General features: G+C 37.1%; 2 long non-coding RNA genes across 3 annotated transcripts in view; one reads left to right on the top strand and one right to left on the bottom strand.

The window, feature by feature from the left end:
- The first annotated feature begins 28596 nt into the window (after positions 1 to 28596).
- Positions 28597 to 66712, top strand: LOC134416673 (uncharacterized). Of its 2 annotated transcripts, none has more exons than XR_010027325.1 (5): positions 28597 to 28747; positions 48942 to 49021; positions 55599 to 55758; positions 60295 to 60423; positions 64163 to 66712. It is a non-coding gene; the product is annotated as an uncharacterized LOC134416673 (long non-coding RNA). The 2 variants fall into 2 exon arrangements; XR_010027326.1 differs by having other exon boundaries at positions 28597 to 28776.
- A 5139-nt stretch (positions 66713 to 71851) lies between these two features.
- Positions 71852 to 72089, bottom strand: part of LOC134415471 (uncharacterized) — a 9784-nt gene continuing 9546 nt past the window's right edge. Inside the window, exon 3 of the long non-coding RNA XR_010027057.1 lies at positions 71852 to 72089. This exon is cut by the window's right edge and continues 1084 nt beyond it. This is a non-coding gene — a long non-coding RNA (uncharacterized LOC134415471).

Genomic DNA, 72089 nt, shown 5'->3' with positions numbered 1-72089 from the left:
TCTTAGTTTGCTTTGTCTCATAAAGACCCCTAAGTTATAAAACTTTTTGTAATAAAGACATCTGGATCATAAACATGAAAGACAAAAAAATTGTTATTTCTTTTCAAAGATGTTATTGGTACAGGATAAGATGATGTATGAGCATAAAATGCTTATGAAAAAATTTTGAGTAGAAATTTGAAGTTTTCTAGTTATCCACATTTTAATTTTTAAGGACAGTCTCCTACAGAAGATAGATAGACATGAGGAACCTAAATTGTTTCAAGATGAGCCCTGAAACCTCAGATAAATAAAAGATTCCATGACTGACTAAAATGGCATTATACCTAGAAATAAAAACAATGCAATAGGAATAATTTTTATATACTTTTTTTTTAAATATCCCTAAGGAATACCCTAAAGGTATCTTGGTGACCATTTCCTAAAGTTTGTTTTCATGCTGCATTTGTCCTATGTTAAATCTGTGCTTTGACTTTGCTTCTGATACCAGCTCAGGCTAGGAAGGAATATCTCTGTTTTAATCTCCTTGTGTCATAGCTTGACTGTGCTAAGAAGAGAGAGAAGGTTTTCCTTTGGAGACAGACCTGAAATGAATCTGCAGCATCAGGAAGAATGTGCTGGTGTACCCAGAGTGCAAAATCTCTAACATGATGGGCTAGTGCAGCTCGGCTTTGCAGTTGCCAGGCTTGGAATTGGGAGTGATGAACCTTCTCCCAGGTCCCACTGTCCAAGGTGGGTGAGGATTGGAATAATACTGATTCCTCCAGCCCTCTGTGGCACAGGACACAGATCATTCCTCAGGACTACTTGAGCACATTCACCTCTGAAATTCCATGCTGTTGCTCTTGACAATGGCCTTCGGTTTTATGGGTCTTGGAGATGCTTGGTAGCATTTTTTGCAGCTGGTACCTTGGAGTTTTGTGGCAAGCTAGGGAATGTTTTGCAGCTTGCAACAGGCAGTTTAATAGTATTGATTCATAAAGTTAGAGTAACACTCTTCAAGCCTAATTGGAGACACTTTTATGAACTACCAACCTTCAAGGGTTGTTAGCTCTAGATTTCTCCTACAGACACTGAAGTGAGATGGACATTACCACAGAAGTTTCAACCCATGAGAGTTGGCAATTTTTTCCTTCTGAGTAAGCCTACTTCTCTCCTTGGACTATGAAAAACACAGAAACACAAGACACAGAGGTAGGAAAAAAAGAATTTTGGGAAATGCTTAAGCGTTTGCACTTATGAAACATGCACATTGAGAAACATGCACATTGAGAAATTAGAACTACTCTACCTACTGTATGATACCTTATACTTATAAAGGACTGAACTATATGGCTTGTTTAATATTTATCTTTATCTTCATATTTGTATGTCCTATATTTGGTAGGGTAATAGCAATGACAGCTTTAATTGAATGATGAGTAAAGATATTCTTCCCACACTACAAAAAGAGCAGATACACAAGTCACCCTTTTTAAAACTTCTGGAGAAAAAATGAACTAAAGAACTCATGAAAATTTGAAGTTTTGTCTGAAATCATCAAAATAGCTAAACTAAATTAGTTTTAAAATGATGGCTATAAAATTGCAAACCACATTCTGAAAAGAAAATAATTATTTATTGAAAAAAATACATATATGAAATTAGCCTCCTTAATGAAGTACGTTAATGAAGTAATCCACTTCTTGTGATATTTAAATACTGGGCAACCCCACATAAAGTGCTCAGTATAAAATTATGTGCAGATATCAGTACACACTACGATGTCTCAAACAGAGTCCTTGCCAAAGCTGAAAATAAAAGCAGAGATGAAGCCAATGACTTTACAGCTGACACGGGAGACGTGTCTGTATCCAAAGGCAAAGTCATTATGGACTAGATTTGAAAGTGTAGGCACATACATTTGCGTGCATGCATATGAGCCTGCCTAATATGGCCACAAATATGTCACATATGCAGGCAAATCACATTTCTGAAAACATACATTGCTAGTTATCCAGAAAAATGTCTGTTACCCTCAGGGACCAAGACTGAGCTTCAGCAAAGTTCCCCCAAGAGCTTGTTGGGAAAACAGAGCAGTATGTGAGACCCATAAGGAAAAGGATGCTCTTGGAAGTTTGTGTTCTCTTGCAGGCCCTGGTAGTAATAGCAGCTGTTCAAATAGACAGTTTTCTATTTTCTTCTCTGCTTCCAATGCCTGTTTTTGCTTCTGTGTTCCTTAGGAATACTGTCTTATCAGCCCTACACTGCAGGAGAGCTCTCACTTTCTGTCTTCTTTGTAACTATCCATTACTAAACACTCATGTAGCATGGACAGAGAAATTCATAAAGCATATGGTATCACTCTCCTTTTCTGAGCCACTTTCCACAGGCATCTTTTACTATAAGCAAAAAGACTGTGCAGGCAAGATATACTCAGCCAAAAAGGTGTACAGCAGCTGTTCATTGGTTGATGGACACAACAGAAGGAGGATTGAGCCTCTCAAATTGGCCATTTATGTGTGTTAGCAAGGCATATTCCAGTGTACATGTTTTAACTTTAAAAGCTGGTTCTGCATGCTTATTGTGTAAAAGGGAAAGCAAACAACTTTAAACACTGGAACACTGGTTTGAAAGCACTTTTTGGGTTGTTTTTGTTGTTGTTGTTGTTGTTGTTGTTGTTTTGGGTTTTTTTTTTTTCCAAAATTCACCTTTTAATTCAGTTGCTATGCTACAAAGAACTGTGTTTGAGAAAAAATGCCTTTCAAGCAGCCCATATTTGCAATGATATGATGGTGTCTTTGTAGCTAACTGATCGCCACTGTTATTTTTCCTAGTAAAGAATGGCAAGACATTCAGGAACCTGATTGGTTGGCATGGATTTGTTTGCTATAATAAAATACAACAAGGGCTGTCAAGACTTATTGCTTCAAACGAAGAGCTGTGTACAGCATGGTTCCCCATAGCAGCCTGCATATGGAACCCTTTAAACATTCTTAAGAGACCCATTGGGGCTTCTAATTATTGTGAAACATCTCCTGGCAGAACCATTCCTACCCTTCCAAGAATGCGTTGTAAAAATAATTAGATGATGAGATTTAGATTGAAACCGCTAACTAGTGATTTAAGAGTTTTGCTCGTACCGTATAGAAATCTAAGGAAATGAAATGCTAAAAATCTTTTCACATGAAAGGAAAACAATCCTTTGTGGTTCACATTTTGGGGAAAATACAGAGAACTGAGTTCTCTTTTTCTCCGTTCCTTCCCCCTCCTCAACTTTAATACTTTGCTTCCTGTGGTTACATGAGGGGGTGGAGATGTTTCTTCATTTTCTAAACATTAAACCACTTGAGAATCTCTCTCCATTTCTGGAGACCCTGCTATTAGAGAACAACTTGAGGAGCTTGCTTTAATCAAGCTTAAAAGCTACAAAGAATAGAATCACATTTTATGGCTTTAGAGGCTAAACCAACATGTAGTCAATTAGGTGACATCACTGCTACAAAAAAAGCAGAACATCTTTGTTTAATCAAAACAAACAAACAAGATTAGAAGTTAAGTGCTGTGATTTAGGAAAGATTCACATTTTGAATTAAAACCTGGAGCACTATGGACGTGGCAGTGATAAATATTAATCACATGAAATCTGGTGGCCAGCTTAACAATTGTGTTAGTTTAAATGTGAAGATGTGTATTTCTAAATTTTGCCAAAGAAAATTAATTCATGGTGTATGCAGGTGTCAGGGATATATTTGGTTCTTTTTCTTGTTTGTTATTTTCTTAATTAAGTCTTCAAATTTAGCTTTTCAACACCTAGATCCATAAAATTAATTTTAACAGAGCTGAGGGACATATTTATATACTCTTATTTTCTATTAGCTCTTTTCCACAATGTAGGAAGGGCCACATCCTGCTAAGCGTTACAGAAAGAACAGTGCCTTCCCTAAATATATAAAAATACTGACAATTCAAAGAATAAGAGTGTCACCACACTGCCATCAGTCCTGTCATTTAAGTTCACAATTTATGTGCAAAGCCATTTCTCTGTGGATTCTGCTATCCAAGCTCTATCTGAAATATTTTCCTTCACCACAATGTTTCTAAAACATGACTTCTCCCACCAACCCCCGTGGCTACTCCTGAAGGAAGCTCTCAGTACACCATTGTCTGAATACTGAATACTGCTGTGACCTTCTTTCATGGCCTTGACAAATGCAGGCCTGGCAAAGGGCTTGTTTCCATGGGCCATCCTCCTCCCCACACTGCTGTCCTGCTCCAGCCCTCCTCTGCCTCATTTCACAGCACAGCCATGGGTGAACCTTCACCAGCAAGGCAGCTCCCAGATATTCTGCACGTTTCTTTCCCCTGATGGCTTTCTCAGCACCTTTGCTCTTCCGTGTCCCATGTCTTCACCTTTTGAAGATCCCTGTAAGCATCAAATTACTAGGGTTTTTTGTCCCCTCTTTGAGACATTTTTCTCGTATGATGAATACAGATAGGCCACTGCTTGTCACTCATTTCTTATTGTCCAACCCAGTTCCCTAGCTGTACAATCAGCTTTTTCCAGTGGGAATTGCTCTCTGTTCTCTTTTATAGCACCTGGCACAAAGGGCTCTGGCTCCTAGATATACAGCCGTGCAAATAATCATAAATGAAAATAAATGAGTTGAGAAATTGCCTGCAGTCACACAGCTGATGTAAGATTAGAAATTTTGGGACAGCTGGTTGGAAAACTTGAGCCTTAGTCATGTTTTTCTAATTGAAAAGTCATATTTGGGATGAAAATTTAAACTGTAGCTGTAAAACTCAGGGACCTATCTTGCAGGGACAAGGTTCTATGATTTTCTTATAACCAGTAATGCAAGCAAGTCCTACAGAGCTGATTTTAAGAATGTGGCAAAACTGCACGGCAAAAGTTTTTGGTTTTTTTTAAATTTCTCCTGCATTTTAATCACCGTGCTTAACCAGTGTTTCACCCCCTCATCTGCTAGAGGTAAGATTTTTTAGTCACAACTCTGTCTCATGCACAAACCAAGCTTGCTCACAAAAGGCATCTTTTTTGACCTACAGGTCACTCTCACACATCAGTGGTTAACTGTTGGCAATAGCTGGGCCTTTGGGATTGAAAGATAATCACTTGTGTTTTTAATACTGGGATTTTTTTATTTAAACTCTGTTAGCTTGTTACTGCATGAGATTAAACAGAAGTAAGTCTGACAATGTTATGAGAAGCAGAGGACTCAATGACATACCTTAAACCCAACAAACTGTACTATTCACTGATGCGACGGAATTTACTGTGCAAAGGCTGAAGTTTAGTCCAGAAGTTACTGTTTGCAGTTCTGCCAGCAGCACTATTTATAGTTTCAATCAATTTGAAATGCCTCAGATTTGGACAATGCTGCTGTGCCTCTGTGCAGGTGGAGAACACATTTATATCCATCTAAAGACTGTGCAGCCGCCATTCCACAAATCTGTCAGAGCCAGGCCCTCTGAATAAATTTAACTAATATGTTTAAAGCCTCTTCATCCCCTGTAATCAAGAGAAACTTAACTGCTTCATGGATTAGGGATAGTGCTTTGAAACAACTTCCTGGCTGTTTGAGAGATCTCATGTCCTCAGCTGATAAGAGCCAATGTACTGTCTTCATTTAAGGACAGAAAAGGAGAGATTTCAATTTAAAATATAGCAAGATTCTTAATGAGATTTTTATGACAGCTTTCCAGCTGAAGTCTGAAAAGTTTCTGCACAATGAAATTACAACTGAAATTACAAAAAAATCAGTAGATTGTGTATCAGATATGCCTTAAGCTAAAAAGTAAAAGAGCATTTGTAGGTACTTGCAAAAGTGACAGCAAGATATCCATCTCATCCAGCTGGGACTGTCTACAGATGCAGCTACCCCAGGTAAGAGGATTGCTCCAGGCTGCTTAACAGCTAAGGAAGGAAACTAAGAACTTTTGAGGCATGATTCATGTGAGCCGTGTTAGAAAGTCATGAGAAGATGACATGAATCACAGGGCAGAAGAGACTACGTTCTTCCTTCATTGTAAAGGAAGTATAGCAAGCAGCTCAGATAAAGACATCAAGATTTAACCTCAATAACCTCTTTCTCTGAACACCTCAGACGTGTTTGTTAGGACACAGCCTCACTCTGTAACTCTGTAAATCATTTTGTCCAGATGAGGTTTGCAGAGGAGGCTGCTAAGATATATATATATGTATATTCATTTGTCTTTTACTAGGAAAATCTATTGTTTTGATATAACTTTCTGCACAACATATTTTAGGTGTGCTTACAAATTTTGAGAATTTAGCTCTTCCAACAAACTACAATTCTTAAAGCATTTTTTCATTAATTCGATTATTTGTAAGCTGTAAGTTTTCAGGGAATGAAATAGCTCTTTGAAAATTTTTATAGTAAAATTAAGCACATCACCATTGTCAGTAAGTCTCACAGACCTACGTAAACTTTCAGCAACCCTGACCTGAATTTATAGGTTCATAATGAAGTATTGTGTGCAGAGATGTTTGATGAGAGCAGATGGCCAGTTGCTCACATTCATTCTCAAAGAGAGAACACAATGTGATGGAATTGAAATCCAGTTGAGGAAACCTAGGTTAAATGTTAGGGAAAACAACATAAACCTGAGGGAAGTGTTGCACACTGCCAACAGGGGTCATGGAATCACCATCACTTCAGTATTCAAGACTGGGCCACCCATCTCTTTGGGAATGGCTCAGGAGCAAAGCCATCAATCCTGCTGGGATGCGGGGAAATGGACTTCATGACCTACCAGCAGTTTCTTCCAGGCTAAATGAGCCCATTATTCATAGGGCTAATAAAAAGACAAAGGGGAAGACTTCTGGGGGGGAAAAAAACAAACAACAAAACAGCACTTAAAATGTTTTGCTTTTTCTTTTTATTTTCCAAACTTACTTTAAATATCAGATTAAAGAAAAAAATCAAAAGCATTGCATCTAATCTTATTTGTTTGAAACTGTTTCTAAAGCAACAGATTTGAGAGAGAGCTTAGCATAGATTTAAACCCAAGTTTTACATCAGATCTTTCCCATATAGAGGGATAAATAAAATCTGGATAGCAACTTCTAAACTTGATTTACACAATTTTCTTTTGTTTTGTCTCAGATCTGTCAAGTATAAGGAATATAATTTGTCCTCCTTCCTCTTATCCAGAAATGTGGATTTATTGTCTTCTGCTTCCATCAAAAGTGTTCCGTGGCAAAATTCTTCAGTGAAATATAAAAATTACATACTTAAATTGTTGGTTATCACTTGGTTCTCCAGCAGAGCAGTCACAGTGGTGGTATAAAACATTCCCTCCATTTTACAGACTACAAAAGTTGAATTCAAAAGACAGATCCTTAATTCTTTTCAGACTCCAAAGTCTGAAAAGTCCTATTCAGTGTTTACCCGTGAGTGTCAGGACGAAGAAGTGTTACCAAACTAAGTGCAATTTTATTAGGCAAGCAGAACACTCCTTTTGCCTGTAAATTTTACTGAAATGAGATAAAAAATTAATCCAGTCAGAAGTGGACTCTACTGTTCTGTGTTCCCTGAATTTCACAATAGATACATACTTTAGCAATCAAATATGAGGTCAGTGTAATTCTAGCTCCTGACAATATCCCTCTGATGTAAGTGGGATATATTATTAATTATACAAAAAAAACCCACGGTCTTTGATCACTATGTTATGTAATTTTAAATTTACAGTGAAAGGAATTATATGCTTTTATGCTTTCAGTCTTGTTACATGAAGATAAGGTGCATTGGTGTCAGCATTGCGCTCCTGTGCATTTTCAGAATCCCTAGGAGCAGTTATATTTCCTGGAAATAATTGCTACAGAGCTGACGTGGATAGTGCAGATCAAATGTATGGGTAGTCAAAATTTTAATTGTATCTGTGATAATTTTCTTTTAACTCAGTTCCCAAAACTTCAAGCAGTCATTATTTCAATACAACTTTTAATATCCACCTAAAGAATAGAATAAATAAAAACTGCATCTGTTGTATTTAAGCCTTTTTAAAACTTCCCAGTAAAAAAGTTATACAATTTTCTAAACCTTTTTAACCTCAGCAGCAATATTTCAAACTAACAGTTTATTCAATTAAAAAGGAACATTTAAAAACAGACAATATTTTTAAAGTATCTTAGCAACAGGTGATTGAATCCTTGCCTGGAACTATGAGACAAGTTTTGCCAAGTGGGCTACATTCTAATGGTATCTTTCATATAGCAAATGGAATAAATCTAATATTGTTTTGGACAAGTTACATAAATTACATCATAATACAAAATTCTTCATGTGTTTTCAACAACAATAGATTATGGACCCATGAAAGAAGTGAGAAAAGAGTACATGATTTTGTCCTCTCCAGCTGTGGTGGTTAAAAGCAGGTAACGAGTTCAGATACTTGGCCCCAGTAAATACCTAAATATTTCTCTCACCTTTCTCACATACAGACAGCACACAAACCCCTGCTCTGTTCCCCAGGTTGTATCAAAGTTTAAGAGAGTCTTTAGGGAAAGATCTATGGAGATTGTTGATAAGGTCATTCACCTCTCTGAGGGATTGTTGAGTGAGGACATGACACTAAACTTCTGCAAAATCAGCATAGATTGTACAGTCTCTTTTTTTTTTTTTTTTTCAGTTGTAGTTTGCTGCATGTCTGGCAGAAAAATTATTCTTTCCAGGATATCAGTCCAATACCAGTGAATAGAAACTAATTGGTTATGATCAGATCAGTGAGAGTAGGGTTGAGCACTGGGTTCAACTCACATTGCAGTAACAATAAAAAGAACTTCCTTTGGTGAAACAAATTAAAAGCGTTTACCACAGTGGGCTCTAAGTGCAAACACATCTGTAGGCAGAAGGTATTTTGTTTCCCAGCCTTCCCAGCCCAATATTTTCCCCACCCTAATCACAAGCCTGTCTTCTGTTGCCTGAGATCCATGCATGCCTTTGTCTCCTTTCCAAGGGATCTCCTAGAGAAAAGCCAACAGCATGGGTTGAAAGCCTTAGCGGGGAGAAATGTGAACTACTGCAGACAGGAACACGTGGCATGTCCACTCTGTGGCCATGCACATCCAGTTGTCTCTTGAAAGCAGTACAACTCCTTAGCAACAACACCCTCCACCCCCTTACTCCTTCAATGAAAAAAATCTTTACAGAAGAAATGGGAGTTAGAACAGCATAGAATGGAATGGAATGGAATGGAATGGAATAGAATAGAATAGAATAGAATAGAATAGAATAGAATAGAATAGAATAGAATAGAATAGAATAGAATAGAATTACATCATCCACCTGCCCCTTAAACATGAATGGGTTTCAGGCATTTACCTCCTGTCTGTCTAAGAAGCCTGTTCCAGAGTTTAAGCATTCTCTCAGTAAAGAAATGTCCAGAATGAATCTTCCTAGATGGAGCTTTGAACCATTCCCACTTGTTCCATCCCTGGATATCAGAGAGAAACTCAGCATCTCCCTTTCCACTTCCCCTCCTCAGGAAGCTGTAGACAGCAATAGGGTTCTCCTCAAGCCTCCTTTTCTTCAAACTAGCAAAACCTGAGCTGGTTCTGAGCTGCTCCACATAGGACATTCCATCCTGCCCTTTCCCCATCTTTGTTGCTCTTATCATGACACAATGTACTGAATTTTTTATCTCATCTACAGAAATTTCTTCAAGCCTAAAACAGTGATAGTATGCAACTGTGCATCCCGACACTCATTTTTCTTCCACCCACTATGCCTCATCCATCCACCATTGTCAGAGTCATGAATATATCTAGTAATCTTCCAGAAAAGCAGCAGATAATGTTATGCCTATGTCTGTGCTATTAGCTGTGAAATAGAATGTGTTCTTCATCTACAGATCAGAGAAACTGAACATTTTTGCCCTCCAATGTCCATCCTGTTACAGCTCTCAGTTTCACCATCACTCACTAACAGAAGTCACTCACTAAAAGATTTGCATAAGACTATTGAAATCAACTAAAGAGAAATGGTACAGACCTTTAGTGATTTAATTATTTATTTTTATCATGAGCAGTATAGTTTAATAAAGAGAATATTGGACTGCAAGCTAAAACCCATTAGATTCTACTTATACCTTTGCCTCTAGTTTGCAAAGGGATGTTGGCAAGTCAGTTCTTTTCTTTGCATCTGTTTCCCCATCTTTCTCATCTCCATAAAACTTAAATATTATTGTACCACAATCTTTCATTAAGTAATCTGTCTTATAAAATTTCAGTTGTAAAATAATTTATGAAAAATGTTCAAGTATATTGTATTTTTGGCTTTTTTCTCTCTTTTTTTTTTTTCAATTGAACAGGGATCAGTTTTAAATTGGAAAGAAAAAATAAGAATATGTATGTATTTTTCTGGATCATAATTTCTCAGGAGGTTCTAAAATGAATGTATGTGGAATGTTACATATTCGTTATGCTGCTGAAAACAATATAAGTGCTAGTTAAAGTGAGTGAATATTTGGAACAATAAGGTAATTCTATACACTTTAAAATTAAACCAATATTATATATTCTTTTACTGCCAGATTCCTGTCATCCTTTAATTCAGCTTTTAGTCATATGATATCTCTAATGGATATTTTCAGACTTTTAATGTTGCAAACAAGTTATAAACAATATTCGTACCAGCTGTATCATTGGGAGGTAAATGAGTCAAGTATTTCAGTGCAATAAAAAGAAATAAAAAATGAGATATAGCTGAAACAACATAAAGACAAAGTCGCATTTTCCCTTCTTCCCACATCTTCATCACAATTCAGAAAGTTTCATCATTTTGGAGGTAAGTAAGGAGATGTCAATGGACAGATAGACTGTTTGCAATGAATCAAGTGTTTCCCCCTTCACATACATGAAGAACACTGTGTCATGCTGAGTGATGAGCCATTCTGCTTTGCCACTGACAGGGGCACTGAGTGCCTTCAAATGTGTTAATGTGTCAAGTCAAGCTTCCTTGGATCACCTCACTGGGCTCATAAACACAATCTACTGTACATGCACACAAGGGAGAATCTGAAGAGAACAAAGCAGTGTCAGTAGAAGAGACCAAACCAGTTCTGAAGATGATGTTGAGAGCAAAAAGATCTGGAATGGAGACATGTAGATAATCATAAAAATATCTTTTCCATTCCAGAAGTTGTTGATGGAAGGAGTTTTACAGATGGTATGCATCCATTAAAGCCAGGGTGCGTTGCGATGGGTCAGTGGTAAAGAACTTAAAAAACATCAAAGAAGCTATGTTCAGGTCTCTTCATGGTCTGTGTTTGCTCATTTCAGGAAGATAATTGTGATAAATTTTTACAGGGAAATAGAAGGAACATCTTATCTTATTATTCTGAATGTCTATGCCGTAAAAAAAAAAAAAAATGGATCTCATGGCAATTGCCAAGACACATCTTGTGAAGACTTCAAGGAAATTAAAAGTGAATCTAGAAATAATCAGCCTGAGCTTATATTTAAAATGGTAGGATTATGATGAGTAACCCCTCTGATGTAGCATATTGCTTTATTTTTAACTTCTTTAATAAATCAGCTGAACAGATTGCTTCAGCCCAAAAGCACTCCATCTTTGCCCCAAATATAAGCTGAAAAGAGGTTTTTTTTTAAGAGGTTTTAAGTTATGCTGCTGTTCTGGATGTCTTGAGTAGGAGATATGCTGATGCTTGTCCAAGGGCCCCCCTAAAACAGTTCATACCTTCCTCCATGACTGTGGCTCAAGAAATACTCACTTAGGAGAGAATTGTTAGTGGAAAGAGAATGTCTGTCTGATATCCAAGATGGATGTCTCTGGTTGGATCACAGTATTGCCAGATGAGATGGACACCTCCACTACTACTCTCCTTCTGTAGATTGGAGACTAACTAGTATTTCATTTTTCCCAGGAGACAAATTTTATTGGTTGCTTTTTTGATGTCCTAGAATCTTAATGATAAAATATTATATAATTTCAACTAAAGTGTCCCAGGTTGTCATGTAGTAAAAATGACCTTGTCAGCTCTTAACAGTTTCCAGGGGAAAATGGCAGGATTTTGATTAGGAGTGGAGATAGCCTCTTGATTATACAAAAATTTAGGCCTACTGGTCTTCTTGGAGAAACCCTCATCCATTTTGCCTCTGTCTCAGGATCTGAACCAGGATCTGGTTCCTTTAGCTAAACAGCTTTTTAGGGGTATTCACCAGGTGAGACAAATCAATCTGATGGTGATCTCACACCAATGAGAGAAGACCACAAAAGCCCACTAACTCTGGACAGCTTACTTATTCCTGCTTTCTTTCTTTGGATAAAGAAAGCCTGTATGCTCTCTCATCAGCTCTATCACTTTTCGCAACATTTGGCAAAATGGAGGGAAGAGGAATCGATTGCTGCTTCGTTTTCACATCTTGACCTAATAACAGAGTTTGTTTTGGAACATTATTACACTTCCTGTTCTTGGCACAAGTAGAGAAGCCTACTTTTGCTTTGTCTCATGGTTTCATTCAGACTCATTGGTGGCCACTTAAGTGAATTAAACACAGTGCTTCAGAGATGCCTTATGTAAAGTGAAGGCTTTTTTCCTTAGTAGATTTTGTAAAAGGACTTTTCAAATACAGGTGGAAGAACAAGAGGAATTTTAGAGTATAAACCAGCAACTGTTGATGTAAAATTGATTATCTAAGTACACTCACATTGTCATTGGAACAAGCTGAAGAAGATCCACAGAAAGTATTCAATTATGTATTTTCCTATAATCTTGAACGGTAATATTTCAGAAATCATAAGTCTACACGTACATGCCCACGTTTAAATAGTATTGTATTATACTTTTATATAAAGGAAAAATTAGCGAATCTTTCCCCTTCAGCAGTGGCAGTGGAATAGTCTGCTGGAAGTTTCATTCCATGAAGTGTCATTTCTTTTCCAAAATGAAATGTCTGAATGTTCTGCCAATCACACCGTCCAGTTGGCCAAGCATTTGCTATTGCTTTGTGCAGGATTATGGACATGTGTTCAGGGCTGGGCACGTCAGAGAAATTTAGCTTTGAAAATATCACAGACCAGTACTACAAATCACCATCTGGAATTTGCTAAAGCAGCACTATTCATTCCTTGTGCCATTTGTATGTCAAGACAGTTCTTGATCGTAGCATATGCATCTTTAAACAGAGATGATTTTCAGGAAATAGTCCCTCTTCAATGTATTTGTGTGTAAATGTATTTTCAAATGCACAAAATCACTGTTCTTTCTATGCCCTGGGAAAGTGTGATTTTGAAATAAGCATCAGTAAAATTTCTTCCGTCATTCTGACCAAGTAAATTTCATGTAGCAAGTGCTTACAGAAACCATGACCTGTTCAGCTCCTCTTCATCACAGTAAGCTGAAGAAGAACCCTCTCCACTATTCTTTGCTCAGTTAAGGAATACCCCAATCCACAGATTATTTTAAAATTAATTCTTATTTACTTTATTTAAATGAAATACAAAATACTTTTGAGTTTTCTAATATGGTGGAAAGAACTTGCAAAGGACTCATCAAATACAGCTTAATTACAGAGAGCTGACTATGGAGTAAACAGATCATTACATGGAAATAGAGGCTGGCTGCGAGACATGTCACCCTTAAAAGCTAACCGTGACACAGAGTGGCATTCTGTGACCCACTAACTTGCTCTCTGTTTGGCTGATGAAATGAGAAAGAGCTGCTGCTGGTAGGCAATAGCAGAGTTCTGGAAGGAGGAATTTGAAGGGGCAGTGGCAGAGGATGAAATGGCAGGAGGATTCCAGAGGCAGGCAGGAGAAACAAGATTATGTTTTTCATTGATCAGTTCATGAAAGGAATGAAGGAGGGAACAGCAGAGCTTGCACGAAGCAGGGTGGGAAACCCAGGGCAATGTGCAATGCCAGAATGTGGAGAAACCTGTAATGACAATGGTGTACAGGGCACTACATTAAACTCCATCACTGCAGGGTGAGCTCTAAGTGAACAGGAAGGCTCAGACCCAAACACAGGCAGGCCAGAGACACAGAAGTGTGGTGGAGGCACTGCCTCACAGGCTCAGCTCTTGGAAGCTCTGTAACTGTTTTCCAATTACATTGCTCTCTATTTTTTTGGCTTGCACATCAAATATGATCATCAGCTTTCAGCTTCATGAGCAGTTCATTCAGTGACTGTTCCAGTCTCACCATTTCACAATCAATTACTCAATGTAGGCAAATCCTAGTATTTTTTTTTAATGCACTTCTTAGAGTTATGACACATTATCAAGTTTTGATATTTTGAATTCAGAGAAAATTTTCAAAAGTAATTCCTGTTTAGAGAAAAGTGCTTACTTTGTAATAACTGCTCACTAGAAGAAACTAAAGTGTATGTTTGCATTTCATGCTACCATAGTTTGGTTTATTTGTACCTTAAGTCCTCCTCTTACATTTTGACTATCTGGATGTGTGTGGTATCTGTAATTACTGGGGCTCTGAGTACAAAAAATGAAGGATGCATTTGCAGGCTTGAAATCATACATATTGTTTGACTTGTAAAGTATCCTGTTCAGTCATTAATTACCTAGTAGGCACCAGGTATCATCATTAATGTATTATCATTAAATGTGGTCCCCATAGTCAAACACCTTGAGAATTTAAGCCTGCGGGAGACAGAAAATGACACTGGAATCAGGATCAAGTATTTTACAGTAAATTTAATGTTTTTGAAATTACTAAACTTTACAGTGACAAGAGCAGAGTTCAATTTGAAGAGCTTCCAGCTGCACGACGTACAGTTTAACAGGTTTTCTTTGAAGTCTACAAAGCAAACATATTTTAATATGGTTTTCTATTTTAAATTATACATGGAAACAATGATGAGGACATTAGTAAATGATACACCGTGCTTAAGATTAATTCATGCAAGCAGCTATATGATGCAATCTAACTGATGAAGATTTAATTTGAAAGTAACTTGTTTACATAGCTGCTGATTTTAAAATGTTAGAAGCCAAGTAAAACCTCCTCTAAACTGGTTGTATAGTTGAGATAGATTTGCAAAATACTTTCAGAATGAAGACATTAATAAAACAGGTAGTAAACCATAGTGGTTTCTGAAAGTATTAAAACTACCTTATGTCAGTGATACCTACTTTGTTCCTCTCACTTTGGACCTCACAGACTGATAAGAAAGGAAAAGTGTTATAACCCAGAAGTAAAACTGTTGCATGATTGCAACCCTGACAACCTCCTCCTAATGAGTTTCCCTGCAGATAGAGAGAAGAAACAGCTTTGATCTCTCAAAGTGAAGGATCTGAATGAACCACTGTTTTAAGAAAAGGAATCTGATTAGGCCTACTCTCCTAGTAATCAAAGTCACAAGCTACCATTTGAGGTATTTGTGAAATTCAGATAAGATTAGTTACTCCTTGGATAAGCCACTGCAGTCAGTAGGAGCTAATTTTGTCTGGGATGTGACCACAAGATGAAGAACAATGGGAAATTAAGAATAATCTTGAATATATTACAGCGTAGAGCACCTTCTATTAGAAAATATAAATCAGCTTTCAATGTTTGAAATCATGATTAATAATTCCATCTCATCAACAAATCATAATTAATTATTTGTCAATGCGTTTCAAGTTGTGTGAAATTCAAATGAAAGACAGTCCTAAGTAGTTCAAATAATAATAAAAAAAGTATTTATTTCTTGTGAAATCTCCCCTGAATTTTTTTAAACTGCTTTATCAATGCTAGAGCCATATTTGATTTGAGAGTGCCTATTACATTTGGTAAACAGTGATCTTAAACAGATGTACATATGTATATAATGAATAGTGGATATACTGCTAAGTTTTATCAGTTTCCTCTCCATTATCATTTCTTTGTCCACTGAAAATATTATAGAATGGCATCTCCAGAACTGTCAGGCTGGGAAGCAAAAATAGACATATTGGTGCTTATTTTAGATTACATATGCACAGGATACATATGAGTATCTGGAGTTAAAAAAGGATTTCTCAATAAGGAGCCCAAGAACATCTCAGGAAGAAAGTATTTTCTGAGGAGTTCAGGTTTGAGCCAGAGCGTCTCCTTGCTGCTGTATTTCCTGTGTCCAGCAAATACTGCACACAGAACATGGATTTGCTCTCATTTTCATCACACCCTTGAAAAACAGGAGTGGCATTCAGATATAAAAAGGAAGCAAGATGGATTTTTACAAGGTAAAATAAAGCAAAACTGTTAGTTTTAGATTATTCAAGATTTTTCAGAAGAAATAGCCTTTTGTAAAACAATACTGTTGTTCCATTATGTTAAAAAAACCCCAAACCAACAAAGAAATAAAATCTGTTCCACAAAACTCTTCCCAGAGTGAAACAAGGGTACGCTCCTGAACAGATTTTGACATTTAAGCATGATACAAAGGACCCAGAACTGTTTTTTGCTTTTTTCTTTTGAAGCTATTATAAAACACCTGGGTTACTTTTCATCAGATTTTGAGAGCAATTTGTAGGGGATAGGAGGGTTGTGGAGATCAGTGACTCATTTCAGGCTGTCACTGTTATTTGTGGTGAGCCAGAAGCAACTGATAACAGAGTATTATCTCTTAAAGGGAAAGGAGGGCAAGAAAGGGCTTATGTTTTGTTGTTCATTTAAAATGAATTACCCCCATCAAAATGCAGCCTTGAGAATTTAATTAAGCAGCTGCCTAAGTACTGGTATTTAAGGATGTTAGGCATCTCATGTCAGCATACTAAACAAATGGTACAATAAAGATGCAAGCTGCTTTGTTTGATTGAAGACTGAGCTTTTTCACTAAGTCCCCAAACCATCTGGCTCTATTTGGAGAATGTGGGATGGTAGCTATGCTAACTCTTATCTAATGATAAGACTTTCACTGTCAAATGTGCACTAAAAAGGAAATATTACATTTTTAGGCTTATAAAATCTTTTTTTCTCTGGTGAAAGAGTGTAGTTTGAAGACAATAAATTCCAGGGCCTAGGTGATAATATTTTTCAGTGACCTAAAATTTCCAGACCTTTCAATGCCAATTCATAACCAGTGAAATTGTTTCAAGAGGTCCTATTCATCCAGATATACTCAGGGAGCAAAATAATTTGAGGTTTCTCAGTTATTACACAACCATCTCCAAACTTAAAGAAGGGTTGACCTCAAAGCTTTCTGAATAACTGGGCCTCCTTCCAAATTGGGATTTTGGTTGGTTGTGTTCATTTTCTTTCAGCTCAGATACCTGAAATTAAAAGCCATTCATGAAAAAGTTGGCTCTAAGAACTCAGCTTCACAGCCCTTCACAACTTTGTCACTGCCAAAAATCTCACATCACTTCATTTCCTTATATTCTCACCCTGCAGTACCAGTCTGCACTCCCTCCACTTTTATTTCCAACTGTGTTGTCCACACTTCCACTTCAAATCAGGACATTTTTCCCTAGCACTGCTCTTCATCTGACACTATTTCTTCATTTACTTCCCTTTCAACAGCCCATTTTTTTCTGAAAACTGCTTAGAAGAAAATTCACACACTGTAGCAGCCTTATTTCTACCTTCTACAAGAAAAAAAATAAAGTTGGAAAAGCCCAAATGTGCTGTAGAACTTTTTAGAAACAGCTGGATACAAGGAAGAAGAGTTGTGTGAGCATAACCAAGCTCTGGGTGAATTCTTAGCAGTTCTCAATGGATTATCATGGGACCATAAAATACAGTGTGGGTTTTCTTTTACCCCTATTTTCCTGAATTAAGAGAAAGTTTCAGTTTGAACAGGCATCATTCTTCAAACACCTTGGAGGAAAAATACTAGTTCGGTCTGAATCTGTCTGCATATGTTATTATCAGTGACTACTTCAGTGTAATATGAGCAGATAAGTTTATTAAAGCTGCTCATGCATTGGTCTCTGTTAGATGATGCTCCTTAAGTCTAAATTTAACCTAGACTCCAGGGTCTCTGTTTCCATGACATATTCATGTCACAATTTTCTGGGAGAAACAGTGTTCAGTGGAGAGCATAGATGACAGGTCCACATATTTGCAAAGGTGGGCATCTCACCCCAAGTTTCTTATTACATTAAAAAACAATGTAAAAGTAAATTTAATAACTTGATCTCTGTGTTGAATGGGATTGGCCTTTGCTGGAACTGTACTTTAACTTTTTTTCCTTTTTCCAATTCAAGATTTTCTGAAAAGATTTCATTACTTTCCAAGGACCATTTTTCTTTTACACTGCTTGATGAAGTTTGAAAGAATTTAGTTTCTTGAAGAGAAGGGTATGCATCTGATGTTGACCCTTCAGATAAAATCAGAGAGGATTTGTCTGTTAATTGCAGGAGCTTAACTCACCAAATGCTTCCACTGAGGTTTTTTGTTGCTTTGTGTTTTTTTTTCTTTTACTAAAAGAAAGAAAATGCTGTTTACTGTATTTCTGCATTTGGCTCTGATAAGGGCATGCATCTACCTTGAAAGGGGAGAATATTTCAGAGTTTTTATATTTGTTTTTCAGAAGTGGTTGGAATGGAAATATTGAGGTTCAGAAACTCTGCTGTAAAACACAAAGGGATGCATCCAATGTTGCTGGACACATGTATATAAATACGGTTATTTTTTTATCTCCAACAAACATTAAACTTATTTAGATATGAGTTCATTTATCTACCCCTTCCTAGGGTAAGAGATTTGAGTGATACTGCATGTTGCAGTGATGCTGCCATCCAGGTGGGTTCTGGGTGCCTGCTGAATGGCTGGGTGCCAGCAACTGCAAAATTATGTCTTTCCCATATATATTATTTCCTGATTTATAACATGAAACCAGATTAAATTCCAGATGAGTTTATTTTAAAGGCACATAAATACAAAAACTGTGCTCAAGAATTCACATTGGAACTCATGTGCACTAGCTTCTTTGGCAAAAGTGAGGGAAATAACACAACCATTATCTAGGATAAATACTTGTATATTCCACAGCAATAATCTATAAGCAGCAGAAGACACACTTCTGAAAGCTGAAAGCATTACAAAGAAAGTGGATATTTAGCAGTCCGGTCCTAAATCACCACATTATGCCCCAGTTCAGTTTCAGCAGTCATATTCCATGAACTACATCTGTGAACAAGTTTTAGGTCTAAAGCAAAATCCAGCTTCTGCTATTGGATTTCAAAGAATTTCCCCCAAATGCAAAACCTTCAAAACATCCATATCCAGTACTGACACCTAAGAGAGCTGGTTTAAGAACTGCTTTACCTGAACCAGGTATGTAGTGCTGACAAACTCTGAAGTGCTGTGGGGATTTTAATCAGGAGAGCTCACCTTCCTTTGACTGTAAAAACAACCAATAAGATTTGTAACTGTTAGCTAGGCACCTTAAGAGACATTCAGTTTTGAATAGCAAAAGAAATACATACCTTTTTTCAAGATGAATATAAATTATTATCATTTCTGAAACCTCCTTCAGTTTTTGTTCTGTAGCCTATAAGCACTTCTCTAACTGGAAAATTGCATGTGGAATACAGCAAAGTGGGGGGGGGTTTAACTTTCTGTCTTTTTTTTTTTTTTTTTTGTCAAGGAGTTTAAAACTGATCTTGCACTAGTAGGTTGAATGCATTCACTTCTAGAAGACATGACAGCCTGAAGTGAAAAAAGAATTTAAAGGTGAAAGGGTTATCAGCTGAAGAAAATTATCTTGACACCAGTCTCCTGCAATCATGAGCAGATTGAATTATGTGATTTTAAATGAGATCTCTTTGGTAACTTTTCCATGCTAAAGCAGAAAAAAAAATTTTTCAAGAGAATTACAGTTTTGCCTTTGTCCCTCATATTTACAAAGGAATAAAATTTCTTGCATTGAAAGAGAATGATTTTTATAAAAGCCTTTTGCTTTTTCCTTAAAAGAAAGTCCTCTAATACATTTTTTTTTCTAATTCTAACATGCTTGTGCATGTATGAATTAGGTATGTGTATCTATCACTAAGTGCCAGACACATATAGAAAAACAAAATACAGATATCCATACACACAGAAATCCAATAGCTGAGCAATCTGCCTTGATGTCTTTTGAACTACAAACATTTTCAGCAGAATTCATCAAGGTTAAGCCAACTTCTTTGACCTGGACATTTTTATACAGTGGTAGATCTGTTTTTTTAGATATATTTTATAAATGCAATGCTGCTGCTGTTATGTAATAAGTATTGGTTTTGTTTGCTGCATATAAGACATGTTTCAGAAGATTTTCTCGCTGTTATGGATAAACACCAAAAAGAAGAAGAAAGAAAAAAAGACATTACTAGTGAAATGCCATGTCCATGAGCAAACTGAGAGTGGTAGGGATTGAGCAAGGGCACTGAATAAACAAAGCATTTCCCTTTCCATACTGAAAGATCCCAAGCTCTAGGTTAAGCGGGAGCAGGAGCTCTGTAAATCCCCAGGAGTAATTTGAACCTCACAATTACCCCTGCTATGCCTTGGATCTGTTTTGTAAAGTCTCATCACATAGAAGATTAGGAAAAGGAAGGAGGACAGCAATATACCTGACTCCATAACCAGGATTAATGGATGCAACAACTAAGTGCCCCTGACAGGCAAAGAAAAACATCACCACTTGTAATGATATGTCTTTAACAAAACTGAACATCTCAGCCTTTGTGTGGGCTCAGATCTGATCATCTGATGTCCCTGAATAACACCCATCCCTTCCTCTAGACCAGAGACAATGTCACTGTGTTGACCTAATTCCTCCTACTCCACCTTTCTACCCTTCCAAACAAAGCAGTGCCTTCAGCTACCCACAGGCAATGGACCCTTGCAATGCAAGGCCGTGTTAGAAATCCAACCTCAATTTAGTCTTGCATTTTCTGTTCAAACCAGAGGAAATGTCAGAAAGAAATGAAGACAAGCCAGATCCTCAGTAGTTGGCTAACTCTAAGCTTATTCCTATTGCACAGAAGCCAACCAAACCAGCAAGAGGGTAGTGCCAAAGAGCATCAGGCCACCCTGCCAAAGAACAAGCCTTAGGCCTAGCTGCTGCTACTGGAAAACCCCAGACAAACGCCTGGCAGAGCTGGCCCCAGACTAACACATTGTTATTGTGGGGGAAGGAATGATGACACAATTTCCTGCTCAATGTTTATGCACTTGTGCCCTGGAGCTTTGGCTTCTCCCTGCAGTGGATATAAGAAGCAATCCAACTGCAGGAAAGGCGTTTTGGTTGCCTGAGGTATTGCTGTGACAATGCATCCCTTTTTTTTCCATCTATTCTATGGTTAGCTCTTTGATTCCCATTAGTGATTTTAAACAAATTAGAGGATATCACACAGACTTTGCCATCAACAAGGGCAAAGCAATCAGCAGCAAATGAAGAAATAGGAGCATCAAAAAGGTGATATGAGGTGTCACAGTAGAAACAGTACAGAAAATGAAGACTGGTTTTCCAGACTCCCTCCTACATGGAATTCATCCTTCCTACTCGGCTCACTCCCATCCAGACGGATTGTGACATTTATATTGCTGTGTAATTACAGCAAAACCCAGACTTTCATTGCACTGGCACATGTAGGCTCCCTAGCTTATGGATGTCTTTTGGGATAAAGGCATATATAGCATGTACAATTTATGTCAAACACACAATTTTGATGTAATTTCATATACACACTTGATACAAGGTCACTAAAGGGTATTTCTCCCAGGGCATTTCTTCATTTTCTTTTAATCAGTGTTACTGTTCCTGGACTAGTGTGGGAACTTAAGGGGTGAAGAATATTTAGATTATTGTGAACAAACTAAGTGATTTCACATTATAAAGAAGAACTAGTAAAATTCTAGAGAACAAGCAAGATTTATTAACATGATAACTACAAAGATAAGTTTTATAACGGATTTTGTGATTATGCTTAAAACTTTATGGGTGCTTCCTCAAATGTGCAACAAACCTCTTGTTGCAGGTAAAATTTTAATAAAACAGCAGCTCTTCAGATTTTCTGAGTAGTGAAATCATATTGGTTTTTATTTTTTCTACTTCATAGAATTCACAGAATGGTAACTGAGCTTTAAAATCACTCTATGCTAAATTCTCTGTATTGCTATACCAGGAGATAGCTCAGCTCAGAAAAATTTACAAGTCAAACAAAATTTACAAGACAAAAAAGGTAAAAGGCTGAAAAAGTGAAAGATGCAATAAGTTATTTTCATAGCTGATGTATCGAGGTGGCAGCCGAGGCTGCCCATTTTTGTTTCAATCTCTGATTGAACCACAGTAAAGAAACAGACATCATTTTGAATCTAGAAAAATAATGTAATAATGTATACAAGATTAAGTAGTTAATGATCTACTGATGTAACAAGGTAAAGCAAATGGGAAAAAATGCAATTTGCAGTACTGGCATAGAAGAACACTTCCTCAGTTTTGCTGTAACAGAAGAGCATGAAGCGGCCAAAATATATTCAGTTTGGCAGGAACAGACTATTAGGAGCAAAAAAGCATTTTGTCCCTTTCAAAAGTTTAACTGCTTCCACTACAGACCAGTCAAAGTGACATGCATTAGCTGTCAACTTCTTACTCCAGTTTTATATAAGCTGACATGTAAGCAGGTAGTGATGGCTGAATACCAACACCGGTACTTTTAAAGCTGTTGCACTCAGCTCTTACTTAAAGTGCATGAAAATTGGTGTTATGCTGTGAGCAAATGACAGCAGAGCAGAGGCCAAGAGAATGCTCTTGAATGAGGTGGAAATGTTATGTTTTCTTAGTGTTAGCCATGAATTCTGTCCTAGTGCCAGAGTGGTTTCTGTGCAGGCTTCTTGCAGAGTGAAACAGAAATGATGGCTCTGCTGCAGCTTTTCTTCAGTCTGTGGCAATTTATCAGCATGATACGAATCTCTGAAATGTCTAGCTGTTGTTCTTCTCTGAAAATACAATACAGCTAAGATAAACAGTGGTGCTTTACAGAGAAAAGACAGAAGGATAAACACAGGTTCTAAAATGGCAATCACTTTTCTTCATTTTGAAAAATTTGTTACTAGAAACGAAGTGCATGGGCAGGAGAAGGAAATAGAGATGATGCTATTTCTCTGGGTTGTAACAAGAGAGGACTTTAGCTTTATCTTCTATAGGAAGAGACCTACTTTTTCAAAAGTCCAACATAAATGAGAACATCCATAAAAAATATATATCTCTTTGAAGAATGTCAGACACTATTCTGCAAAATTTACTTTTTAAAATAGTTATTTTTTTAAAAATAAATAGCCCCCAGCTGGAGAGCAGTTATCCCTTCAGAGAGGACTGAAGGGTTTAGAATGCATAAAAATGAAACATTTCTGCAGGAATTAAAACAAGAAGAAAAAAAAAAAAAAGATAACAGCAATTGGAGTATTTACCAGCTAAACCAACAGTAACATAAGAAACATATAAACACCTCTCCAAACCCCAAAATATTTACCACAGGACAGCCTGTGGTATTTGCCTTTCCAACATGTGAGAGTCTGGTACTAACTTCCCTGTTGCATCAACAGGCTTCCGTTAAAACCTACTGTGAGTGAAAGGACTCTTTAAAATAGACTAATTTTTCAAGGTCAAAACTGAAACTGCACTCCATCCTGTGCCATTTTAGAAAGAAGAACTGATAGGCAGGAAGCCTTTCTTGCTTCCTTCATCTCCCTGCCTTGGGAAGGAAATTTAGTTGTGCCATAGTCTGACCTAAATGATTGAAGTTTTGTGCGATGATCTCCCACAAAATTACTTTCAACATGTTTGACCTCTTGAATTCCATTATTTATTTGAATTATGCCAGAAAATTTTTACAATTATTATATTTCATGATGTAATCTTTGACAGCACCATCCATTACTCAGCATGTTAAAGACTTCTATTTATCTATTCAATTCCTACTCCCCAGGGGAAATAGATAAGTTAATTACAACTTGGTAAAATCACTGGGAAAAGATTGGATCCACTGGAATGAAAATCTGAGTTTTACAGTCAGTTTTTATACCACAGAAAATAATTATAAAAAGTAGAAATAAAATAAAATAATTAGAGGTTTATATGTTCTTAATTAACCGCTTTTTTTTTTCTCTCATTGAACTTTACTGGGATTTCCATTCCAGGAAAACTGTTTAACTGGAACCCACACTTTACTTATTAACTGTACAGTATCAAAGTACATTATTCAACATGATGTTTGTTGACTAGTTCTCTTACAAAAATGTTTCTTTTCAGTTTTGAGAGGAGACTTTGCTCTCAGGTTACTGTAACTTCTGTCTCTGTTACAAAAGATTTTGAATATTCTTATAATCTAGAATAAATTTAGGGGCTTTTTTGTGCTGTCAATAAAACCTCTTTTCATCTGCAATGAAAAGTAAATTTTCAGGAAAAATGTATAGAATTAGCATAAAGAAAAGGTTTTGGTTTTCTGAGGAAGAAATATTGAAAATCCATATGTTCAGAAAACAATGTAAGATTTTATACATATCCATACAAAGTTTGTTTAGAAAATTCACAAAATTATTTTCCATATATCAAGTTGCAGTTTCTGGTACTCTCAAGAAATCATGAAGAATAAAATTTTCTACTCTGGTCTGGGGGGTAGAACAACACCAGAAAAATGGAAACAATCCAGCTCAGGAATGATTCCTTTGAAACAGAATCTGTGGTGTAGAGATGAATAACTACTAGAGCATACAGCTGCCAACTCTGGAATTTGGCATTCCACATTTCACTTAACCATAAAAAATGAAGAGGAACCATGTTCAAAGGCAAATGTAGTAAAACATTAAATTAATTTTATAGTGTGCATATTATAGGTCAAGCATGTCTAAAAGTTCTCAAAGCAAACTGCAACAATGTCACTGAAAAATATTTACCATGGAATAACCTAAGTAAAACATAATAGTAATAAAAGACATTTCTATTGTGTCTCTCTTCTGCCTCCTCATTATATTTTTAATAATACAGATGGTATCTTTGAGCATATATTCAAACCTTCGCTTGCTTTTTCTGGGCTTAATACTAATGATTTAAAATGTTACCCACAGTAAGGACTCATTTAGTTCCATTCTCCTTTCTTTGAGATAAACTTCTTTTCAACAAAAGCTTTCCGTGTACACCATGTCACCGTATTTTGCTTTCAAGTATTCTTCTTTTTTCTTTTAAAACTCAAAACACTTATTTGTATATTCCCATTTCTGGAACTCTAAAGGAAGAATCTTCAGCTATGTTACCGGAATATGGGTCCCCTAACTCAGAGAAACCTGAGCTGCAACATACCAGCAAATTCTGGTCACAATTTCAAGAAGGAAAAAGTACTTATGCTTTTGTGAGACTAATGGTATGAGCATAAAAATTATAATTTTCAAGTTGCTGTCATTCCTGAACAACATTCCTGTTCAAAAGAACTGGAAGCATCCATTTTGCTTTCGAGTGTCTTCAGCTGGCTCCCTTTCCTATTGTAATATTAAGAAAGCAAAACTCCTGTCATAGAAGATACCAGCATTTATTTATATTTTATATTAGAGAAGTTTTTAGAGTTACTGGAATATCAGATCTACCCAAAAACCTGATATATGGAGTAATACTAACTTGATAAGCTGTGCGTGCAGATGCCCTTGATATGATGCTTTTTTTTTATCCATGAAATATTATTCTTTATAGATTTACATTATTACCTGTGGATCATAGCTACCAGTAGAAGGAGGATTATATTTTATACCTAATCAAATACTCTTAAATACTCAATAAGACTGAAGCATAAAGCAGGCCCAAAAAAGTTTATGGAATTGTTTGGTTCTGTTGTAGGGGAAGTACAAATCCGAATTCTAAGACAACTGAGATTTTAATTGAGAAAAAATGTGAGGGCTAAAACGTGGGGAGAGCTACCATTTTTAGTCTGCACAACCTTTCTATGGTGAAGAAATTATAAATCAGTCAATGGCAAATTCTAAGCACTGCTGACAGCAAGGACAGTGATAATGGATAGAAAGGAAAAAGGAAGAGGGAGAATGAGAGAAAGAGTACAGGAAAAGTGAAGGAGGTCATGCAGCCAAGGGACTTGTTCAAAGTCACTCAGTATATTTTAACGCATTCTCCTGGGTCCTGCGTGATTGTTCCATGTAGAAGCCTTCAGTATCTCTCAGATCTTCCTCTTCATTAAATTTTTACATCACCATGAAGAGAGATCTCCTAAACTATAGCCAGATTAATGAGTGAAAAGGCAAAGTCAGCTACACAGATCTGTAATAGAAATCAAGAGCCCTAAGTAGCTGCTAGGAACATGAAGCCTGGTTCTATCATCGCTTAGTAGGTGGGACTCGGATAGAAATCATTGGAACATAACAGGATTTCAGAAGGGCTCAGAATTTATGAGACTCCCCACTTATGCCTAATTGAAGGATCGTGAAAGTTAGCCTGGATTCCAAGTTCTGTGATAGTAATCAGGCAAAACTCAGCAGGTTTGGAACTTGTGAGTGACACAGACATTTTCTTCGCGTGAACTAATATTTCATAATTATTTATCATCTCAAAAAGAGATCACAGCATAAAGATTGTGTTATATGCATTCAGACCTATTTGCATTGGTGATTCTTGATCTTTATTTAGACTTTGGTACAGCAAAATAGAAGGAATTAATTAATGCATCACATTCAGTTCAATTTTGTTTTGCTTTATATTTTTTTTAATTAGACGTGCCACCGAAAGCTGATGTGAAGATCTTGAGATTGACAGAGCATGCTTTACCATGTCAGCACTCAGGCAAGTCATCACTCGAACAGAGGCATTATGAATGAACCATAACATTAAGTACATTTTCCAAAAGAATGAACAATATGCTGCAATAACACAGCACAAATGCCACTGGTACAAATAAAGTATGGAAACAAAACAAACTCTCATGCTTCAAGGCATAGATCAACAAAGGCTTTACACTCAGACTAGAAGCTAAAAGGATTAAGTCTTGTCAATCAGTGCATGAACACTGCTCCGTACAGTGGGATCACTGAGTTCCTAGTGAAGTACCATGCCTCTGTTGCAACAATCACCACAAAAATCAGTCCAGGACAGTTGCAGCACTTGATATTTTTAATGAGAGTATAAAGAAACCTTTTTCTGTATGTGAGAAAGCTCAAATCATGATTTCTTACAGTACTTTATGAAATATTGACCATTACAAAGTGCCTCCAGCAGCACTCTCAAGTTCGTATTCCCAATGTTCTACACAATCTATGTTCACTCTCAAGTTCGTATTCCCAATGTTCTACACAATCTATGTTCACTCTAGCAAGGTTTGATGGTAGCATATCTTTTTAGTTAGAGTTGAGGATGCAATAACTCCTTTATACACACTTCAGGAGCTCAGTTTCAACTAGCTCTGGTTTAATACTGTAAATTTCAGCCCATTATCACTTGCTGTGGGTTAGGTCCAATGCCAAAAAACACCTTTTGGTTTACGTTGACCCAGAGTATTTATTTCCTGTGATTCAAGACCACTCCATGATGCAATCCAAGAAGCAGTTGGAGGGGTTGACTGGATGATTAACTTCAGAAGCCTGGTTCTGACCTGAAGTGAATTGCTGTTGCAGGCACACCAGTCTTGGCCTCAGAGCGCACGCCTAAGTACCACTGAAGTGCTCCATCTGGAATGCCCGAAGGAAAACCCTAACAAGCCCCAGGTGTCACGAGGCAATTCAGTGCACCCTTTGAAGCCACCAAGAAAACCTACACCCTACTGCCTCATGATGTGCAGCAACCTGAAATGCAACACAGCTGTGACACCATTATTATAGTTTTGCTCTCTCTTGTGGTGAAATCTGTAGGTAGACTGGATGTCATCTGCCAACTTTTTTTCCTGGGAAGAAATCATTATATACAAAATTTCCAAAAGCCATCATCATACAAATATTCACATGTGTTTTATCAGCATGAACAATATATTAATACCTATAGTTTATTCTGTGCTCCTGGAACCTATGAACACTCTTAATGTCAGACTGGCTTCTGAGCTCTTTCCAAAAAATAAAATATTAAAACCCCCAGCCCCATGCCAATGAAATGAGGGGAACTGTCATCACAATAATGTGTGGTGACTTAGAAGTCAAGCCAAAAAGGGCCATCTTTCTTTGTCTGGGACAATAATATTATCTTGTCTTTTTTGATTTGCCAATTGCAGATATAAAACAGTTTATAATGGATTCAGGCCTTGGTGGAACATTTATTTTCCCTCTCCAACTATCTTTTACTATGAAGTGTAAGTGGATAATACCTGAATCAGTCTCATATTTAGATGCATTGGAAAATGTTGTGGTACTCATATTTACTATATGTGTACACAGGTAAACACACACACATATATGCACACAAAAGTTTTGAGTATCAGAAAATAGAGTTTTGAAAGGATGTGAGCAAAGGTCAATCCAGCCCTTTGGTAAAGCCCTCTCTCAGTGAACCTTCAGACCCTTTGATCTCAGAGTCTTAGCTCTAAAATGAATCTATAACCAAGCTAGGAACAGGGAGCAGAAGCACGAGGTAAGCAAACAGGGTGAACACAAAAGGGTGTTGCTCAGGTTTGAGGCATTTGTTTGCATGACTAGTTGTAGACCAAGGTGAAAAGTGCAACTGGCTTTTTGGACTGAACAGAGTGTGTAAACAAGCATGAAAAGGAGGTTAACTCTCACCATTGAGAAATGTTTGGGCTCTTGAAATCAATGGGTGATTCGTGACAACAAGGAAAGGGCAAATACTGAAGACAAAAAGGCTCCAGCCTGTGGTTGGTATTCAATCTTCTCTTAATATCAGGTAAACTTGTTACAGATCCACAAATAGCTCATGTGCTAGGCTGGGCTTTCACTAAGGTAGGAAGAGGTTTTGATGTAGAGTAAATATAAGCAGCAGACTGTCTTGCATCTGATCCTACTTTAATCCTCCTCAATTGGTGACAAATTGCTGTGTACAGAAAGCTTCGTGAGAATGTAAGCCCTTCAGATAACTGAAACCCACAAGGCAGCGAGCTGCAGCAAATGTACCATATTCCCACCAACTAACCAACCTAAACATACAAATAAATATTAAGCAAAACACTGCAAATATCAGCAACCTCTTTATTTTTCTTGGAAGTATGGCTGTTATGATCTATGGGAAAATGAAATTTTTCTATGTCTTTCTTTAAACAGAGATTGCTGAAATGTTGATACATTGGTCTAAATGAAATACATGAAAGATGTTTGAAGAGGATTTTTCTTTTTAAAGGTCTGATTTTGCTACACATGTAAAGACTCTGTAAAATCAAGTCAACACAAGGCTGCAGTAGGAACTTACTGCCTGGAGAGAGGTCATGTCACTCCTGAAAGTAAAAATCACTCCTGAAAGTAACAAATGTCTATCAAACATAAAAGTTTCTGTTAGAGGTAATGAATTTATTAACCAGCAAGTTTTAAATCCTTTACCCCTACATATAAAACTTGCTTTAAATACATTACCATGGTTAAAACGTTTCTGTTGTGTTTCAGTGTTTTCATAAGGCTTTAAATATGCACCTGTCATACTTCAGATTCAGTCTTTATTAGTATTCTTTTATTTTGAGAGGCTGAAATGGCAAAATCAGGCCCACTAAAACATTGACTCAAAGCTCAAAACTCCTGGTCTTCTAGAAAACCCACTGAGCTCCTCCAGAAATTTACACCATGTAACTGGAAAAACAGGTAAAAGGGGAACAAAGAGGGTGAGAGAGTTTAATGAGTTAAAGATAGCAAACAAGACTGGATTAAGTCTGAACTGTTGTTTGAATAACACGGTGTATGTGAGAAACCCCTTGCAGTTTTACAGTGAGGAAAAAATACACAGTATAAACATGGGAGCTCAATGGCTCTAACATGGTCAGGACAATTGCATGTAAATATTACTGTTTTATAAAACCCTGCATCCTCCCTGATTTTAAAACAATATTGGTGTCTGCTTTGTACCAAAACAAAAAGGTCAAGGTGTTTCTTTCCCTTCTGCTCAAGACTTAGATTGTGTTTAATTTAATCAAACCCAGATTTTAGCCTGACCTGTACATACACAGGGGGAAGGTGGGAGGGCTAGAGCATATTTACATTGCTTCACAGTGCCTACGGTTACCATGAACAGCATGACAAAGAGGAATTCAACTTCAACAAAGCTGCTTGGGAACAGGACTCAAACAAGCCTAGATTCTGTACATCACAGCTGCTGGACATCTCACAAGTTGCATTTATGCTGGCAATGTGTCAGGTTCATCCTCTGTACATGATACTGAAAATCTCTGCATGTTGCATCAATCTACTTAAACACCCTTTTTACATATCACAGGTGATTGAGAATAGACATTGGATTAAGAAGGACTCCTGCAATCATTGTATCATAAAATGATTTGGTTTGGAAAAGATTTTAAGTAGCTAAATTTAATTTGGGCAATCAAATTTGCTTGGCTTGGTCATACAACCTGAAAAATTTGTATGTCAAGGCCATGGGACAGATTGCCAAGGAGTAACCCATTAGAGACACATGAGAGAGCTGAGAGGTTAACATGGGGTAAATCACTGCCTCTCTGGACCCATGGAAAAACCAAAATCAAAGAGTTGCTCTCTTCTAGTCTGCTCCTGGAAGAGAGAAGCTCTGTCCTACACATGGGAGTGGGGACAAAAATATAAATGACCCTTTCAGTGAATAACTTGGGGAATGCAGTGCAAATGTCTTCTTGGCAATCATTACCTCCTATTTTTCTCCAGTGTTTCAGACTGATTGGAACCAGTAGGTAGGCTGCAAATAAAAACATCTTTTAACGTCATTCAGAAGAAATAAACAGCTTCTGAATCACTGGATAAGTTCCAAGTCTGTTTAAGGAGATTATTTTTTATGAATTTTTAAAACGGGAATTTAGAATTAAGCTGATGCAAGACCACATAGGCAAACTACTACTTTGAGAATTCAAAGACAGCATTGTTAAAAGGTTAATAAAAGAGATTTTTCCCTTCCTTTGTCTTTCATTAAAAGCAAAAAACATATTTTTTGCATTTTTCTTCAGACTTCTGAAGGTACAGATGTCGTTTTTCATTCTGGTTTACTACCAGAGTTACCATAGTTGCTTTGCTACCAGTGTAATGCAAATTTTTAGATGCGTCTATTTTTTGAAATGAAAATATGTCTGGTTTTATTAAAACATTTATTTTTGGTTACTCTAGTTTACTAAAGCAGGACAAAGGATGATAACTGATCTTTCTCCTTTGATTTTTGAAGCATTTAAAAAATCTGCTTCTACACTCACCTGAAAGCAGCCTTCCAGTATCTGAATGGTGCCTACAGGGAAGCCAGAGAGGGACTCTTCATCAGAAACTCTTTGAAAATAATCTTTATGGATCTGACCTCATATAGCTCACATGAAACATTTATGTATGTATGTATGTATGTATGTATTTAGAGTGGTAGTATGTGTCATGTATTAAAAGTTCCTTATTTCTATCTGCAAACAAGGAACTGAATGTTCAGATTTAATATCCAACTCATTTCACAATAATGATTAGTAACATAGAGATGATAAAATCTAAGGTCATTCATAAGAACAAAACCCAGATGAGACCAAAACCAAATCATGACAGTCAGTTCAAGAACAGAGATATGAACTATCTAATTACCAAAAATACTTTCCACCATTTGAAATGCCCTATATATTGCTGTCTCAAGGATATCCATACATATTCCTACTTACATGTCTAAATAACTACTACATTTATTATCATTGACATTACCAAAGTAATATTTTAAATATTCTATGAAAATTGTAAAGAAAATACGAAAGGCCTATTTCTGATAATTACAGTATTGCTAAAATAATCCCTAAACCTGTCCAACTTCATGGGTTAATGCTTTAACTACATAGTTTTCTTCATTGTTCAAATTTTTATGGAAAAAAGAGGGAACCAAAGACTAATCTTTTTTGAGAATATTCAGGCTTTCAGGGAGATGTATAGAAGCTCCAAATCATTTTCTTCCCCCCTCAATCTAAAGAGAACAAATTTCCATAAAATCCTCACGAATAGAGCAGAACATTTGTTATGAAACATCAGCTACAGACCTCCACATATGAAGATCTCACAACCTGTTTGAATGTGTGAAATTTACATTTTGTAACTCTAATTCACTGACAGTCTTTTAGTTTGGAATCTATTATAACCTGAGACAATTTTGTTTAGATTAGCTGTCTAGGTAAAAACTATCATTTTTAAGCAGAGTTTTTTTGTAACACAAACACAGTGTTGGCAATTATTTTATTGGATTGAATATTCGCCAATACAGATCACTTGCCATTTAAAAAAGAGAATAAATCCATCTTTCTCCAAACAGGCTTTAATGAACCTGTTTCCATTTGTCTTTTATATGTGAAAATATCCTTACCTTATCTTTCATATTGTTTATTTACCCCTTTTTCTTAACTCTGAGAGCAAAACCAGTCTCTTTTTGATAGGCTTTACAACTTCTTTAAATTTATTTCAGAGATTTAGGTTCTCATGGGCCAGCAGTGATCAGCTCAACAGTGTGATTTTTGCATTATGAATACTGTAGGTCTATGCTTGTTTAAAAAAACTGAGAGAAAAAAAAAGAGAAAAAATTCCCATTGGAATGTTGAACAAATAATCATGGTAATGTTTAATTTTTAAGACTTATACAGGCTTTTCTTTATCAAAAGAAAATCTGGTGCCTAATTTGACCTGACAGTCCCTTTAGTGCATGGAAATTTCATGCAATTACCAATTTTGACACCATATTTAAAACTGTGGTGTCACTCTTTTGTATGTCCTTCACCTTGGTGTTACTCTAAGCACTGCAAACAAAGCAGATATTTTTCTAGTACACATGAGGAGTGCAATGTTAATACATTTTCAAGCAAATTTAGAATGGTTGAAAACAAGAAAGACCCTTATCAACTTTACAAATGTATGTGTGCGCGTATATATATATATATATATATATATATATATATATATATATATATATATTCTCTAAAAAGATATAGCTGAGATATAGCTGGGTTGACTTTGGATGCAGTTCCTTATAGAAAAAGTGTTCTATTGACATGGCAGATGTGGTTTAGGATAGTATTTTGAAGCTATTTTTAAAAACCCACCTGAGACAAAATACTTAAGAGTCTCTTTTAGAAGTGAATCCCAATAAAAGACATCATTTAAGTATGTTGTTAACTAGTTTCCTGAACAGAGATAGACTGACATAGTGTGCTGAAGTGAGTTTTCTATCTATTTGTTGAAACTCTGAGTTTCAACAAACCCAGAATGGTTTTTGTTGATGCATTGGTCATGAATAACTATTTTGGAATTATTTTGTCTCTCTTTGGACCAGAAATTTGGCTTGTCCCAGAACATCAATATCAGAGTGGAAGAGCCAGAAAAATTTTATTGTCATGAGCTGACCCTTTAGGGACAGAAGGAAAGGACTGGAGAGGGAGTTTTCTGATGTGTGGACAAAGCTAGTTTGGCCAAACAATTGTGAGATGAAACATTATGTAAGAAAAGAGTCAGGCAGAGCTCTTCATGTCTAGAAATTTAAATGAGTTTGTTCTAAGCTTACTTTCTCCTATTTGAATTACTAAATTAACAAAACATAAAGGAGGGATTGACAAAGTTTCTGTTAAACAGAAAGGCGTAGTTTTTCACTAGAGCACTTGCTAACTTAGCTGTTCTGATGATTCCTCTTATTTTACCATCCTTCTTGGTGCTAATGTTACTCATTGGGAATACTTTCCTGCTACCACCCGTGACCATTTTCAGAGAGCAGAACCCTGCCCTGCGTACAGGGACTTCTCTAAATGACAAAATGGGAGACGTAAACACTGAAGAACAGCAGTCAAATCCAGCTTGACGGATAGGAGATCACCTAGGCCAAGAATTGGGAGAGGTCACGACTGTCATGTGGAAGCGACAGATGCAAATATGTCTCGAGCTCTGACAATTTAACAAACTCTGTCTCAAAAAACACGTTTAGGACTATTGGGGCCTAGGTTTCTCCTAGCTGTCAAAGAACATTGTCCACACTTATCTTCCCTTGGGCAGACTGAAAGTATATTTACCTTTTCCCGGTACTGTACCACCTGGGTTAGATGCTATGCAGGAAGGGAATTTTTCTTTTCTTGTTTTGACAGGCTTTTTTATAGGATTCAGGTCTCTTGTCTCCTAACATGTTTCCCTATTGTTAGCCATAAATTACTACAAGAATAAGTAAGGATTTGTTGGACAATGCTGCAAGCTTAGAACATGGAAAACAGTGGGATATAGGCAACATTTAAATGGCACTTTGGAGCTTTCATGAATTTTGGTTTAAGTATCCTTTTTCTTTTTTCTACTTTGATAATAGTAAAAGCATTTAACATATCCCAGTTATAATGAGTACAATGATCCTACCCTGAAATTGCAGAGAGATTATAATTCTATTTCTGTAGCTGGAGTTCCTATTACATTTGCAAAAGGAAAAAAGATATCATATTTAATGAAGCTCAAAACGTCATATTATTTTCTGTTTCTGGCAGTTGGGGAAAGGTCATGGGTTTAGAACTCTGAACAGTTTGTTCTAAATAATTTCCAATTTTTATATAGACCTTCAATAACCCAAGTTTGGACTCAGATGGGATGCAGAGTTTTCACATTCTTGAAAAGCTCTTGAAAAGTATTACAGGATTCAAATATTGATTAAATTCAGAGCATTTTTATTGGTTTCTTGAGAAAAGGACCATCATGCTGCTGAGCCAGATTGCTCTATGAAACACATCCTACTTATGTCTTTTATTTTTTTTTTCTTGCTAATAAAAGAAGGGGAAATAGTAACTTTTCTCTTAACTATATTGAGAATTTACCAATACTGAGTTTTATGCTACTTTTTGAAGAATCATGTTGACATAAGTGAAACAAGACGTTTTCATTTAAGCTAGTCACTCTGACAGTGAATACAGCAGTCTGGTCTTCAGTAATGAAAATCAACAAAACCCTACCATTTGTTCCAACCAAAACAGTTGATATTTAATAATGAGCCATCAAAGAAATATATGACATTTCTGAGTTCTTTGTAGTAAAAATTACTCATAATTATCTTGAAAAATTTCTGCACCTGATGTGGTTTTAGATCCATCAAAAATGTTAGGATAAATAAGTAATTTTCATAGCGATTAGCACCATAATTAAACATCCATGTTAGCATTTCATTTCAGTAATGAAATTTCTTGGCAAAACCTTTCCATCAGAATCTGTTTTGGGAAATTCCTTCATTTCTAAGGAAAACAAGACTTTAGATCACAACCCCCAGTTCTAATGGGAAACATTAATCTACCTGACATCTGGATGGGCAGCATGGAAACAGGGATGGATGTGCCACAAAGGAAAACTTTCAAAGCTGTTCCAGGAATGTAGCAATGGTGTCAGGTAAGTCAAAGCTCACTTAAAGTTGAACCTTTAGTAGTAAGAGGCTGAATGAAAACCAAGTGTGGCACTGTTGTTGAATGGGGCAGGTGGCTCAGTGACAGCAGCCATGGATAAGGCTGAGATGGATCAATGCCTTCTTTGTCTCAGTCTTCACCAGGAGAGTTTCCCAGGGTTTTGTGGTTGCAGGAAGACACAAGAGGTACAAGCAGTGAATGAGGATCAAGTCAGGGACTCTGGTAAGAGAACACAGTCCCTGTGGTCCTTGGGACCATGTAGGCTATGTCTGAGAGTGACAGGCAATGTCAGAGCAAGATCACTCTCTAATATCTCTGAAATGTCATGGTGATAAGGAGAGGACCCCAAAGTGTATAGGAAAGTAAATATGGTGCATATTTTTAAAGCTAAGTTCAAAAGGGTTATCCAAGGATTACAAATTGCTGAGTCTCATTTTGGTCCCTAGGAAAATCATCAAGCCAGTCTTCTTGGAATCCATGGGCATGTAAAGGACAAGATGTTGCTTGCAAATTCAGCACAGGTTTACTGAAAAAAGTTCATGCCCAACAACATGATTTTCTTCTGTGAAGAGTAAGTAGTTGAGGTGCGAGTTTTGGATGACCCTGGATTTTAGCTGGGTTTTTTAGCATTCCAGTTAGCATGCCATGCTCTGTACAGATGAATAATTAGGTGGTTAAAATCTGATATAATGCCTGGGCCAGGAGGATAGCGGTTTAAAGGGTCACACTCTGTCTATAGGCTGGTAACCAGTGGGGTACAGCAGAGGTTTGTCACAGGGCCTGTCTGCCTAATGTTTTCCCTGGTGACCTGGTGGAGATGTTGGAGAGCAGTCTCATTCAGTGTGGAAACAACACCAAACCAAGGGCACTGGCTGACCCTGAGCAAGGGTTTGGAGGATGTCAGAGCCAAGCTGTTCAAAGCAGCACAGGGTGAGGAGAGGAACAGCAAAGATAAACTGAAACGAGACAAGCTCAGTCCTCATGGACACAATGAAGCAGTGGACCAGACTTGTCAAGAGAGGTAATGAAACCTCTGTCCTTGGAAGCTGTCGAGATCTGACTGGATAAAATATGGTCTGATCGCATAGCTGACACTGCCTTATTGTTAGGTTGTATAGAAGCCTCTAGAGGTCCTTCCTCATCTAAATTATTCTAGAATTCTACCAGTAGAGTAGCAACACAGAATTGTATATTGTTTTTTCTCATAATTTATAAAGCAAAAAGGATGGTGGCATAAGTTTGTTTTAGTTATTTCTGCTGAAGAATTTTTGTGTGTGATGGTCTTTAGTTCTTATTATCTTCATCTTTCCACAGTTTTACGCTCTGCTTTGTTTAGTTAGTGTAATTGATTCTAGTTACCGACCTGGTTAATGAAAACCACCCTGCCAATAAGCAAGTCTAGAGGGAAAAAAAAGCAAAATGTTATTAATCAAAAAACAGCTTCCTTCACCGATGCTAGCAGGGCCAAACACATTGCATCAAAGAGAACTGACCTACCAAGAAAGAGAAACAGGGATTTCAAGAACACAGCTGTTTTCTTTCCCAGTAACAAAATATACAAGGAAAGTGCAGACCCTGAATATGTAAGGAGAGGAAAGATGTTTTAGTGGCTTGGCTTTATCCTACATCAGCTGTCCTGAGTCAGGCTTCTTTGGTCAGGCTTCTTTGAAAGTGTTCATGGAAATAGTGGGGAAAAAAATTCAGTTCAGAGGGCTTCATTTTTTGGTTTTTTTTTGTTTTGTTACTATTATTATTATTATTATTATTATTATTATTATTATTATTATTATTATTAATAATAATAATAATAATAATAATAATAATAATAATAATAATAATAATAATAATAATAATAATAATAATAATAATAATAAATTTTTTCCCTGGAGTGAACTGATTGTTTCAAAATTTCCAGTGAAAAGTAAGTATGGTCTCTTATTTATTGTTTCTCATAAAGAATAAAAATAACTCCACTTCTGGTCATTATCATTGCTGCAAAAAAAACCCTCAGAAACATTTCAGGCCAAATCCTGTAGCTTTGAAGTCAGTGGGAACAGAATCATGGGCTTAAAACATAATGTTTCAGTTAGATGTTGTCACACAGTTGCTTGCATTTTTATGAAAAGAGATCTCTACGGCTTCTGGAGGCCCTTGGAAACTGGAGGCAGGGATTTCTATCCCTATATCTCTCTAGAGATTGGCTCCCCTGAAATCTGTAGCAAAGTGTGACTTCTGGAGCTGGTAAAGTAGGTTTGATAGGAGTTGATTGCTGTAGGTACTCAGCCTATGTCCGCACTGTAAAATTAAATGTGCTCACAGCTGTGCTCTGGCCCTGCAGCTCTCCAGCATGGCAAGGTCTGCACCCCCTGTCTGGAATCCGTGTGCACCACACCCAAAGTGTTCACAAAAACCTCAGCTCACTCCTGGGCTGGTTTGAACAGCAGCAGCACTCCTGGGTCAAAAGCAGCCAGGTACCATCCAAACTTGTTTGCGTGGCAACAAAGTGGCAGGGCATGCTCCTTTCTCCTGCTTAATTTATTAGTGTGCATAACTTCAGGGTGCAATTCATCTACCTTAATGTAGACATCCGAAAGTTCAACATGAAACCTCTGCTGGTTACCCTGGCTTCCTGTTATACTCAGTGGAAGCAAATCCAGGCCACAATTCATCTGACCTGTCTTGTGTACTTAGTTCAAATAAGATGGATTGCAATCTGGGAATGCCCATTTTTTTCTTCTGACTATAAAGTGAGTCTGAGGTCTTCAGGTCAGACTTAGACCTCTAACTATTAGGAACCTGAGATAAGGTGAAAGATACCAGCCTAATACATACTAATAAGTTCATCAGTGTATCTTTCAAGTTAAAATATACTTTTAAGGACCTTGTAGGCTAAATTATAGATTTTTTACTCAAGAAAAACAGTAGAAAAACTCATAGAGAAAATGCCCTATCAGAAAACCTAAACTGTTCTCCACAGAATAGAGTGGAAGGGTGAAAAGTTTGGGTTTTTTTCTAAATATATTGCCCAGAACACTAGTATTCTCTCACATGTCTCCCAGAAGTATGACATAATTTATCAGCAGCCATGCTATCTTCATTCTTGTTCTAAGCATGGAACAATACCCATTTCAGTCTTTTTTTTTTTCTCAGAGATTGACTGAGAGGATCTACCTGAAGCAATAGGATTTCACTTTTCATCTGCATCTGGAGGTCTGAGGAGCTGCAGAGGAGGACGAGGTCAGGACTCTGCCCTCCAGCAGCATAACTGAGACAGTTTGCCTTAAGTCTCATTAATAACCCCTCTTCCACTCTGACCTTCAGTCATAATAAATACCTGGGAACCATAGCTGTTGATTACATTTGCAGTTGATGCCAAGTTATATAATTTCTATTACCATTAATGTAAAGAAAATATTTGTGTCTGAAAATGTCACACTGCAGCCTATACACATTTTTTGCAACCCTTAGTCCTTGTTACCTTCATTAGATATTTTTCTAATGATAATTAACTAAGAAAACATGACCTAAGTAAAGTTATCAAAGGAGAGCAATTATGGGAACATGTGCCATATTATTCCAATTAGGTAACTGCTCGTGGTGGTTTCACTTGGTAACAGCACAAAACTACTGTTCAGCCCACTATTCCCACTGTTACATTGATAAATTATCCCAAAGCTGCCTTTCATTCGACAGGTCTGTTTTTGGACAAGGGCCAGACAAAACAAAATCACAAGATTTATAAGTACTGCACTGGGAGGGTAAAGAGGATCTGAAGGGCATGAGCCCTGCTCTGTCTTCTCAGAACTCAAGCTTAAGAACAATTCTCCTGGTGGACCAAATCATAAGGACTCCATATAATCCTTACACAGACATCATTCAGACAAGTTCTTGAAGGCAATCACTACCTGCAGAAATACACAACTGAGTGGGAAATTGTGACTTGTGCTTTATTTGTGAGAGGACAAGAAAGTGACAGCCCTGGGGGTACAGATTTTCCCTACAAGAGGTTTCCTATCTGAGAGTAGGTTTGTGAAACAAGCAGTGGAGAGCAAGTACTGCCTTGGCTCTAGGGCTCACTTCAGCCCTGTGAAACTCAGGGAACCAGCACCTTGCACCTTCCTCAGTGTTAGACAATGAACACTGGAAAAGTTTGCACTTCCCTGAAGTTCCCCTTCCTTCCTACTTTGTCTCTAGGCAATAACACAAATTATATCAAACAGTCTGGAGAAAGATTTTTTGACCGTGGACTTTTATGGAATCTGTTGACTGAAATGAAATTGGAAGACTTCATCCTCTGAAACCAGGTGGAGGGCCATTCATCACCAAACACCACAACCTCAGACAAAAGGTGTCCTCAGTAGCAGAGTACTACAAAAAAAAGCATCTTCCTTGGGAGAATATGGTCTCAAAGAAATAATAGCAAAGACAAAAGAAAGGAAAGGAAGTTAGCACTACGGCAAGAGGTTAACAGACATGATCTTACAATTAAAGATATTTACCAGAGAAATTTGAACCCCATTATACTCTGGCTCATAGTACATAAGGAAGAACTGGTTTACATCATCAAAGACAAAAACCAGGTCTATAGGTAAGCTTTAAGTATAATAAACATCCTGAATTCAAGAATAAGTCTGTCAAATGAAGGGATATTGATTTTGGAACAAGGAATATTATGTCAAACAACATTAGTTTAATTGATCTGAATTTAGTTTAAGTACTAAAAGCATTTATATACAAACAGCAAATGAAAATTAACTGCAGCTGAGTCCCTTGATTCTCAGATTATACAATATGCACAAGCAACTGAAAGTTCTTGTAGGAATCCCAGCAGCATGGTCTGGGTTCTATTCCCATAGCATGACTCAATAGAAAAGCAATATGCTTTCTTTCAGAAAATATGAATATTTAAAGCCATGTTTTGACTTTTAAAAATACACAAAACTTTTCCTTTCCCAAAAAGAATTTATAACAAATTGCAGAAAAGACACTAGAGCTATGATCATTGCTAGCATGACTTAGTTCAAATATTTCCACTTCTGGAATGAACCATCCAGGGGAAAAAAAAAATCCTTCTGAAACAAACAGATTTGCATGCTTTTTTTCTCCTTTCTATACTAACTCAGCTATTTGCCTATCTATCTTAGATATCTCCGAGCTTGCATTTCTTGGAACCAATGCATAGAACCTTGATATATTGACTGTTACAACATGTTGCTACTACCCATCAGGGAAAATGCAAAGTTATTTCTATAAATTAATTCATTTTAAGACCTGATTTTTTCAAAGTGGGAAGATTTTTTCCTACAACTTTGTCATGCACCTTTTTTCTTTATTTATTTGGATTTCCTAAGGTAATGAGGCTTTTAAGAAATGATAACAATATAGATTTCACAATATAGGCACAGAGGTGGCACTTGCCACTTCTCACTTGGAAGTACCTAATTTACTTGTTAGTACAGGACTAATGCTCTAAAATTTCTTGATCCTACATTTGTGAACAGTTTGAGAAGCTTCAACCAATGAAAGTGCAAAAACCATGAAACTTTAGAAACCTATCTGCATTTACAGTTTTAATAATATTAAGAGTAAAATAGTATAGTACTAAGAATGTCATAAAACTATCCAAGACTTGCCACATAAACTCTATGTCTGAATTAATAGATTACTTTTTAAAAAATATCTTAATAATAAGTCCTGTAATAAGTCTGCAATCAATGACATTTTATGGAGTAAATAACTAAAACTGTTACCTGGATTATTAATTGAGTGACTAAACCTTAAGCTTTTAAATCAGAATCAGATCTTTCAGGTGTTCTTAAAAATGTCTTTATACATCTTTATCTCATATAATTGATATAATTATTTTTGTTTTCTTCCCTCTTTTTTGATGTCAATCTGAATGCCAAAGAAGTGTAGGCACAGAAATATTATCCAGAGTTGTAGTAATAAGTTGTAAAAATATTTTTTACTCATAACACTCATTATCCATATATCACAGTGAAATGTTAGGCAAACATAAAAAGGGAGATTTCATTTTTTACACAGTAGTGCCAAGTCTGCTTCCAAGTCTTGTGGTTCAGATTGTGTCAAAATCCCATCTGTACATCTGCTGAAGAATTCGCTGGGGAAATATCCGGGCATTCCACTTCCTACCCTCCTTCAGGGTTTGTCTTAATAGATCAGGGGTTTTCAGCCTCTTCTGAAAGTCCGTTGTGCACCTCAGGAAAATACCAGTAACTCTTCCTGTTGAATGCTTGAACCCCTAAGGAGGGGTTTACTAGTTTCTCTCATTATTTACAGGTGATCTAGTTCTCACTTAAGGTGTCTTCCTACAACCCCGGTGCCTTAGCTGTGTTTGACTGGAAGCCCATGGGTTATTCTATAAAGTTTGACCTTTCACATGGAGCAAAACAGGCAGGATCCAGAGGCACAAAGAAACCCAAGAAAGTAAGGCCACATCAATTAATAATGTGTACAAGGAGCTTGTTGAATTACAGTGCTCATGGCTGTTGAGAAAGAAGAAAGAAACTTGTGAACTCTAATTTTGCCCATATAGAAGCTATGGGACCTTTTACATGGGATTTTTTGTTAGTTTCAGAAGCTAAGCTGAAGAATCCTTGGGCTAAAGCACCACAGGGGCACAGGGGCACACAGGCACATGTAAGACCTAGACCTGTGCTGTGCCTGTGATGAGCTTGGCAAGGTTCTAAGGTATATCAGAAGTCCAACTAAAGTAACTCTGTGCCCCAGCTTCTGAGAAATTCTTTCACTTAATTCAATCGAACCCAGCTTAAAAATGGTGTGCATGCAGCCTTTGCTGATTGGTGAAGAAACCATCATTACGTAAAAAGACCTCTTCAAAGAGGTAGGTATAAGTAAATATATAAGATATCTGCTTTTTTTCCCCTTAATACTCTATCAGGACTATGTTGAAGTCTTTCTTGCTGTCAACTTCTGCCACCTCTGCCATTGGCTTAAAAAGAGATGAGTTTCTGCTTTCTTCTGTCAACAACTGCTCCCTCCAACACTGCCTTACATTTTTGTCCAAACCAATTTATGTGTGTCATCCATGAGAAACTTTCTGTAGAGCAAACAACTCACTGAAGACATTTATTATTTTAATCATTAACATTGCCATGAAGCAGCATTTAGACAAACACCATTTTGTGAATATTGATTGTCTGAAAATTGTTCTGCAAGAAATTTTTGCTAAAACATGGAATATTTCTTGCAGTACTGTTTCCTCTCTTTGTTAGCCCTATATCTCTTTCCTTACTTTTTTGATTTCCATGTCACTTCTGTGTTAATGCAGAGACTATTAATTGTCACAAATATACAGGAAATAACTCATTACAAACAGAACTGTGCTGAAACAGTAGCACTTTCACTACTATATCACTAAATTCATGGTGCAGAAAAATACCTGGGTGACCTGAAAATGCTAATTGGCAGGCTGAAGTTGTTTTCATGGGTCAGTACAGACTGAAGAAAAGGAACTCAGGTGGACTCTGAGATTATGACTCTAGTGATTAATCAAATGCTGGTAGGACCCAGACCAAAGTGCAAGTACTAGATTTTCTTGGTTGAAACTGCAAATTTCAAAGGATATTTTGTCAGTCTACATACCTGTCCTGAGGTGACAATATTCAAAAAACCAAAATAATAAGTGCCCAGCCCATTTTGTGAACCTAGCCATTCACACCAGTCAGTTTTAGCATGACCACACAGTTTTTAAATGAAAAGATGTTTTTACAACATGGATTATCAAGGCTGTACAAGTTGGCTTCAAATCCAGAGACCAAATCCTAGCACTATTAAGTTACCAGAACAAGCATGAATAGCAAAGATGCAACTAGGGTCCAGTGAATTTGTGTTGGAGTTAATGCAGCTTCAGGGAACTGCAAAGCTTGGCTGCGCAGGTCTTGGTACAAAGTCAAGGAGTCTGGCTTTCTCCCTGTCACCACATCCTTGCTGTATGTGTAATGCAGGCAGGATTCTAAACCCCCAGGTTAATGTTAACACAACAAAAATTAAGTTCTAGCCAATTCATTTTTTAAAACAAATGTGTAGTGAATAAGCCTGTCAAAAGTCAGGATAGTAACTAAGTATGAATGACTGTATAGGATGTATGCTCTTAGCTGTCATTCTGATAATGATGGTTTGGCACTGGACATCTGATCACCTTAAGCAAAGTGTTCTTTTTTATAGGATCTCCTACAAACAACAGGGGTGGTAGGGCAAACACTTGGCAAGAGAAATACCTTTCAGTCTCTGAAAAAAATTATTCCATGGAGGCTGACTTATTTACATTCCTTTTCTCAGGGAGAAAAGAATTCCAGAGGCAGGTAGGGAATGAAACTCACACAAATTCCTGGGATATATCATGCCATGATGAACAATTATGCAGATTGAACACATCAAGTTTTTTAATACACATGTCTACAGGACACTTGCAAATTGGTTTAGTCAGAGTTGCTGTAACTTTAAAAATATGCCTTTAGTTTGAAGATAACAGAATTCAGGAGATATCTTCAGTGAAATAATATAAAACATTTTTATAACCTGCCTATCCAACCCAGTAGCCTTTTTGTTTAGTGCAAGATACTCTTTCTGCATTTTAAGGTTGAGATAGATAGAGACAGTTATTTATGAAGCTGTGCTGGATGCTAGAGTAAACCTCAACAAAGCTGGAAGGTATAAGAGCAGCCCTTTATTCAGAAATATATCAAAGGAGCCAAACAGCTGAAAGAATAATCACTCAAGTTACAAGTACACACAATGCCATACTAGAAGTCAAAGGGTTCACATGGGATTAGTAGCACATAAAATGACAGAGATTAGAAGTAAAGGAGAAAAGAAGCTACAAAAGCCAGAGTTGCACAGTCCTGTGATGGAAATTAGAACTAGGTGACAATAGTCAGAGTACCTACTATATGTTTGCAAATTACACATGCTTCAGATTGAAAGTGTCAAGAAAATCTTGCGGATTCTTTTCTTTTAAATGTCCTTCTCAAGTAAGGAACTAAGATGATCCTAATGGTAGAGAATTTAAGTTCAAGGTTTTCCAGTACTCCTGTCTGCAGCCTTGTACAGCTATCTCACAGTCCTAGGAGGCTTTACTTTCCTTCTGTCAAGGTTTCCTCATGCTCAGTAAAAGAGGTGTTCTTCTATTCTCATATCAAAGTCCCATTTTTGTGTCAGTATGTGAAGTTTCATCAAACTCTTCATTCATATTTGCCCATATTGAGGAGGTTCATTTATATTTAGAGGAAAAAAAGCTTGGATAACAAGCAGAAAGGAATGTTTCATTTTAAATGATTTTTCATTTTTAAATGAATGCTATCTGATGTAATAAAAAGGTTGAAGCAAAACATCTCTCTGTTATCAAAACACAACATTTCACTGGCTCAAACCATTTTTGTTATGGCTGCTTTCAAATGGATTGAAATGAAAGCATATTTTGGAATGGAAGAATTTGCAAAATTAGATTTCCAAATTCCTGCTCTACTTAGAATGATAAATTATTCCTCTTCAGTAAACAGGGACTCAAATATGATCTACATAGCCATGATTGCAAGACATGTAGTGTGCACAATATTTAGATCTTCCATCTCTACCTTTTTTTGTACAATAACAATGAACCCACAGAATAACTGTTGTAGACTTTTTAATTGCTGAATCTACCTTAGGAGACAGAAACTCAGGTCTTTCTGCCCAAAAAGAACCTTCTATTTAATCTTCTAACAGTATAGTTAGACCTTTATATTGCAACCTAATGGCAATTCCCTGTCAGGTGGATGCAAGAGATTTCAAAACATACATACATGGATGTGGATATGGATAGTTCAGTAGCAGCAGTAGCCACCAATAAACATCACGATGCCATTGTGGGCCTTGAAGCCAAACAAATACATGTCCTGAACTGCTTACAGAGAAATTTATGCTGACCCCTAAGTCTGGAGATGGCCAAAGACTCAGATGAGCTCACTGCTGGTAAAGTGCTGCTCCTGAAAAAGCAAAATACCTCCCCGCTGCAAACACACACACAGATGCACACTCCTATGTATAATAACATCTCAAATCACATAGAAAAAGATCTGATCTTTCCAACAAAGAAAGCCAGTGCTGTGCCTGGAGTTTCTCTTTTCTCCCAGGTCCTTTCCAATAATATTTGGCTCAAGTTCAGCATGTTACAGGGCTCCCAAGCCTCTTTCCCAGATATATCTGTCTTGTCTCTCTGGGTAAAAGAAACTTATTTCTGGCTCTCTGTCAAGCTCCCCACAACCTTGTATTACCAAACAACAATGTTGAAGGCAGGAATGCATACTTTTGCTTTGATTTCCACAGAGAATCATAATTCTTCTCTGCTTCTTTCTCCCCTCCTCCTCTCCCCTTAAGGTGACAAATGGCTCTCTAGAAGTCACCCATTTCTTCATTTTGACCTTCTGTTCACCTCCTCCATTTTTTTTTCCTCTGCCCTGGCCGATTCCAATTTGGGTAATTATTCTGTCTACAGTACGTAAAATTTTCTCTTTTGTTGTAGTCAACGATAATATCCTTCTCCTTCTGTTCTTAAATGTAATGCTATGCCTTGATAAATCATTACTGTGGTTTACCCCAAAAGGGAAAGAGTGAGTGATTCAGGACTGATATCTTTTTATAAAGTCATTCCAGTGTTTAGGAATACTTTGGGATGAGTGGTGTTATATTATTAGTCCTTAATCCCTAGATGATTTGCATTACAACTATTCTCTCTATTGTACAGCTTTTTAAAGGGCGCCTATTTATTAAAGTGAATTGACACTAAAAATATGTAAACCTTTGCCCATGGAAAAATGAAAATAGCCATAGCTTTGGAAATGTTTTAGCAAACTGAAATTCTAGCTGTTCTAAATACAGCACTGAAGTGACCTGCAATCCAAACTGTGATATTTTTCTTTTTTTCCTTAACCCCACACTTAGATCCATATATTCTTATTCTTATTCTTATTTAAAAAAGAAAAAAATTAAAATTTACAGACAAAAAGATGTAACAACCCTTTTTTTCATCTTTCATCTTTAGAAAGGAGCAATACCTTTCTGAAAACATGAGTCCATCTTAAAAGGTATTTCTCTTATTATGCACATCAAGTCATGCCTTAGGTTTAAACACTTTTAGATGAAGACAGCTGTTTGCTATGAAGTACCCATTGTTATTTTTGAAACAGATGCTTTGATTTGTTGGAAAGAATTAATATGTGCTGATTTTAGCCCCAATCCAGTATGACACACAAGCATGTGCTTAAATCTATCGTTACTCAGAAAAGCAGTTATACATATGTTAGAAATTAAGAATGTGCTTAAGTGCTCTGCTTAATGGGGATGATCTTGAACACATATTTAAGTGCACTGTTGAATCAAGGCCAGAATGACCAACCTTAGTTATTGTGAAGTTTGCTATCTTTTTACTGCTTTAAGTTCAAACAACATAGCAATGCTTTATTTCATGTCCTTTGCAAAGGAAGCAATTGCATACTTGACAAGAAAAAAAGAGTTCATTTCGTCTTGCAAGCCAAGTAGTGGGGAGGCTGGGAAAGCCTGCATAAAATTACGAGGCTCCCCTTTCTTATACTGGTAAGCATGTGAGATGTGATTCCATCTGTGGCTGCTCTTCGATGGCTGTGAATCTGTTTCAGATCTCAGCTGGTTATTTATACAACAGGAGCTCCTGATTTTTGCCCTGCTTCACAATCTGACAGTGGTCAAAATGACATTTTCCCCACAGACTGCAGCTAACGTGCCCTGGATTCCTGTTTGCAGAAGGTACCAAGGAAAAGCAGGTGTAACTCTCACTTTTTCTATGAAGATATTACACACCATCTGTCAAACCCTCCGCCCAATGTTTTGATAATTCCTTACTTGAGGAAAACTCCCAGATTCCATACGAATCATTTTTCTGTGATGTTTCTGACATACAATTCCCTGTGAAAGCCATCTACACCCTGATATTCTGGGAATACCTGGACAGATGATTTTCTTCTGCTTATTAGACTGTGTAGCATTAGGGCTTGTTTTCAGTCATTTACAATATCCATAATGTCAGGCTCCATGGCAATTTCCAATTTGAATGCATTAGAAAAACTGGATGCTTTTTGCAATTTTAATAACTCTTCAAAATCAGAGCAAATTGAAAAATTATACTCAAATCTTTTCCGTCCTTTGCATACAGATCTGAACACTTGGACAATTCTGAAAGAAACAGCTAGACTAAAATCTTGTTGATTTACTTTCTTGGATTTCGTTGGAAAGTCCCACTTTTCAAAGTTGTCTGAAAAATAGCAATGCAAATCTGATATGGGGCATATCAAGCCTCATATCTATCTTCAGATAATATCTGTTGTCAGCAGCAGAAAGACAATGAACCTATGTGGGGAGCAAGATGGATTCCCCTCTGCTTCAAGCATCATTGAAGATGCCAATTATGTTCTGATTATGGAATATTTCTATTAGTTCTTATGATGAAAGAGTGAAAACTGAAACAAAGCTTGTCTCCCATGTTTCAGCTTGAGTTTGCAGTGCTGGCTGTTAGAAATATTATCTTTTGAAGTCCTTAATGCCATTTATACATGTTCATGCATAAAAGTATAATTGCCATTTATCTAATGAAAAACGTATCCTGATAATTTTCCACATTGCCTCACATTTATTGTATGTTCTGCTCTGCTTTTTCTTCTAATATCCTCATCTTTACTCATATTGTAGTAACAATATACATCAGGCTTATAATTAAAACAGTATGAAAATCATGAAAATAAGAAAAATGTAAAAATAAAGATCAATTACATTTAATAGTTTTGTGATGGAAATGCACATCCAGAGCTCAAATTTACTACAAAGCCACACTCAAAGTATTTCAAAGCTATGGATCCACTACAAACAAACGTGCTCCTGTAATTGCCAGAAAAAAACCTAGAAGTGGTACTGTTTAAAAACATCAAAGAACCACTGTCATCTTCTTCCCTACCTCTTTAAAGGAAGGGATTAGTTGAAAAGCAGTTCAAAGTGTAAGCAAGAGATGTTTCATGGAACTTCAGAATTCAGAGCAGGTGTTTTTGCCATATGTGCTAGTAGTATATCCAGTAGCAGTGCAAGTCATCCTGGCTTAAAGAAGAAGAAAACCTGACTCAATATTCCCAGCAGATCTCCCAGACAATGAATCACAGGTTGAGGAATCGGAAGATAGGGACAGGCAGAAAAAGGAATATTTTATGAGGGTTACTGAGAGGATGAAAGAAAGGAAACCATGCTTAAAACAATTACCAAAGCAAGTAAGAAAAGTCATAAGTTTCTTATTTTTTAAAACCCCACTTAGCTAAATTCACACAGAGGATATGCTTTCATGACAGACCTATAGAAGACCAACAGCAGAATTAGTGCATTCAGATCACCCTTCTCTAGCCATAATGCACTGGTTGTTCTTCTCTGTTACTGCACTCACCTAAGCTAATAGTGTCCATAATTCTTCCTGCAGTGCACTGGACTGCCCTCTGATGATTTCCTGGAGAACAACTACAGAATTCACCTGTTCCAAGCCAGTTTGGGAAGTTAAAGGTGGGTACTAGAATATGTCCAACCTTTAAATTCTTACATAGTTTGGTGGTTTTTCACATGGAAACCAAATCCCAATATTAGTTGGATAGTTCCAGACAGCCCAAGCATAAAGCACAAATCATTTCAAATGCAAGAGGCTTTGGACAGAAGAGGGTTTGGGCCCCAGCTAGCATGCAATGTTATATGTGAATATCACTCAGATTTCATACAGAAGAAGATTCTATTCAGTAGTATAAACCATGAATAACAGGCCTGGAATCTGACCTTTTAAAAATATAAGCAAAGGAGTTGTTCCACTTGCTCTGTTCTGTGAAGCTTCACAGATAAAAAGCACAATCACTCCCAACTTCTTGTCCTTATTAATATCAGTTATTACTGTGGTACTTGGCTAAAAAAGACAAGTCAAGCCTTCAGTCTGTCCTTACCAGAAAGACATCAAACTCATAGTTTCAGAATACATAAACCAGTGCTCAGTGGAAATGTTTTGCACTAAAAGCAAAGTAGCACAGGCCAGACAGTTTTGCTGTGCCTACTTGAAGAGAAATTTCACTTGCAAAAGAGTCAGTACGAGACATGTCTGCTTCTTAGCATCTTCTCACCAAAGAGGTTAAAGGAAGTTGGGGAAGAAAATAAAACTTTTTGTCCAACTGCATCACTCATCACATTGTGTGATAAAGTGTGCACTACAAATCACTGTATTTTATCCAGTACTGTTATGTACTAGAACTGTCTCCAGAATTGGGCATTTAATATAGCCCATAAACTCAGTGCAGAGGAGATCAAAATCCAACATTACTGTCTATAGGGTAGTCATGTCATTTCCTCTCTGGAATATAGCATCTGCGACCATCAAATGCTACAGACTGAATTTTTCAGAAGAACTGCTGATGAGTTAATATCATGTGGGAGACAACTGAGCAGTGTCCTACAGTGCCATGAGTCATTTGTTATTGCTGAACAGTCCATGCCTCTGCACAGTGTAGAGCAGCATCATACAGAGAAGCTAACCTACCTTCTGGGAAGAGATTAACTTGGCCAAGACTATCATATTTGATTAAATTCTCCACTAATCTGCTAAATCACTTTCAGTCTTGAGATCATATCCTGAGGGCTGAGAAAGGAGGTAGTTTGCATTTTTTTCAGCCAATGGATAGATTATGGTCTTGCAGTGAGATACAGCTTACACAGTTTTAATGTCAACATTTTAGATAACTGTATGTGAGCAAGTCACCGTAGATTGCCTGCATCGCCCATGAAAATAAGTCAGCAATTTTGGAACACAATTCCTCTGGCCTATATTAAATGACTGTGAGCTGACTCATATCCCCGAAATGCCTGTTTGTCTCATTTATGGAAGGGGAGTTTAGGGTGGATTCTTGAGAAAGAAAAAAACCCCTTAAGTTATAGACATCTCCAGCCAGTCAGATGAATCCTGTGCAGGGAGACTAACAAGTCACAGAGCAGACAAAACTTAAGCCAAATGTATTGAATATTTTTCACTCTGATTCACTGAGAAATTGTTCTGCAATCTACTCAGCACAAAGTGAAAGAGTACAGTACAGCTGCCTTTCAAGAGTGCACTCCAAAATACAGGACTGGCTGCAGGAATGATGAGACCCACAAGAGATCATTCAGTTTTAGACAAAACAAAACTTTTAGTTTGTCAGTCTACTCATTTAGGTCTGCATTTTTCCTTACCTTCCTATCTTTCAGAAGACATATCCAGTAAAAAACGATGCAAATTTTGCGAGGAAACCAGAAACCATATTTTCTCCTTGTTACTCAACAAGATTGGAATTTTTTGCTGATCTCACTCAAACCAGTTCAAATCAGAAGCAATTACATCAAAATTGATGGTGATAACCTCGTAGGAAGCGAGAATCTGGACCTACTATTTTTAAAATGGCAGCAAATCTTACCTTACATGACAATGGAAAGATGCAGTTGATTCTAATGAAATGGTGTGGTCTTTTTTATGTAACAGAGAAACAGCATTGTAGCTGAACTGTTAAATAAAAGTTTTCACTTAGCTTACAGTACATTTTACTGTCATCAAAAAAGCATTCGGGAATAATAGTTCCCAACGAGTGTCTGTTGAAATTTTGGGATAATAAACTTTTATATCTTAATATTTATGATTCTAATAAACTACCACAATATTAAAATGAAAGATACAAACTCTGAGGTCAAAAACTACAATTTGTTGTAAGGCAAAACAATTTTGAATAATAAACCACAATTGAAATCTAATATCACTTCCTATAATTTAATAAGTAATCCCCTTGGTGATATATCCCGGATATTAAACTAGTTTAGCTCACTTAGACCAGATGTTTTAAATTGGTACATAGCATTATGCCAAATGATAATACAAAACTAAGCATGAAATGACATGATAACCATTTATGTTCTGATATTTACCTTCATTCCTGATCACAAATTGGCTAATCAGGAGAAATTAATTCATTCATTACTATTAATAGTAGTGAATGACAAGTTCATAAAAATAATTCTTTGTTTATTAGCTCAACTATAGCACTGTAGGATGTTAGTTGACCAGATGCAAATGTTTGATTGGATAATATCTCTCACAGCTCCCAATCCACCTAGCACGTGCCAAAGCAGTTAGTGTTTTTTCACCACAAGCATCCAGCTGCAGACTAGAAGTGTTTCCATAATGAAGTCAGTATAGCTTGTATTTTAAAACTTATTCAAATGATTCTGTTTGAGTCTGAGAGAAAAAACATTTTCATAAGGGTCTGCCACCAAAAATAGTCCATAAATATATCTTTCACTATATTTCAAGGACACTGGTGTTAGATTGGTCAGTCATTAGAGGAGATGAAGATTTATCCATTTTTGTTCCATATGAATGTCTGCTGATGCTGCTGATGCACCAAGTTCAAACTTTTCAAACTTTTCCTGTGTGTGATTCACCATGGAGACCGCCCTATAACAACCACTTTAGAAAGACTCTGAGCCAAGGTCAAAATCATGACATATTCAGTCTTGATACTCAGTGGTTACAGTTTGCCTTATTGCTGCTCTTCCCACTCCAAATGTGTGTGAACCCTAAAATGTATTGGAAAGTGAAAAATGCTGTTCCAGTCTATGGCATAACTGGCTCAAAAATAGGGCTTTGAAGTCATGGAAATACAAGCAGCAGTCAGCACAACTGACAGAGAGTAGAAACTCATGGTGTCTGGTTCCCAGAGCAGCTGCTGATGCTGTTGGGCACTGTCACCTGCCCTGGTCAAGGATCTGAACATTGTGTTGGTCATGCAATAGGACAGGCTGCAGCCACGGGGATGTGGAACCACATCCCACAGAATCTGATGTTCTTGAGAACTATGCTGGCTTGAGGTCCATAAAAATGACAGTTTTATTTACACAATTGTTCTATTATGCAGTACTGAAGGGAAAAGAAAGAGATTGCTTAACATGCTTCCAATTTGTTTATTTGTTTTCCTTTATTGGGTAAAAGTACTGCTCAGGAAACAACTAATGTAACTGACAGCACTGACTTGAATGAAGAAGGGGTGATGGCAACCAGGGACAGTTCTGTTGGAGAGTGGTGAATGACAGGTTCTCTACCCTCCCAGAAAATCCTTCTTCAAAAAAGTGCCCTTTGTGGGTGGTTAAAGACAACCAAAAATATTTCTATTTGTGAAAGGATTGTGGTCTAACCTCAGATCAACAGACCTAATCAGCACTAATCCAAGAAAGTGCTTAGGCCTGTTGCAAACAAGCATAGACTGCATTACTTTGGAAGATCAGGAAAGTCAGTTGTGAAGTACAAAATGTAGGTTTACCCTCAACATTTCTGACTGACATTAATGGAAATGACAGTTTACTCCCAGAATAAAGACATGTTGTGCTGGGGAACATAATAATTCCCTAAGAATTACCACGCGATAACTTTTTGCCAAACCCTTTGTGGTGTCAAATATTCCACAGAGGTCAGGAAAGAGCTAAGTACAACTGTCAATGCTCCTAAAAGTTTGTGCCGGATCATTAGAGCACAGCTTGTGGACTGAAGTGGTCACAAAGAAACAATGTTTCTTTGCCACTCATTGAGAGATGCCAAATACCTTCTGAGTTTTGTGGTAATTGATGTAACTGAGGCTGTGTGCTGAAACAGCCCGGCCCAATCAGATCAGTGGAAAAGCAATAGCATCTCTTCTGGATATCATATTTGTGGTTTTCCTTTTTCATTGGAGTTGACCAAGTCAGGGTAAGATGCCGAAGCAAATGTAAAACCCATCACTTTTAAACATGACATCTTTGTATCTGATTCCCATCTGATTTAGATGGGGAATAACTCCATGATGATAACAAAGTTGTGTGTCTTTACTCCAGTCTCTAAAGCAGCTGGCTTTCCCCATTTCCATAATTTAGAAAAAACAACAAAATTCTTTAGAGATAGCACTTAGCATTCCCTCTGTTTTACAAAGCAGCAAACACTCTGGGGGGCTCAGAAATAATTCCCAAGTACTGTTTCAATGTTTTTGAAATCACTAACTATTCTCAGCTCTATGAGAACACACACACATGCATACACAAACAGCTCTTGAAGGAAATCAGAGCATCTGATAGAAAAGGTTTACTTTACTCTGGGTGATCTCAGCTACATTATTTACACACAAAAATCTCTTAGAGGGAACCATAAAAAACACATCAAAGTGCAGTGACTTTTTGTGCCTGTCCCTCTCAAGTTCTACAATGCATTTTGCAGTTTACCTTCTCTTCCTGGTCAGTTTCTTCCAGATCTCATAAGAAAACAGAATACATGAAAACAGAAACTATTCAGGGAGACCATGTTCTTAAATATTTTCTTTGAGGAATTAATTGTCCTCTGTTGGATTATTTTTTTTTTTTTTTTTTTTTTGCATTTTTAGAAAATTTTATTCTTCCTTCTTTCTTCTTGCTCTGTAATGGTATCCCTTAGGAGATCTATACACATCTGAACATGGGGATGGTTAGATGCTGTGCCTTGTGTGCCTCATGCTTTGGTACCATTAAACTAATCTAAACCACCATCTTTGCGTTTTGTTCCTTTTCTGAGTAGGGAGCAAGACTGTTTGCAGAACTGCCAAGCCCCTACAGTAGGTGTGGTCCTTCAGAAATCTCCTGGGATGATCTGCATATGGGACCTGGCATAGTCAGGAACCATTTGGTTTAATTCTGCATGTTTAGTCACAAAATTGGAGCAGAGCAGGCAGTTTGCCAAATTTGCTAAAACTGGATCTGTGTGCTGCCACCTGTTCATAAGAAATGAGGACTCAGGAGACTCAAATTCTGTTCAAAAGAAGATTTCTTATGTAGACCTGAAATAATTGACTCATTCCTCCACAGTTCAGGTCCTTCCCCATAATTTTGGGATCTTCAGGGAGGAATAAGTACCTTACATTCAGGACAGGGTAGCAACCAGATGTTATGATAATGAGGATTGCACAAGCAGATCAACTGCAAGAAGATTGCTCACTCTTCATTTTGTTTTCTGGACTATCATTGGATATCACAGTAACAGAACTGTGGCAAACCTACACTCCAGCTCCTTTGTGGGACACCTTCTCTTGCAGGATTTTTGCGATTTAACCACTGGCTGGGTTCTGGTTATCCACAGGAATTCATACTCAGGAAGAGGTGGAAACATGATTGAGGCCCAACAAGTCATCTTGCAGCTGCAGAAGGATGTCTGAATATCCTGCTGTAAAAAACACTTTGCAATTTCTCATACCCACTATATTCCCTCTCAGATGGAGGGGAGAAAGGAAAAGTCACAGCTTCATTATATAAACCAAGTGTCTTCTATTAAAAAAATTGTTTTCTTCCATAACTGATAGCACATCCAGAATCTGGCCTGAATTTTGAATAATCATATACTTTCCTCCCTCTTGCTCCCTCTGTCTCTGCACTTGCCCTGCTTGTCATGTCTCCTCCAAGATGTGCTCAAAGAAAGTTAAAATTTCATATTTCAGTGAAATGCAAGACTGTTGATCTGCCTTCATCTTGTACCATAGCATGACATTTGCATTGGCTGCTGTGCTTTCAAATTTCTGAATTACCCTTGAGTGTGTTTTGGCTATTTGCATCATTTTAAGGCCTCCCTTTTCCTTATGAGCCCACCTGGAAAATGGCAGTAAACTTACAAGCTTTAGGAGGCTTGTTTTCCAAAGCTCACTGCAGCTCTAGTTGCTTTTAAGAGAGTTTATCACTTTATCAGGCATAAAGGATTGTTGTTATTCTGTATGCCTAAATCTAAGCAGCTACATTAGTAAAAACAGCTAAATTAGTTTGGTTTGTGTGATACCTATTCAGGATGGTGTTTATTAAAATACAAGTGACAAAACTCTCAATAATTTTAATTGTTTCCAAAGTATCTTACACACCCAACAAAATAATTCATTTTGTGATGTATAAGCTCCAATTTGGAACTATATTTGAAGTTCAGTTCAAACAGCTGAAAACCAAGAGAGTCTTAAAAAATTAATACATGGTTATTCATCTAAAGATGTTGCCTATGACAATTTTATTCTTTGTTGCCCTAAATACAGCCTTTTGGTGTTCAATACAGGTGAATTACTCTTCTAGACCAAAAAAGATCTCCCAAGACTGAAGGAGGGTGACAGCCTTGAGAGAAGTAATCATGATCTACAGTCTTCTAAGAATGTAAACAAAGACAATTCCCAATTAATGGCATGTTTTCTGCTTTAAAAAAGCATAATTTCAAAAAGGTGAGGAATGCTATGAGCAAAATTCCTGGAAACTGAAATGTAAGCAGAGAACTTTGAATGAAACTTGGACGTTCTTTTAGAAGAGTTTATTAAATGGCTAAACCCCTACAGTTTCACAATCAAGAAAGAACAAACTTTGGCTAGAAGTCCAACATAATTTTCTGGAAACTGTGAATATAAAAGCAATGTATAACATGAAAACAAAAAAAAGGCAGTTTTAGTTAGCAGTAAAAATGAAAACGATCGACCAAATTAAATAATTAATATGAGAAACTAAAAGCATAGTAAAATTCCTGTCTATATGAAAAAGAGCAGTAACGTTTAACATTTTATTAGAGATAAAAAGTGCTAGAAATTATATAATTCTTACATTAGATAAGGATATTAAATCTGTTAGTAATCATAGAGAAGGATAAGGTTTCAGTAAATATGGCCTTGCAGAAAAACAGGTTCATTTAATTACTTCACATGAAGATGATCAAGATTTTTCCAGTCCTTCAAGTAGCAAGGAGGAATTTAGGCAAAGTCTGTTAAATATTTTTAAATCAGTAGGCTGAGTAGCTTGAATCCAAGAGCTCTTATTTTCCTGAGGAGTCAGCTGAATCACTAATGTTGCTCTTGAATAAATGTTGAAATACTGGTGAAATTCCAGAAGACTAAAAAAAGTACTAATCCGGAGCCAATATACAAAACATTTGAATTAGGCATGTTACTGCATATCAATCCCAGGAAAAAAAAAAAAAAAAAAAAAAAAAAAAAAGAATAAGCTGATAAAGCAATAAATTTATATTATCAAGATGGGCTGAAAATTCCCTGAAATAACCAGCCATGGGGTAAACTTCTACCCCTAGTCTCAGGTCTCAAGGATTGGCTCAAGCTTGACTACATGCAATGTAAAATATTCCTAAAATAGTGGCAGAAGAGAGTTGTGAATGACAGATGTAAAAATCAGTTAAAGAACTTATAATGATACACAAAATCAGCTGACTTAGCCAGGTGAGACAACTTCAACTAACAATGCACTAGAGGCAAGCTTCTGCAGGAGTCCTAAAATGAATCTTTAGAGATAAACAACAGAGCAGAAGTTCCTAATGTCACTCTGAAAATATATGAACCTTTTGTTGTGTAGACTGAGTAGCAAATACAAGCAGGGTGATGATTTTGCCTCTGTGTGCAATACTGATGAGATTGACACTAGAATATTGCATACACATCTGGTGTCCATATTTGGGGTAAAAAAAAAAGCTGAAAAATTGAAAAGGATGCAGAAAGGACCTTAAAAATCATTTCAGGATGGAGAAAATACCTTACAGTGGGGCACTGGAAATCCTCAATCTATTTAGATTATAACAGATTTAAGGGTGGCTTGAATATATATGCACATATATTCATTAGAAAAAGCTCTGAGCACTTGAAGGACTTTTAAACCAAAGCAAAAAGGGCTAAAGAAAATCAGTAGATACAGGCTAAAACCAGACAAGTTTAGTTTGGAAATAAGGCACATTTTTCAGCAGTGAGAGAGATTAGTCAGAAAAAGAATCTAAAAGGGAAAGTAGTGAATTCTCCTTCTCTTCATAGTAATATTGGCTGCAATTCAAAAAGATGTGCTTCAGCCAAACAAAAGCTCTTCTTTAGTCAGAGATTTTTGCTCAGCTTCACATATTAAATTGCCCAATTATTTCTTCTGCACTTAAACACTTTTTTTAGGATACAAGTAATTTAACTTTAGTTGTCTACAATGTAGATATCTGAACCTCAGGTACCCTCTGCAGGATTGGTTTAGAGACAAAAGACACTCAGAGGGCTGGATTTATCTCACCAGTTTTAGAAACCTGCATTAGTAAGTGATTAATCCTGAGAGGTTCCTCTTTCTATTACAAAAGAGATGTTATAAAGGGAACACAAAGAGACTATAAAGGGAGTTTGAATAACCAGTTCTGATTAGAGATTTCCAGTGAAGAAGCATTCATTTAGTCAGGGGAATCCTGACTGTGTTTTGTGTCTGAGTGTCAAAAAAGCATTTTGACAATTCCTGAGCAATGCATCTAGTTCAACATGAAAGGCAGCGCATGGATTTCTGCTTGGATTAGGTGAGGTAGGGGTTTATCATATTTCTTCTGTGACTAATGTTTAGGCTTTTTACATACATTTATTTAGATTTTGTCTTCCTTTATTTTTTTTTCAGCATGAGATATAATTTAAAGACAAACAATAAAAAACTATGTTTTCCCTACGTTTCAGAAATAGATTTTCAAAAGGGAATTAAAAACAAGGAGTTGAATGTTTGTATTTGCTAAAGGCCCAACATCTCATTGCCACCCAGTAATTGAGCCTCAGCAGGAGGACACAGAACAAAACGATCTCCAGTGTGAAACAAGAACTTGCTGTTATTCTGAATTTTGGGATGCTTTTCTGTTTGCTTTGAACTCCATATTAAAACAAGGTAGAATAAATATTTCCAACAACAGAGGAAAACTTGAGAATGAAATATAACTCGGAACTCTTCGTGGACAGCAAGCCTCAGTCAGTGGGAGCAGGCACACGAACACACACAGAGTTAAAGGGCTCGTGAAGATTGAAGGAGTTTGTGTTTGGAAATAAGCAAAATCTCCCACACCAGTCCTGGTCAGCTTTTTACACAAACAACATGGCCTGAAGTCAAGGGAAGATTTGCCTCAGGAAAGACTAGAGGGTTGGATTCAATGTACTGTTCATTAGGGCTATTTTCCTTTACTTTATGAGCCACATGGGAATCTATCTCCCTGTTTCAACTGACATGAACCATTTTGTTTCAACAGTTTTTTTATGTTGTAGCCTGTACGCTTTATTGATGTTGATTATAACTTGGTTGCTCACCAACTTATATTGAAACAAAAAGCTGCAGTCCAAACCCATTTCTGCAGTGATTTAAGAACAGCTAACACGTACGATGCTTGGACCAAATTTTCTCATTAAATAGTTATTACTGAAGTTTTTATTTTTGCTAAGAAACATTTTAATACTAAAGCACATTTAATTTATACACATTTTAAAGTGTATAGCACTTCTTCTAGATAGACTATTAACTTAAATGAGAACATTAGACAAGGAATGAAAATTATTTAACACTTAGAAGAGGCACTTGGGGAACATCTGAAAACAGTAAGATTCAGCTTGGACATTATACCTTAACCATGTGCAATGATTGATGTTATACATATATATGTGTATGTAACTTGGAGAATTTATTCAGCCTTACTGAAAATAATGAAAATATTAAAATAAAAATTAAGATTATTTTTGAAAACAAAATTAACTTTTCTCCCTAAAAAATCACTTCATTTGTCAACTTCATTGCTATGAGACAACTGGGAAAAATTTGGGGTTTTTTGGATCATATTTTTAAGATTGCACAGAGTACAATTGTAAAATTAATGAAAATTTGGAAGTTTATTGGTTAACTATTTAATTAATGAGCTAACACACACTAACATCTCTCAAAGTTCAAAATACTATTTGAACTCTGTGCTGCCAAAAGATCCATATGTTTTGTTTATATAGATCAAAGAAGGTGTAAAAATTTTATGCCAAACTCTAAAACCATATTTGCAGTCAATTGAGCAGACACAATTTTTTCACATGTATTTTTTCTCCTTGAGAGAGACATGAAGCAGAGAATGGAGGGAGCATTACCGAAATCAGTATATTGCTAGAGGATGGCCTTACAGTCCAAGGTGAAACATGACCTAAGATCCTATCTAGAACAGACATGAAATGTAGACTATCCACGGTCAAGGAGAAAATTTTCATCTGGAGCAACTGTTTCTACCAAACTGTCTACAACGGGATATCTCTGGAGGTTTCTCATAAGTATGTGGCACTCCCTTCCAAATCTTGATCAGACTTAAGAATACTTTTTTTTTTTCCTGATATCCTCTTCCATCTTAAAAATGCTGTCATGGTGGTGCCCCAGAGAAAACTCAAGCTCTGGAATGTGACTATCAATATGCTTAAACTGTTACCTTTGGTCTATACCAGCTACCATTTCCCCAGATGGCAGCTGAGCCCAGTTCAAGGTGAGTTTCTAAATCCCAATAAATTCTTTGGACATGACTAAGGTGTTACAGAGAAAGAGGTTACGTGTATGGATGTGACCCATGTGCCATCTGCCCTCAGGTCTAAAAATAAGGCCCTGAACCATTTTCCTGACAGCACAGTTTTAGTCTTTCTGTACAAGAAATAATATAGTAATATGAAAATCATGAACTCTGGCCTTAAGAGGATGTGTGAAATTCTAATATCTCTGGAAAAGATAAGGGACCACAAAAACTTGGCAGTCAAAAGAATAAGGGTACCTACAAACAGCTGCTGCTGAGCAAGGACAAAGAGCAATGCCAGCTGTGAGCAGTGTGCTGCTGCAGACACAGGTGGCTGTGGTGAGGACAGCAGGATGGAAGGGTTGAATGAGTGGTAGGAAGAGACAAATGTTGGAGCAACAACTTTGTGGCAGTGTCCCTACAGCCTTTCTGATTGCTTTCTGATCTCTTTGTTGGAAAGGTCACTGGCCCAGAATGACTCACATCCACAGTGTTCCTACCTTGAAGTGGTTTTACTGAAACAAAAAGTCCACCTAGATCCAAATACAAATACAAAAAGCAACTGCCAAGGCAAGAGCATAATAACAAGGTAAGCAGCTAGTAAAACTGCATTACCTCCAACTGCTCATAATTTAGGGATTTTCTGAGCTCAGCAGGTTTCTCTTGCTTTAATTTGCCTGTTTCTCCTCTTACATTTTGCTATATACAGCACCTTATGCCAAGGAACTCCACCACTTAACTGCACCCCAAGTGAATGAGCTTCCTGCCTGGTTTTATGCCTTGCTCCTAGCTCCTGCTAAACAATCAAGCCTTATGGCCTCCTCAGCATCACTCTAGGCTGGATCAACTTTTTCATAATTGCCCCTCTGTCATTGCTCTACCAGACCTGGAGTACCCATTTCTTCAGCCTTCAGAAAGAGGTTTATCCATACCCCTGCCTTTGCCTAAACTTTCTTCAGTGCTGCTGTTATATTTGAGTGATTGCAGCATTGTGCACAAGTATTCCAGTTTTTGTGAATTTATAGAATAGCCCACCAAGCTCTCATTTTAAAATCCCATATTCCATTCCTAATTTCTAACAATCAGCTTATGCTTTTGTGCACTCCTGTAATGTGAACTGATTGTGTTCACACACTGAAGCCCTTGGAGCAAAGCCTGGCTTAATACTTGCCCCATGAATTTGGCACAAACCGATGCACTGACCTCACATGATCTGCACAAAATTTGTCTATCACAGTCACTGGAAGCTCACAGCTGTGGCTGCCCTGCCACATCCCTGTCAGCAGCTCGGGATATTCTCACAGTCCTTTTCTTTCCTCTCATGGCCTTCCTCACCTCAGCCCGGGGTAGCCTGAGCTATCCTGCCACAAGGGCTAGATCTCCTCCTGCCCCCAAGTGGCCTAACTTTAGGGCACACCTTTTCTGCTTGCCCTAAATGTGAAGAATGTATGCTTTGCCATCTGTCATATTTATTATTTTCTTCACAGTGACAACACAGATGTAGATTGTGGGCCGAAGGATGCAGTGTGAGGAAAAAAGTGTGCAGCTTCCAATGGAGTGGGTAAAAGTTGAAAAACCAGGTTTTGTGGATAGATGTTGGATGCTTGACTGATTCACTGAATCAGTCCTCAGACTACCTAAAAAATTAACCACAGGTTTTTCAAGAGGATGTCTAAAAAATTGAACCTACCTAAAAATGAAGCACATGTTGTTCAAGAAGATGCTTAATTTCTCAGGTCCAGAATGGATCCTGGAGGTGACCCAGTACATGGCATAGACAGCCTGGGGAAGAGGGCTGTGGAGTGAAGCAATTAAAAGGTTGCTGCAGAGAGGAACAGAATAGTCTGTTCTCCAGATCCCCTGACAAGGGGAAGAAAAACAGTATGTTTAAATTGCAGGAAGGGACAATTAGGTTAGAGAGTGGAAAGAACTTTCTGATGGTGAGAAGAGTTAAGCCCTGGAATAGCTCGCCTGGCAACTGGTGCTGTTTTTCTTGTTGACAGGTTGTAAGAACAGGTTAGACAAACATGCCAGGAATGGCTTAGGTCTACTTGATCTTTTCTTGGGTCAAATGGAGAGATAAGATCACTTCTTCTGTTCTTCCCAGACTCACCTGCTACAATATTATAATCTTTTCATCCCAGATTTCTAAAGATAAAAATGGATTCTCTTTCCACATTTTTCACTGCTGCAAAGAGTAGCTTGTTGTATATGTCTAAAAATTCTAACAGACAAAAAACTACATTCTGTGCTTGTAAAAGTCATAAACCCCACAGTTAAATAAAGGATCTCTATCCAGTTCCACCAGTTTTGCTTCATATGCAGAAAGTAAGTAGGACACATTTCTTTTAATAATATAATATTTACTCATTAAATATATTTACCCCTTCTTTGGAAGTCTTTGCCTTTTATCTGCTGATAATTTCACAAGATGAAAAGTAAAATGAGTGTTATGGCAGAAATCTCTTTTCAGAAGTTGGAAATAAAAATCACTTCAAAATATCTCTGGTTAGAGTTCATATTTGTTTGGATTTGATTACAAAACTACAGATATCTGCTTAAAGTATTACAGCCAAATACTGGCCCAGGAGGGATTATATTCCCAGTTTTGAGATTAATGCATTATACAGCTCCTGGTCATGAAATTTAAAAGCATTCTAAATAGTGGCCACTGGCCGTTTTATGTGACAGCCTAAATAATTAAAAAGGTCTGTTTCAATCTCATACCCATTGAGTACATTTTGGTAATGTTTTGCTGCCTAGAAATGGTTTCTGCATCAAAATGTAGTACTAAAATGAGAATTTATCCTGTATCAGCTAGGAATCTGCAATCTGCTTTATGATTCTACAAGGATGTATAAAAGAAATAAGCTGTAGCTATCCAGTAGAACTTTTCCCCATTCAGAGATTATTGCTGAAACTTATTCCTTTGGCTTCTGTCCAAACACTCAGTATTTTCCTCAGTTCTTTGCTGACTGCTTATAACCTATGTGGAAATCCTTAGACTGCTGGTTGGAAATCACCAACACTACATTGCCTGAAATCACAGGCTTCATTCCTGGTTTTAAGAGAAGCCTCGTGTTCAAGACTGGTTAAGGTGTCTCTATAGACACCTACTGGGGTGTAAGCAGTCATTCCTAGAACTGTTTCTCCAATGTCACCTTCTCCTTAAATATCCAGGTCTTTGCAGTCCATATGTTTAAGCCATGAGAATGCTCTACATGCCACAAACTGCTTAGAGATTGTGCTCAGACTGCAGTCAAAGGCTTCACAGTTTATGTTCCAGCTGTTCTAGGAAACTCTACCTCACTAGTCAAGTGTAATCCTCTAGGCCTGTCCAAAGCATCTCTAATTTAAGCTACCAAAATATGAAGGGACAACTTGTTTTGAACCTGGGAGGTGATTATAGGATATACAGCTGCCTGAACAGGACAATCATCTGACACAGAGTGACAAAATTCTCCTTTTTGGACCCAGGATGTGCAGACTTACTCTTAAGTTCTAAACTGTCAGTTGGGTGCTCTTTCTGCAGGGAAATCATGTGTTAAACATCTGTCAGACCTTAAAAAACAGCATCAGGAGAAAGCTGATGGGACTGTTACATATTTAAAAGGTTATTTCTATGTATCTCTGCCTAATTCAGGTGCCTGTGCACCAAAAATCAATCCTCTTTCTATTAATGGAAGCTCTCTTCCATCAGATGCTTCAGGCATGTGTCCTTTTGGAGTGCTGCAAACCACCTAAGAAAACAGTGCTTTCCTTGCTCAAAGAAATGTGAGAATAAAAACTGCCAGTGTTATAAACATCATGAATAAACAAAAACATTTTTTAGGATCTATGAAATACTATTATGAGGGACTGAATTATTCTTGTAGACAAAGGCTGGTTTTCTAGGAAAATTTGCTGAGGCTACAGAAAACATTAAGTAACTCTGCACTGACATCCTCTGTCAGTCTTAATGTAAAGGCAAAGGGGTTGTTAATGGTTCTGACATATAAAGCACTCCAGTTTTTTTGAAAGAATAAATAGATATTGATACTGTATATTAAATACATTTATTTCTAAAAATATTACAAAATCTTTTCATGTGGAAATTGCATTAAAAATATGTACACTCAATATGTAAGACTGTGGTAGTAGTGGAAGTGGGGATGTCTTTTCTTTTGAAGCAGCATAACATTTATGAACTTTGTATTTCCCAATTTTTATTTCTCCACACTCAGTTTTTTCCAAAGACAGAAAAGTGGTGTTTTCTAGTTCAGAGAGGATGTGTTGTGTGTTGTGACACTGCCAGTGTCTTGACTTCTTTTTCTTTCCTTCCTCTTTAGATTCTTTAGAGCTAGATACATAGAAGATAACAGTCCTCAGAAACAATGAGGCAAGGTGAGTGAAACTTCCTGCTGATGACAATGTACCATAAAGAGAAAGAAACAAAAAAAACAAGAAGGGAAGGTGACAAAAAAAAAAAATTACAGTCATATTTGAATCATCTGTGTGATTGCCTTTCATATTTAAAAAGTTTTTAAAGATTTGTGTGACTAAAAAAGCAAAGGATATCCTGAAGAATACGGAGGGATTTCCACTTATTGTAGTTCACATGGATACCAGATCCACACAAGAGAAGCAAGATGTGCAGGCCAGAAGGACAGTGTTGAATATCCAGAAAAAGAAAATAAGCCAGAGTGGATATCACCATGTTGCACAACTCAGTGGTCAGTGGTGCCAAAGAAAAGGTAACAAAGAAGACATCAGGTCTGCATGGGATAGAGTGCAAAGGAGCAGTGGGGCTCCTGAAACAACCAAGTGCACTTACATCCAACTCCTGCCTTCAAAGCTCACCTACATTTTAGGAGGCCTTTCAGAAGATTAGGAAGACACTAAAGGGTAACATCAATTTGAACATGTAAAAATAGCATTGCTCTTATACAAAGCAATGGAATAGTAGCAGAAGAGACAAAGAGTAAAACCAAAAGTAGTGCATGTCTGTAGTTAACAACAGATAAATGTAATAGCTGGCTGCACAACATACTGTACATCTTTAGAAACCCTAAAAATGCATGGAGCTATGTTAAGGCGGACACTTTACCAGATGAATATGGAAGATAAAATCTGATGGTGAAACATTTGGCTGAGCTGTACGATAGCATAAATAACCAGAGCAAAGAACAAGTTATGCTGGATGCTTGCAGGCGATCATTGGGACTGGTAAGGAAAAGAAATCACTGCTTTTTGTACAGATTCTGAGGACACTCCAGAAGTTAGTGCAGTGGGGTTAGCAACTCCACAGGAAGAAGTTTTCCCTGTGAAATATACTTTTGCTGTATAGTCACTGAAACACTAAGGAGGAAGAATATGTTAGGAGGCAAACTGAGCTGACACATTAAAACAGCTATGGCTTATGTAGGGAAAAAAGCACTGTTCCAGTAGGAAAATCAGTCAGACAAGCCACATTGGATGAGGCCTGTTCCAATCTGAATGGCAAAATCTGTCTCACAAATGCTCATTTCAACTTTAAATATAATTATTTTAGTCACAGCCACTCTTGATTACTATCAATGGATAGTCCTGTGAAAAGACATTATGTTGTTCAATATCTTCAAGACAGTGCCACAAGCCAAAAATCCTGGTTCTTACATACTAGCTGGAAAGTTTAAATCATTATTTGTCTGATAGTTTAAGCTGCAATCACCAAAACAGACAGCTGGACATGGCCACCTTTAAATTCAAGTTGTCACTCACATTTTTTATATACAGTAGACACTATTAGAATATTGCCCATGTGAACCACTGGGGAAATATCCACACACAGCAGCCGGAGTCAGGAACACAAGACTGGCAAAGCAGGCAATGAAGCAGTCCCATTAATGGAGAAAGAGAATTAAAAAAGGCTGCATTTACCCATTGTTTATGATAACAACCTATGTTCATTCCCCTTTTCCTGTGCATCGGCTGTTTCACCACACACCTTTCTACTGAGCAGCGGAGTAAATAAAAACTGGTCATGCTGGCTGACACTGATAAAATCAAGTTCACAGGCAGATATTTCAAACCCTTTATTAGCAAGGCCATAAACTACATATGCTGTTTGATTAGGATATGATGAAAAGAATTTATTAGCAGATGTGTATTCAGCTACACTGTTTTACTGGCAGCTTTATGAGATTCTCTCCTAGGCTGACAGGTGCGGCTTGCCAGCTGCCTTGTACAGCAAACAGGGGATGGAGACCATGCCATGTGCAATGATTTAATCAGTTACCATCAACTGCTGGAAAATAAACAAGCTTTTGTGCATTTCTTTCAGTCCCATGTATATTAATTGAAACCAAATATTACAAATGACACTGAAAGAGAGTATCGCTGATCAGAGGAAACTTAAATTTAATAGGACACAGCCATGTAATACATAAATATAATAAAGCACAGTCATGTAATACATAAATATTTGGTTAAAAGATAGCAGAATTTTGTTAAACTTGGCAATGGGAAGTCTTTTGAAGTCTCATTTGTCAGTTTCCATTCGTGGGACAGTCAAATCTAGTCATTTGGGTCACAGCTGGCAAAAGAAAGATGATCCTCTTGGTTTATTGTTCTGATACAAAATTGTCATTACAAATTGAAAACACAGGGCAAATAAAAGAGGGCAAATGGGGAACTTGTGTGGTTACATATTTTTAACTGTTGCGTCTGGCTGTACTTTGCTTAATAGGGGTTGCAGAATTCAAGATGTCTATATCCTGGGTCTCATTACTATTGTTTAAAATTTCTATACCACTAGTTTACAATTAAAACGTTCTTTCTCAATTCAGTTCTCATATCCCGTGTTTTCAGTGCTCTAAATATGTGTAACCTGAACTAATATTTTTATTAAGTATCTGACAGCTGCCTTGAAACATTTTATTTTAAATATTTTATTTTAACATTTTATTTAAACATTTTATTTTAAATATCAAAATAAAGATATAGAAGACTTTTTTCCACGGCCAAATGAGAATGTTCATATAATGTAAAGAAAAAGTAATATTGCTAAACTGAAGAAAGGACATTTTACAGAAGATCCTTTCACTTTGTTTTCTGCATGTTTGTGACAAAGAATTCTCATGATTACACTGTAAGCAAGGACAAGTGAAGAAGAACAGCAAAGCAGATAAAAAATTTGTCAGACTGATTGTGTAAATAATTATAGAAGTGGTCTGTTAAAAATTATGAAAATTGAAGCCATGGAAGCATTTTGAAAAAAAGTGAGCTTCTCTTTGAAGTATCAGTACATCCAAATTCTTTCTCTCAGCCTAATCATATATTCAGATTTTAGTAGATTTTCTGTCCTGGTTTAGAGTCAGGCTCTTGCACAGAATTAGTGGTGCTAGAGAAGGAACAGCACCAGTAGCAGAAAACTTTATTCTCTGTCTGTTTTTTTAATCATAATAATTTCTCTGAAGGAGATTACTTTTGTTGTTTTCTATTTTAATGGTTTGAGAGAGATGAGTTTCTAGTAGTGACAGACAGGGGATCCAAAACTGTGATAATAACTGCAGGCCACATTAGGCAGAAATATGGTATTTTTAATAGATTATGAGGTATTGATTCACTTTCATTAACTTTTTATACCTTCATGTCCCTTGGAGTATTTTGTTTCTGAAGCAGAGACCACAGCTCAGTCTTTTCAAGATTTTACAAGGAAAAGTGTACCATCAAGGGTATGCGCTCTGCAACTGATTAGAAAATAGAGTTAATACACACCTACCCTTGCAATCAGCATCTGGGGATGTCTCAGAGAGTTTGCCTTGAGAAGCTAGTAGGCAGTAACTCAGTCTAGACTTTTCCATGCAAACAGCCTCACCATACTGCTGCTCTGTTTTTCCAGGGTAAAGCCTGCCTTATGGCATGCATGTGTGGAAACACTCCTTGCACCCTCCCCACGGAGAGGCTTTCTATCTTCTTCCAAGCAACACAACGGCCTCTCCTCCAGCTTGGGGTCCAGGCCATGTAGGAATGGGTGCCTCTCAGAGCCACTGAGAGAATCTATGCTGTAAAATAAATGACAGTGTGACCCCAAAGCTAACTTAGCATGATATGGTTATCTGTCTTTACCTCCAAAGTAAGGTGGCCACACTCAGGCTCAACATGGGGAATATTTTTATCCCATACATTATCCTCAAACCACACCTGGGAATCATCAGGGAGAGTGCTAGTTATCTCGAGTCAAAATCAGGCAAGGCACCATTTAACATTACAGATAATGGAGTTTTAGTGTCTGTGCCTGTGCCCTGTTTAATTTGCTGGTAAAAATGAAACCTTAGGATACAGCTAAAAAGTCTGCAGTCTGGATCCACAACCACAACAGACTTCAGGATGTTATAAACCCATCATAGGATACATTTATATTGCATGTCAAGCTCAGGTCAGCATTCTGGATCTGAAGTCTAATTTACAGACACTGCAAAAATTTACAGCCCTAAAACAAGGTTGCAATTCCCTCAATGGCAGGGGTTTAAGTCCTTTGGGCTCCTAAGGTCCAAGGTGAGCTAGCATACGATGTTCAGGTCTATTCTGCAGACTGAAATGATCAAGGGAAGTTTGAGGAAGTATCTCTAACTTTTTCCCAACATCTGGGCACAAGCCAGAGTTTGCAGAAATGTCCTCTCCAGGCACCAAGGAGCATGAGGAGTCCTGCAGGGCTGTGCCTCAGCTGGCAGGAGGACTGTTCACCATTGTCTGCTAACCAGGTCTCATACAGTATCCACCAGGACATAGATTTAAGCCTGTGTTGTGAGTATTGCAGAGGGAGAATATAATCTTCTGTAAAGTCTTCTGACTGTTCCATTTGTTTGCAACATATCAGGTGTGTCATCCACTAGTCTTATTTCCCAAGCAACCTTGATCTTCCTCTCTATCCAATAAAGAACTCTGTCATCCATGCCCCATCCCTAATTAGCTCAGGCACAGCATGACTATCATGTCAGAGATATCCCGTTCTGGTTTCAGTACAAATTTTCTCCCCCCTACCCCACTTCTAAATTTCTCCTACAGGCAGACAAAGGCTGCCTCTACAGAAGCAGATGGCTGTTTCACATGCCAAAGTACAACTTTAACCTCTCCTCCAGTGGCTTTGGGACTTTTGAGAGCATTTAGTGTCTACATGTACAGATTAAGAAGTCACAAAGCCTATAAAACTGACTGTCAAACAACTCTGCTCAAATGTCAGGAGTGAAAAATATCATATAATTCTAACAATTGATTGATTTGAGATAAGCACATTCACTGCATCTACACAGTTGTGGTCAATATTTCCAAGATATTTCTGGTTCTCAACACCTGTATAAAAGGGCAATTTATTTCTCCTTTTTGCAACTCTGCCTTTTGCTCACCTCACTGCTTCTACAGACTGGTGTACCTCCAGAGAAATGCAGCAATTAGGTTCTTCTGAGTCCTTTTGGGCCTTAATGTTTTTCTAAATAGAATTAGTTTCATTTTTGCTCCCAAACACATAGAAACACCAGACAATATTTCATCATCAGCACAAAGCCCCACCAAAACATATTCCTAATGTTATTTATATAGTATTTTTGTATGGAGAGAGGTTATCCTCTGGAACCCTGCCAAGGATATTGCACAAGTAGGTGAGGGCCTAGAAAAAACTGCTAATCTCAGAGAGGGCAACATGCTTTAATCTCCAGGGTCTTTGTTTAAATTCCTTGTTACAGATTATATACACCTCTGAATGTACTTTTCTTGGAGAGATGAAATTAACCTCCTTGAATCTTGGCTTGCAGTCTAACTTCAGGATTGCTGCAGCACACCCTAGCTACAAATACAAGTTTATTGAAAAAGGTAATGGGATTCAGTGCTGGAACTAACAGTAAATTTTCAATCCCAGAATTAAAACTGCCTGGTTTTGCAAAGTTGGCAGATCTCACAGTAAAATCATAAAATATATTTCAGACTTGACATCTGCAAAAATAAACGTGGGGTAGCAAAAAATGAACATGACTTGACAAAATGTCTTCTGAAAATCTTAACAAAAGCGCTGCCACTTTTGCAGATAACACTTTCATTTTTAAGTACATTTTTTTTTTTAATAGACCAATGTTTCTGACCTGTCTCTGTGAATTTCCTCTAGGTATGTTCAGGCATTACACTCATGGTTTTTGGTGTAAGTTAACAGAATGTGGACACATATACATTCCCAGACCCACCTATAAGATGGCATCAAGCACATTGAATGATGTGTGATGACAAAATACTGCTCACCCTACACTAAGTCTTTCAAACACCATGTCATTAAATTCATACTGGTCACAGAAGAATTTTCTGACCATGAAAACTTGGTGGGAACTCAGATGAGTGGTAACAGATGGAGAGTGATGAGGTTTGGTGTAACTACACACGTAAAACAAGTCCTTGGCGCTCGTCACTTCTTGAAGGGCTGAGGTTTGAGTTTTGACCCAAACCAGGGCACTCTGGTAAATGCTGTTCACCTTTTTGGCAGAATAGCAGTGTGTGTCATGTCCAAAACATTTCTCCTGGAAAGAAAGAGTTTGGGGCTGCAGTGAAGGGCAAGCTGGGAATTGCTGATAAAGCAGAGGTGTTTTTCTCCTCCCCAAAAAGATGCTTGAGTTAATTTGTTGCAGTTTTGTCTGCACAAGACCTATTATATGGGCTGTAATTTCACGGGATGGAGACTGTGAACTCCCAGGTCACTTGTAAACCGATCACTCCCCAGCCTCTCCTCCTTGTGCTTTTAAGTGTTTTGAGCCTGGTAAATTGAAACCTGAAGAAACACAGAGCTCTGATCTTTGGGACCTCTAGAGCAAACCTGGACTTTTGCTGATTTGCTCTAGGAAGTAACTGCTTACTTACCCCATAATTAACACCACAAAGCTGATCCTTGGAAGATAAAGTATGGGAGGTCAGAGACAGGATCAGGGAAAAGGGTTTCATTAGAACTGCAGCATTTGCAGCCTGATTTTCTTCTCATTTGCATCAGATTGATCCTGGAATTGTTTCACTAAAGTCAGAGGTGCTAACAACTATAAAATCTGTCTGGATTAGAAGCAGGTCATTACTATCACATCTAATGGATTTTAATCCATAAATTTAGTAAAAACAGTAACAGAAATTGCTTGTTAGCTACATAACTAACCACACTTTCACTCTTATCTCACAACAGAGGCTGCATTAGCACTTCCTTACAAGCTCCAATTTACATCAAGGTTTCAGGCACATAAATAAGTCTTCCAGTTGATTGACTTCCTTTAGCCAAGTGACTAGGTACAGTAGCATTCATAACAATGAATAACACTTAAACAATCTTTGTATAAAATAACTAGTATAAAATAACTAGTTTACCAGTGTTTATTTGCATTTTGCTGCTGGGAATTTAAAGTGCTGTCTTGTATTAAAATGAAAAGGAGTGAAAAAATAAAGACAAAAAAAAGAGAAAATAAATTAAAAAAAAAAAAGAAATAAGGAAAGTCCAAGCTCTCAACAGGTGGAAATCAGAATGGCCTCACATTTCCTCTTTGACAGGTTGATTTCAAATTGACAAGTTTATATTAGTGAGGAGTCAATGAAAATATGTGATATAGTAAGTAAAAGAAGCAGTTGCCACTGCTAAACTAAGACTTTCATGAACAACAAGAACTAAATAGGTATTTTATATATATATATATATATATATATATAATATATTTAGACATTCCTTTCCAGCATCTAATTTTAGATTCAGATTCCTGCTTTCCACACAAATGTAGTTATCCCACAATTTTTTGTTGACAACCATTTATATAAGAAATAAATAATCATTATTTTGAGGTTAGACCAAGACTTATTTATATTACAGGATTGGATCCCACCACATTTTAAATATGCTGAATGAATAGTTTTTGTGTGTCCCTCATTTTGTGTCTTTGTCACACACTGCATCCCACATTCAGTCTTTGGCATGCGATAGTTATGCATCCCAAAGACAGTTTCCTCATAAAACAGGCTGTTTACTTTTTGTACAGCAATACCACAAGCTAATGTTCTTTCTTTTTAAGAGGGTCAGGGTCTTTGGGTCTATTTTAAAATGAAAAATGAAATAGTGCAGATCAAATAAGTTCACAACATAAATCAAACCTCAAATAATCAAAAGGGCAGCCTCTAATTTCTTACCCAAAATATGTGAATACTGAAGAGGGATAAACAGTCTGTAATTTGCCTTCTTGTTTTAGTCTTTATCTCAAATGTAATTCCAATACACAGGAACTGAACTGC

This window comes from Melospiza melodia, chromosome 3, assembly GCF_035770615.1.
Source record: "Melospiza melodia melodia isolate bMelMel2 chromosome 3, bMelMel2.pri, whole genome shotgun sequence".
NCBI classification, from domain to species: domain Eukaryota; kingdom Metazoa; phylum Chordata; class Aves; order Passeriformes; family Passerellidae; genus Melospiza; species Melospiza melodia.
Note: the sequence above shows the minus strand (reverse complement) of the source record. Positions and strands in the feature narration are given on the sequence as shown.